At 35.8% G+C, this 72,089-nt stretch overlaps 1 long non-coding RNA gene across 1 annotated transcript; it reads left to right on the top strand.

Moving 5' to 3' along the window:
* The first annotated feature begins 15,474 nt into the window (after nt 1-15,474).
* LOC132711488 (uncharacterized) lies at nt 15,475-47,306 on the top strand. Its single transcript, XR_009622345.2, has 3 exons — nt 15,475-15,555; nt 28,703-28,899; nt 46,493-47,306. It is a non-coding gene; the product is annotated as an uncharacterized LOC132711488 (long non-coding RNA).
* Nucleotides 47,307-72,089: the final 24,783 nt, after the last annotated feature.

Genomic DNA, 72,089 nt, shown 5'->3' on the forward strand with positions numbered 1-72,089 from the left:
CTGCGGCTAGATTAGCCTTCGCAAAATGCTGGAAAAACAAACTTATACCCTCAGAAGAAACTCTAATAAATAAGATCCTAGAGTGCGCAGAAATGGCGAAACTGACAAGTGAGTTAAAAAACGAGGACAATTCAAAATATTATGACGTATGGGGTATTTGGTATCACTGGTTGAACAACAAGATGAAAACATGACTCTAGAATTTTGATCTGGCACATGAATTATAGTTATATTGTATAAAATAATGTATAGTTAAGGATGAAGTTTTTTTTAACTTTTGTTTCACTATATTTTATAAACACTGCACCTCCGAAAGGAGAGATAGATTGTACATTTTCTTTTTTTGTTATTCGGGTCTTCTCCCACGTAAAATTGGAAGTGTCTTGGTGACGTTTCGACGAAGTCTCATTCGTCATCTTTAGGCTGGTGTTCTCGGCTTCGTGCTTCCAGGAGCACGAAACGTCGCCAAGACACTTCCAATTTTACGTGGGAGAAGACCCGAATAACCAAAGACCTACATACAAACACCCGCGAAAACCTGAGAATATATATATATATATACTAGAAAGACCATTTATTCTGCAGAAGATCTGTGAACACTGTTGGGTATACAAAATTTGCACAAGTCATTTAACTACTTTAATTAATTTTATAAGTGATCAAGGAGAAAGCTCGCAACTCACCAGTCTTTTTGCTGTTTAAGCTGTTAATGGGTGCTAGTAAATGGTAGACAAAAATAAATTCTACTTCTCACAATTTATGTTTAGAAAAATACTGGTTCTCACTCTTGCAAACATCCCATAGACTTCCAACATGAAATACCACATTTTGTGTATTGGAAGAAATGGAAAACAATCAGAAAACAATTGTATTTGCTTCCTCTCCCGCATTGAAATGGGAACTGAAATACTCCTTCAGTTTCAGATGTTTTTTCTTGTACCAGCCTACGAATATGCTATATAATTTCATTTTGAAACCAACATACTGTCTTCTTCTCCCCCCCCTTTTTTTTTGAACAGACTCCTTGAACTTCTATGCTTTGAATCATTACAATCACACTAAGATCCCCTGCAGAGTTTCAAGTGGTTTCAATATATACCATAACACACTTTCATAAGCAAGTGTCACTTCTCTTTTGCTTTCAGGCCTCTGTTGTAATTTAGGCTGCATTTTATGGGCAGCAAATTTGTTACTGAAAGAAACTATAAAATATCAAAGGAGATTTGAAGATGAGAAAATCCAAGTGAGCTGTATACGGTTTACAACTTATGCTGAGTGCCTTCAAACAATTGATGCAAAAGCACACAGTCCATGAGTTACTAAAAAGAGGCATATTATTATTATTATTATTATTGTTGTTGTTGTTGTTGTTGTTGTTGTTGTTATTGTTATTACGATTTATATGCCGCCTTTCTCCCTGGGGACTCAAGGCGGCTTACAAAATGACAAATTCCAATACAAATCACAATGAAATAAAATTAAAATCAGCAACCCTATTAAAACAGATTAAAATTCTGACAATGTACCCCCAAACGGATCAGTTGAGTTGACGGAAGAGCCACGTCTTAAAAATATATTAAAAGAAATCGTGGAAGTGCTATAAGGGTCTAAACATTTTTTAAAAAAATCATACATATGAAGTGATTGCAATCTGTCATCAGAAGTGTTAGCTAAATTAGGCCACAAGCAGTTTGACAATAATACAACCCTGCTTGTAGTCGTTCTTAGCTATCTTCCAAGGGAACTATTGCAGCTTGTTCTACACAGAGTTGCCCTTGAAGACCTATCAGCTACAGTTTGCAAGAACACACCTAGGCATTTTATGGCCCATGGGCCACATCTGGCCTTTTGGCTGTCCCTGTCCAGCCAGCGGCATCAGCTGCTTCAGTGGTAGAAGTGGGGTGATGGAAGTGAGACAGCGTCAACAGGGACAGAGGGCACCTGCAAGGGACACCAACATCAGGGTGTTGGTGACAGTGGGGGTCAGAGTGGCAGAAGGAAAGTGGTGGGGCAGCAGGGGCGGCTTTCCACAACAGTCCCAGTTTCTCATGTGGCCTCTTGGGAAAATTAATTGCCCACCCCTGACCTAGAATATAGCAGCTCAAATAATTAATGACACTTTTAGTTCACCTAAATAACACAACTTCTAAAAAAGCTGCACTGACGATCAAGCAGCTTTTGGGTGCAATTCATACTGTCATGTTTTTTAAAAAATATGATTCAGGATTTAGTTATTCTTGGGATTTCCATTTCTCAAAAATTTGTGGTCACTCATTTAATGGAGGGCATGAAACTCAAGCAATATTATAATTATATACTGTGAGAAAATGCCTTTTCTGTTGCTGTTTATCTCCTTTGAAACATTTTCTAGCACCCACTCTGTGGGTATTAAGAAATCTACCCAAGACCAGCCTATTCCAAAAAATCTTCAGGAACAGTAGTAGGCTCCATAGTATAAGAGGTACAGGTTTTTCTTTTATTATTTTCTTTTGTTATTGCATTATGTTGTTTCTTAACATAATGCAAAGGTTATTATTATAGTTTATTGTGAATAATATGATTTATTTATTTTTTTACTGTAAATTGATTTTATGCTTCTATTATGATTTGCAATTGAAATGGTATTTAAACATACATAAATAATTAACCTTCCAGAATGAGAAATGTCAAATTTGTTAATCAGAATGTGCCAATATTCCTTTAAAAACTCTACAATTTTAACAAAAACTAAAACAGCTCACCTTGATATCATAAATTGAAGAATTCGCTCTAAATAGTACACCTTTACTAAAGTTAAATTAAAACCCTCGAGAAATGCAGTGGATTTGATATATAGGCCAACAGGGGGAAAATTGATTCCATGTAAGAATTCCTTTCATATGAGTGAGGTTACTTAACAATAAAAGAATAGCAAATTTTATCCTGGTTGCTTCAATTACTTAAAAAATTGAAAACATCAGGAAAATAGCTTCAGTATGGATTGTGAAAGTTTTAGTGCTTAGACAGAGTGCTTTTTCTTATTTAATATTTTCAGTTTCCTTTTTAAGATTGCTGAAACATTATAGGTAATTCTCAACTTACAACTAAGTGCTTAATGATTGTTGGAAGTTAGAAAACACCTCCACCTGCTTTTGGAGTTATGCTGGCTATATACACACATTGCCATCATGTGACTGCATTTTGGGCATTTGGCAACCAGTTCACCTTTATGGCCATTTGCAGCATCCCACAGTCACAATTTGCAGTGATTTTGTCAGTTTGCAGCATTTCTTTCTGTTTTCTGGCAAAAAAAAATTTCACTGGGCAAATATATATTTGTTTCATGACAGCAGCATTAACTTAATGATCATTGTAAAAATGTTCATATCTTCAAATTCAGTCGTTTTATGCCTTATTTTGGACTATAATGATTTATGACTGTAATCCTAGGCTCAATTAGGGTCACAAATTGAGGATAACATATACAAAGTAAGGCAATGAAAATAATTATGATAGATGTACTACTTTTGAGTTATTACTGTATCCCAACCTTACAGTCATGCTTCTACTTCAGACTGGGTTGGTGTCTCTTAGCCAGAGTCTTATCCCTGAAAACCTATCTTTTTCAACAAGCCGGGTTGGCTTAAGAAGAAATTTTTAAAATTTTTAAATTCTTTTAATTAATCTGTGATTCTTAACTTTCGGACCAAAATTTATATATATTTTTAAATGTTTTAATATTTGTATTCTATGTTTTTTATCTTGGCTGTACACCGCCCTGAGTCCTCAGGGAGAAGGGCGGTATATAAATTGGAAATTAAATTAAATTAAATTAAATTGACAAAATAGATATAATATCAATTTTTTTGCTAGTTGTCAACTAGCAAAGCATCCCTGGCCTGCTGTCGAGTTGCCATAGGCAAGGGGGATGGGAAACCGGTGAAGCAGCATGGCAGCTAAAAACAAAAACACATTCCAGACATATCTCTCTCAAGGCTGTCTCCCATGGTTACCACAGCAGCCAAAGGGGAGTGATTTCTACAACCTGCAAAATTGCCGCATTGGCGAATGTGACTGATGACACACCCTGGGAGAAGGGGGAAAACAGGGTCAAGATTAGGCCATAAATTACGTCGGGTCAGAGTTGACTGCACTTGGAACTTGCCGACATGAAGCTCCTAATAAATAACTGGATTTCTTTTGAAGCTTGGCTCGAGGCTCATAATTTAATCAGGGCATCCATCGGAACCCTGACAGCAAGCCAACTTTGACCCCACATAATTTACCCTGACATATATATGAGCCTAAAAAATTGAGGAAAACTTTCATTCATAAACCACAGTTGTGTACAACAAATTGTTTTCAAAAAGAATCATTTTTATTGTATGTTTCAGTTCCCATATTTTCAGTAGCCTTGAGAAGCTAAACCAAATATTCACATATTCTCTGCTCTGCCTGCACAAACTGGCCATTATAACTATAACATCATTGCTTCTGTATCTAAAGCTCAATACCCTCAATTGTATTCTACATCTTTCTTTATCCTGTGCCTTGACAAGAAGAGATATAACTTTTAGTTTAGCTTAGGTTCTCTAATGTGTATGAAAATATAACCATCATTTTCACAAACTTGTTCAAACTAGGTAGATAACACCTTCAATGGACGCCAAAATAGCTCGTTGCTTGCATTATTTTACACAATCTATTTTCTGATTAAAAGGCAGAAGATAGTCAAGGATTGGACAATATCAGACAGAATGCAATTCTGCTTACCATTTGCCATGATAGTTCAGTCCAGTCTTGACTTAATTTTTAAGTTATTTTAAGTCATTTCTAAATCCTCTCTTTTTAATGCTATTGTATCAAATTAAGGCACAACACATGTACAAAGGTAAGCTACTGTTTTGTCTCGATCTTTATATTTATTTATTTTCTTTATGCAAGAACTCCAGCTGTGAGATGCTGTGCAAATCTATTTTAGTTAGTATTTCAGTGAATAATTTGACTTAGGTGTTACCCTTAGCAGGATGGAAATACTTGGACAAAGGGCTTCCGGTGAATTATACGGAGCTAATGAGAAAATGCTGTTTCACCTGTTTAGACAAAGATCAGTAGGGGGGATTTCCTCTTCTGGAGGGAAAAAAAGATAATAAAAGGCCACTGAAAAAAATGAACAAAGGAATTTTGTTAATTTAAACAGCTAATGAATATTTAATTCTAAATGTTTGCCCTCACCATTATACAGTGTGTTGCCTTACATACATCCCTATGATTAAATAGTACTAGATTGCATTTGAATTGGCTTCTGGAAAGCTTCACTTCAATTTTTCAGGACAGTCAAGAAGAATCATTAGAAATGTTTTCTGACCTTTAGGTAATGCATTGTTGCTCTCAATAAAACATAGCATAAGAAGTAATAACTTGGTTTTCAATATTAGCATTTACAGTTTTGTGTCAGGGTTATTTTTCTTGATACTGCTTTACAAGAAGGAGCATTCTGTATTTTGTAGAGATCAAATTGTATCATTTTTATTAGAACACCAAATTCTACATCTTAGCATTAAGGGTGTCTATTGCCAGAGGCAAAATTATGTCTTTTTTTTTCCAATTCAACTTAAAATACTGTCCCTACAGCAAAATATCGGTACTTTGAACTTTTTAAATATTTGAATTTTTTTTTTAATGGCCTGGTTTATTCTAGAATGCAATAGTGTTGACTTGATCAAAAATAAGAAATATTTAATAAGTGATTCTCAATAAATGTTCAGCAATATAGGGCTATGGGGATCATCAGTCATCCAGGTCATAGTTGTTCAAAAGGTGCTATTTCAAAAGGCAACTGGGCTTTCTTTGCTTTTGCTTGTTTCAGATGTTTCACTTCTCATCCAAAAAGCTTCTTCAGTTCAGTCTTCATGCAAAAACAAAGAAATCCAGTTGCCTTTTGAAATAGCACCTCTGGTTCAGCAATATAGAAAAAGAATATGGAAGCAAATCCAAGAAGATATTCACAGGAAGTTTCTGAAGATGCTGTCTTTGGGGATCCAAATGTGTATGTTTTAGGCTGAAAACATGAAAACCATAAGGCAGGGATACAATTTCATGGTATATTTTAAGAGCAAATGATGATAATGCAATTTATACCTGCATGCAAAGATCTTGTGTTATATATTTTCAGTATTGCATTGGCTGGATTCATCCTTTAAGCTAAGCCATAATGGAGTTTGCTTGATTTTGGCTTTGTGCGATATATGAGTCAAGCCGTTTATATTATATAACTACTATTTATTACATCATTTTGTTTAACTTTTTCAACATATGATTAAAACAACCCAGGATTGGAATGCTAAACCATCCATTGAAAAACGATTATATAGTTTAAGAATACTACTTGCATTTGCTTTGTTTTTTCACAGCTATATAAATATTATTACAACTGTCTTTCCCAGCATTTGCCTATTCTCCATTAAATTCTGTTTCTGGCACTCTGCTTCAAGCTTCATCCTGTAAGAAATAAGACTTACTGTTAGAGAAGACTTTTATAAATGAATACATTTGGAAATGATGTGACTTCAAAATTCACTCAATCGTTACGTGTCTACTTATTATTATTATTATTATTATTATTATTATTATTATTAATTAAATTTATATCCCGCCCTTCTCCCCGAAGGGACTCAGGGCGGTGAACAGCCAAGAATTAAAATAACATACAATATAAAAGTTAAAATAATTAAAAACTTGATTTTTGCAACACCTAAATTTTATACAGCTAGTTCCCATTGAATGATCATGCATTCAGTGACCATTTGTGGGTATGCTACTTACAACAGGTCCTTCTAAATTGAGGATGTTGCAACATCCCTGTGGTCATGTGATCACAATTCAACCACTTGGGAACCATTTCTCAATTATAATGTTGCAATGTCCCATGGTCATATGATCATCATTTGCAACCTTCATTGTCGGCTTCTGACAAACATAATCAATAAGGAAGATGGCAGAAAGTTGCAAATGGTGATCTGTGAGTTGCTGCAACCATGCAAGGTTTGCCTAATGACAACAATTTGGACTGCCATAACTGCCTTCATAAATTGGCATGTCACACTTTATGACTGTGTCATTATTCATGGAAGTACCATTCCCAATTATCATTATTAAGCAAGGAATATCTGCACTAGCTAATAAGGTTGCAATATCCCTAGCCTCTCCATAGTTTAGATTTTCTCTTTTTCTCTTTTTACATTTTTACAAACATAAATTTGTAAAATTTGAGGAAGGGGAGGGGTTATGAAATGAATGGAAGAAGAACAGCCACAGCTAGCAACAAAAGTTAGGGTTTATCTATTCCCATAGACTGGAGTGTAGGAACCATAAAGAAAGCTATAGTATAACTTCCTTTCCATGTTGTCTTTGTTCTTCGATGTTAGGTAGGGAATAATGGAAAGAAATTGGAAAATGGAACTGTCTCGTGAATATCCTGTTCAGTAACCCACTAGCGTGAAATACAGCTAAATTGTCAGTGCAGGTATATGTACTGTAAGATGGAAATGTGGTTACATTTTCTGATGGTTTGGAGGGGCAGAAAACTGAGGGAACATAAATAACTTTTATCGGGAAAAAAAAGGAGTAAAGCTTTTGGTAAATATGCTAAATATTTTGCTTTGCTTAATATAAGATTACTCCCAAAACAATCCCGGTTTGCGCATTGAACTATTCAGAAGCTAAATTCTGTACCAATACTGTTGCAATATTTTCAGGATCAGACTCAATAAAGATAATAGAAGTTAAAGCTTTAAATATATTTCTTTTTAATTATGATAGGCATTCTATATTCACTGAATATTCGAGGTAGAAGCAACGAGAATGGTGAGGGTGGCTCCTTATATATACAAGGGGTGGAGCTAGGAATGGGAGTGGTAAGTTATGAATACATTAAAGTCCAAAGAATAAGTTAACCTCTGATGTTCCATATATACATTATTTACACATTGGAGAATAAGGCATTTACATCTGACAAATCCCCCTCTAAATGCCGGTTCGTTACACAACACCAATTACATTCTGATTCAGGACAATATAATACATATAATTTAGAAGTTAAATATTTGTGTTGTTTAGAAGGTAAGGGTTTTGTTAATATGTCAGCTAATTGTTCAGAAGTATCGCAATGTATTGCTTTAATGAATCCGTCTTGAGACAGTTGTCTCACATGCTTAAACTTTATATCAATATGCCTGGACCTTTGTCCAATTGCATCGGATCTGGATATTTCAATGGCCGCTTTATTGTCTTCATGCATAATAAATGGTAAGGTGGGTTTCTTCCAAACATCAGTGATCAGATCATTGAACCATACAAGGTTATTTGCAGCTTTGGACAAACAGACATATTCCGCTTCTGTAGTAGAAGTGGCTACTAGTTCTTGTTTACCAGTATACCAGTAAACTGGACAATCATTCAATAGAAAAACATAACCAGAAGTACTCTTTCTGCATGTTGTATCACCAGCCCAATCTGCATCAGCATAACAAGTAATTTTTGGTTCTCTGTCATTATTGGGTTCCAACATTAAACAAAAATCTAATGTACCCTTCAGATATCTTAGAATTCTTTTGACAGCTTCCCAATGATACAAGGTTGGTTTACTAACATATCTTGACAATAGATTGAGAGGTAATGCAATATCTGGCCTAGTCCAATTAGATATATAAAGGAGTGAACCTATAACTGATCTGTAAAATGTGTTGTCTTTAAACTCAGGGGAAGATTCATCAGTGTTTCTAAGAAAATCAGTTTGCATAGGGGTGTCACAGGTTTTAGCATTATTTAAGTTACATTTGTTTAGGAGTTCGATGATTTTATCTTTCTGTGTAAGTTTGAATCCCCTTTTAGTTTTGTTAATTTGCACACCAAGGTATTTATTCACTTTACCCAGAGATTTCAGTGAGAAGTGTTCATTTAACTTATTTACAAAGATTTCCCTGCTCTCTTTATGCTTTCCAATGTATAAAATATCGTCCACGTAAATTAATACAAATTCAATATGATCATTACTCTTTTTTACAAAGAAACAGTTATCAGCAGTGGTGGCGTTGAAATCCATGGTCTTAAGTACTTTTACCAAGCAATCGTACCATCTTTTGCCGGATTGCTTTAATCCGTACAGACTCTTATTTAATAACCAAATTTCGTTCTTATTAGTGTATTGACTGTGTGGTGCTCTTACATATATTTCCTTATCTAATTTTGCATGTAAGTATGCGGTCTGTATGTCATATTGGAATACGTCCAGATTGAGTGCAGATGCCACTACAAGGGCTGTTTTGACACTCTCTGTTCTCACTGTGGGTGAATATGTATCAGTATAGTCTTCTGGATATTTTTGTGCATAGCCTTGTGCAACTAGTCTAGCCTTGTATAAGGTATTGCCTCCTTCTAAGTTCTTAATTTTATAAATCCACCTGGTACCTATAATTGTTTTATCCTTAGGTGCGATCGCAGGTGTGAATACATTTAATCCTTGTAAACTTTCCATCTCTTTTTCCATAGCTAGTTCCCATTTTTCTCTTTCTTCATGTGGAAGTTTCAATACTTCTTCATATGTATTAGGTGTTATTTGTTCTCCATTCATATGCATTATGTAATCTTTGTATTTATTTGGTATTTGGTTTCTATTGTTTCTAATAGTTCTTTCAGGCTTGCTATGGTTATCATGCAAATATCTAGCTTCCTTTTTTGTTAATGTGTCTGTCTTTATTTTATGCTGACTATTAGTCCAAGTTTTGGTTTTGTTCTTACTTTTGTTAATATTTTGATTTTCTGTTGTTCCTTCCTCACAAGATATCGTATCTTTACATTTATTAGGAAATATTTCATTAAGGTGCAATTTTGACCAATTGGCCTGTTCATGGAACACAGCTGTTCTGGATACTATAAATTTGTTATTACTATCAATAAATCTGTACCCTTTGGTTCCAGTTTCGTATCCCATGAATCTTAATCTCCTGGATACGTTTTCTCCCTTTCTCCTCAATTGTTTAGGTATGTGTACGTCTGCAGTGACTCCAAATATGTGCATGTGTGATAATTTGGGTTTTCTATTGTACATCACCTCATATGGTGTCTTATTCACAATACTGGACCAGGTTCTATTTTGAGTGTAATTCGAATAATGTAATGCCTCTGACCAAAATTGTTTGCCTAAACCAGCATCCTCTAATGTGCACCTAATCATGGTTTGTAGTGTGGAATTTTTCCTCTCTACAACTCCATTTTGAAATGCAGAAAAAGGATTGGACGTGAAATGTAACATTCCTCTATCCTTTAACCATTGGGAGAATTCTTTAGACATGAACTCACATCCCCTATCTGTCATAATTTGCTTTATTCTGATATTATGTTGTGTTTCTATACGTTTGTAGAATTCCTTAAATTTCTGAAATGTTTCATCCTTGTGCTTTAATGTGTAAACAAAACCATATCGGCTGTAGTCATCCACTATTGTTAGGAAGTAACGTTTTCTATAGGTAATTGAGGGACTTAATGGACCAACTAAGTCCATATGTACCAAATCAAAAATATTGTTAGTTGATCTGTTAGATTTTTTTGGTCTGGGACTGGTTTTTAGTTTGGTGGACTTACATACTGAGCATTCCAAATAATTTTCACAATTTTTTATTTTGACACCTTCTGCGTGTTCAGTCATTTTTTGTACTACAGGAAAGCTTGCATGTCCTAACTTCCTGTGTAAGATGTGAGCACACTCATCATGAATTGGTTTACCTATTTTTGGTTTCTTTTCCTTGTATGTGTTTTTGTGATCATGAGTTATTCTACACTCATCATTGTCACTGTTACTGACATTTTCATCATCTGCTTCAATACAATCTTCCATATTTGAATCAATGTTATGTAAACATCTTTCTTTAGTTATCAGATAGGGTAGACCTCCTTTTATCATTACAGTACCTACATTTGTTTTGTTCTTTTCTATAGTTGCTTTCCCCTTTGAGAAAACTATATTGATATCAGATTCTCTGCTTAATTTTATGGCACTTAGTATGTTGTGAGGTATTTCTGGGATTAATAATACCCCCTCTATTTTCCCTAGACCAGGCAAGGTCACATTTCCTTTGCCTAGTACTTGAACCTTTTCTTGATTAGCTACCTTTATCACAAACTTATCTTCTATAAATGAAGATAATATACTTTTGTTGTTGGTGGTGTGATTTGTTGCACCAGAGTCAATAAGCCAATTGTTATTCTCATCCTGCTGTGTTCTGGTGCTGTCTTGTTTATTTAGCCCATTCAGTGACCCAGATTTCCTCTCTTTTGAATTTTCTCTACCCCCTCTACCTTCTTTGTAATTTGGAGGGCTTCTATATTTGTGTCTATCTGTGGAAGATTGTCTGTAATTATATTTGTTCCTATATTCTGGTCTATGTCTCTCTCTTGAGACTTTGGGGCAGTCTCTTCTACTATGTTCCCTGGATCCACAATTGTAGCATCTAAAGGCCTCATTATGTTTATCTTGAAAGACTACTTTCCTAAAAGGTTTGTGGTCTGTTTGGTTACTGGATCGATTTTTTCTTGAATTGTCTTCTGCTATCAATTTGTTAGATAGACTTTCTATGGATAAATATCCCAAATTAATGGTATCTAAGTGTGACATAAAGCTATCCCATGATGGATCAAGTGAATTGATAATAACACTTTTCATTGTTTGATCTGAAATCACTTCCCCCCTCAATTGTAGCTCAGCTCTTATTTTGTTTAGATTTATCAAATGCTCACTTATAGAAACCCCTGGTTTTACTCTAGAGGAAAAGAAATCCTTAGACATTCTTGTGGTTGTAGCTACGCTATCGCTGTGAAATAGATTAAACATGCATTGAATTATTTCTGATACAGTTAGGTTTGGTTTGATGCTATGATACATTGCAGGAGACACGCTAGATATTATTATGAAAAATGCTCTATGATGTAAACAATCTATTTTTAAAGTCCAAGGTCTTCTTGGAGGGCTAGTTATAAAGAATAGTAAATTTTCTTTCATGAAAATAACCTGAAGCTGTTGATACCACTCTTGTAAATTAATGCCATCAATTCTAAGTTTTGGGAAGTCACTGGGTAAGTTACCTACATTATTCTGTCCATTACTTACAACCTGGGGCAGTCCGTGATCTCTCAAGTGCAGGAAATTACAGAACGGCATTGGGATGCTTGCAATGAGTCTGCGCGGTTCTCTGGCCAGTTCAAGTCCTTCTGGGTCGTCTACGTAGTTTCGCACATGCGCGTTGTTCATTTCTTCTTTGGTGGCGTCGTGGAAGGTTCTCTCCCTTTCAGCTCTCTCGATCCGCTCCTCCTCAGATGAGTCGGTCTCTGGCTCGGTTTTTGGGGTTCTGGTGGTGGTGACGGTTCTTTTCTTCTTTTTGTGTGCGTTGGTATTCGATTTTGTCTGTGGTGTAGGGCGAAATCGGCATGGCTCTCTGGGCTCGGGCGTCGTCGCTTTCGAAGTCAGGATGGGAGCGTGCAGGTCTTGAGTCGCCGGTTTGATTTCTCGCTTCTTCGTAGATGTCTTGGTAATTTTCAGTCTTGGCCCAAAAGCAGCAAAAAGCGTTTTCATTGCTGATTTTACTTGAGATTTTGTTAAATCGTCTTCACTTTCTGATTTTGGATCATCTGAAGAGTTTGAGACTTCTTTCTCACTTTCTTCGTCTGATAGTGTTTTTCGCGCCAGAAATTTTGAACTGAGCGTTTTGATTGGCTCTGCTCCATTCTCTTTTGAAGTTCGTTGAAACCAAGATGGCTGCCATTCAAAATTTCGCGCGGGATCACATCTTTTCTTTTTAACAACTATTTTCTCAGTAGTCATCTCACTTACGATTTTTTGATCTTTGGGTTTTTCTTTAATGACGTTTTTCTCTCTCGCTGCTCCGCTGTTCTTCAGCATCTCCTGGAGGTCCGCGATGAGACTTTCATCATTCTTTTGGCTTTTTAGTATCTTTAATATCTCTGACCTGAGTTCGTTATTTTCTATTTCGGTTTCTTTCTGGTCATTATTTTCACTCATTAGTTCTTCTTCTTCAGTGGTGTATTCTTCGGATTCTCTCGAAATCGCATTGGTGGATTCGTTGATCATCTCTTGATCAGTTTCTATTTCTTTGCTGTAGGCCCTGGTGTTGGGCCTATCTTTCTTGGACATTTTTAATTACTTATTGAGTCAATTAACCATCCTCTGCTACCAGCTTGTTGCAATATTTTCAGGATCAGACTCAATAAAGATAATAGAAGTTAAAGCTTTAAATATATTTCTTTTTAATTATGATAGGCATTCTATATTCACTGAATATTCGAGGTAGAAGCAACGAGAATGGTGAGGGTGGCTCCTTATATATACAAGGGGTGGAGCTAGGAATGGGAGTGGTAAGTTATGAATACATTAAAGTCCAAAGAATAAGTTAACCTCTGATGTTCCATATATACATTATTTACACATTGGAGAATAAGGCATTTACATCTGACAAATACCTTGCAAACTTTTAGTCTGCAAGTATCTTCAGTATCTTCTAAAGAAGTCTCTCTAGAAGAGACTTCTAAAAGTCTCTTCAGAAGCTGGTCTGAATGATGCCACATACTCAATCTCTTTAATAAAGGCGGCCAAACTGAAGAAGTGATCTGATCTTGCGATGATAGCTCATGAAAAGGGATATCAGGAACTAGTTCCAGTGAAAACATTTACCTGAAACCAATCACTTTTAGAAACAAAAAGGCATTTTTCCTTCCTTGCATATTATTAACAAACCTACGATCATCTAGATTTATTGGAAGGAAGTGGGGATTCTTTTCATATAACAGGATGAATTCATTTGTTATGTTTCCAAACACAAGAGAAGACCATGCAGTGTGAGACCTATTTGAGTTGGATCACATTTGGGCCAGGCATGATTTGTTTCAATCATATTAGTATAAAATAAACTTAGAAAGTTTGCAAATATATTCCATTCAAAGACTGCTACACTCAAATAATATCAAAAAAATTAGTGAAGCTAATGGCTAGGAGTCAAAGCTTGGAGAGAAGATTAGCCACCACAGCACTTTGACTGGCAGAAGCTCAAAACTGATTTGCAGACATTCCCTTTTCAAATTAAATCCCAACACTCTCCAAACTAAAAATGGACACAAGTTATATTCTGGAGGGAAAGAAGCATAAAATAATAGAAACAGATTGACAGATGCAAACTGATTGGTATGTTTATGGATTTTGGAGAATTCTTAACACAATGTGTGATATCAGATTGAAAGCAGAAATGTGTTTCCTCATCCAACTGTGTATTGCTCCCCCAAAACTCAATTGGACTAAAATATTGTCATGGTTATGTCATGATCTTCAAACTATTTTGCTTTTTCAGTACAGAAAATATCAGAAGCCAGAAAACCTCACATAAGGAGACTCATATGCCATTAAATAATATGATCACAAAGCCTGTCATTCTTCTTACTATAATTTCAGAAAGAACTGTAGGAGTCTTTGAAATCTATATAGGCATCTATGGATGTAAAAATGGCCACATTTCTTTATGGATGCTATAAATGCTTTATGTCAGTTTTTTTTTTAAAAAAAACTAGGATTTTCTCTGAATTTGTTTACTGAAAGTGAATCACTGTGTTTTTCTGAGGAAAAAAAACAAATACAAGAAAAAGCAAGAGAGAGTATCACCTGCTTCATGGAGAAATTGATATAAAATACTTTTTAAGAGAAAAATGCTATTAAAACAGTGAAAGGAACGAGAGAATATATCACACATAATTCCTGGAAAAATGGCCCAGTGAAAAATAAGATTGTTTCATATTATAGAATTTCACTGTTAGTCCAAAGGAAATGGGGATGGGGGAGAAAGGATAATTATGAAAGAAACCTTAACTTTTGGCTGAAATACGGAATGGAAGCAATTCTGCTAAACAGGAAGATTACATTACAACATTTTTCCTCCAGATCCTCCAATTCCCTGAATATGAGATATTCAATAGCACAAATTCTTCCAGATGCAATTTCTGCTATCTAATTGTGGAATGGAAGCTAGCAAAGAAGGCACTGGGGTAGGGGAATGCATGTGCCAAGAGCAAGGTAGCAGAAAGCAATTTTCTAATCATGGAAGTAAAACAAGTTTGGAGAAATTGGTTAAAATGCAACTAAGTTTAAAGGGGAGGGCAAATAAGTCACTAATGTCTCAATTATTTCTTGTAGGGGGTAAAAATAATAAAAATGATGCACTGCTTAGCTTCTACCCCAAAAGGCATAAATAATGCAAATATATTTTGTAACTAGTGACCTCTATTTGAGTGAAGCATGAGGCACACTCATCCTGTGCTGAAAGGTATTTCATCTATGCTAGCATTCAGTTATCAGAAATATCCTGTCAGACGTCACTGGACAATTCACATTGGAAAAAAAGATACTTGCCAGTTAACTTCAATAATACGGCATTTCATTAGGATATCCTATTTGAACTTGGTATATCACATTTATTTGTTGTTTGTTTGTTTATGCCACAGATTGCACAAAAGTGACTCTGGGTGAGTATACATTAAATTACAATTGCAAAATGAACTATAATATTCTTTGTTTGTACAAAGATATGTTTCGGGCCAAGAATACATCTATATTTATTTTATTTTAATTTAGACATATTAAAAATAATGATATTAACTGCAAAGTATTTAGGTCTGAAGTTAAATGTTGTGCTGCATGGATGCCTTTCAACACCCATGAACTAAGCATGATTCATTCAACCTTGGATTGTGACCACTGCCTTCTGTGCAGGTAAAAATAATGTTTTATTGATATGTAAGAAACTGAAAAATTTATATTTATGGATATGTGTCCTGAATTTTAAATTTTGTTGCATTTTAAAAGATAATTTGCATTTTTCCCAAATAAGCACCAAAGAGATCTTGTTGATCATTAATGACATTGTGACTAACTTCTCTGATAAAGCATACTTAAAATACAAGTCTTGAAGAAACCGCCTGGATTCAGCTTTAAACAAAAATTTCACTAAATGGAATTTTGAGAGTTTGAATTAGTCAGTTTATCAGAAGGCTGGCTGTGACGTTATGAAATTATTAAAACATTGCAATTCTATCAGTAGAAAATGCATATCTCAGCAGTCCTCACTATACAAATGTGAAAATTGCCAAAAGTTATCCATCTGAACATATTTATCAATGAATTTCAATTAAAAATAATAACATTTCTGATATTAGCAAACTTACATCTTTTAGACTATTCCACAAGCAAAAAAGTAAATTAGTTTGAAAAAGTAGGAATGAATTTATTAAATATGGAACCACCCCACCTTCTCAAATGTCTCAAATGCTCAAATATTTGAAATACTCCACACAATTAGTTCAAAAATAAATTTTCTCTCCCTTTTTTCCCCCTTGATTATTTTTTTAAAAATTCTATAACATAGCTGTAAAAATGCTAGATAGGAATCAGAATGGCTTTAAGTTAAAATCCCAGTCAACCATAGAACTAACTTGGACCTGTAGAACAATTAATATCTCTCAATTATATCTACCATTTATGATTCTTATTTTGAATACAGAATGAATTTTGGATAAAACATGCAATTTAATGTATTCACAAGCTATGATCTGATTTTTTAACTTTGATGTCACATAATATATCTGTAGCTGTTGACATAAAAGCACAATGGCAGTGCAAGAAAGAGATTGGCTCTAAGAAAAGAAAGGTATATCTTGCTTCAAGGCATAAAATGATTTTTTGTTAAATTGAAAAATCTATGCCACAATTGCTGGAAGCCATTCTCTGGGGTCCTCTGAAAAAGCCACCTCAAAAGTTAGGCTGCCAATAAATACAACTTGAGTTTCCGTGGTACTTTCTCTGCTTGATCTTTCACCAATATCTGCTACTCCCCAGGCTTTAACTCAACAACTCATCTTTGGGTGCAATCTTACTGATGTACTCCTTGATAATGTGCATTCCATCCAGGACAACAGCTTTGACACTTACTATATTAGTCCAACCCCTTTCCAGCTGGTGTACAGTCTTTGGGCAGAAGAATTTAGATTAAGGAACACATAGCATGAATACGAACAATCACACTATTATTAAGATGTCCATCCATGACACCAGGTTTGAAATACAGATTAGAATCTAAAATAGCTAAATCTTTTCTTTTATGTACACTGAGAGCATATGCACCAAGACAAATTCCTTGTGTGTCCAATCACACTTGGCCAATAAAGAATTCTATTCTATTCTATTCTATTCTATTCTATTCTATTCTATTCTATTCTATTGAGATGAATTTATCTTGAGGAGCAATACAGCATTTATTTCTTAAACTAAAAATATCCTAATAATATATATACAAATATTAAACTACTGTACTTTTTTAGTTATTTAGACAATTCTCTTTAGATCACATTCAATAACTTTATCTTATAGTACATATACAGTATATCAGATATAGCACTGATATGAAGGTGTAATATATTTCTGTTATGTTACATTCATAAATAGTACATATGTGTCATTATATTATGTGTCATTATAGACACAAGATAAAGTTATTGACTGTGATATAAAGAATTGTCTATATAAATAAAAAGATACAGTAATTTTATATTTGTATGTATATCATTAGGATTTTTTGTTTGAAAAATAAATGCTAAATCATCCTCAAGATAAATTCACCTCAATTTAGCTCTTTAGATTCTAATCTGTATTTCAAACCTGGTTTCATAGATGGACATCTTAATAATAGTGTAATCATTTGTATTCATGCTCCAGCTCACTCACCTTTAGGGACCCTTTGGTTCATTATTGCTCTAGCTAACAAGGTTCTAGTTTCTCAACATCAGTTCCTTATTTAGTTCCAATTTGTAGCATCATAACCTTTGCTTAACCTTGGCTAAAGAGAACTCTCCCTGTTCTTCTTCCAGGAAAAGGGTTTTTTTTTTTTCAATTCTTTTTAACTTCTGATAACGTGGCAGTGCCAGATCAACATTATTGTCTGGATTTTATGGACCTTGGGACAAAATAACATTGGTCAGCTTCTTGAATTCAGAAATAGAGAAAATGCATGAAACAATGTTGCCTCCTAGATCTTGGGCATTTTATTTTATTTATTTATTTTATTTCATCAAGCGTGTGTTTTATGACAGATACAAATGTAAACATAATTATAAATACAATAAAAGGATACGAATAAAAGAAAACATTAGGACAGACATGGTTGGCATGCTGGTACGCATGCTGGTATAGACTTCTTGGGAATGGGGTGAGGTCTACAGTAGACAGTCTACGGTTAAAGTTTTGGGGATTTGGGGAAGAAGCCATAGAGTCAGGTAGTGCATTCCAGCCGTTGACAGCTCTGTTGCTGGTGTCGTATTTTCTGCAGTCTAGTTTGGATCAGTTTAGTATTTATTGTGTGCTCTTGTATTGTTTTGGTTGAAGCCGAAGTATTCATTGGCTGGTAGGACATTGTAGCCAATGATTGTATGTACTATGCTTAGGTCAGACTGAAGACGGTGAAGTTGTCTAAGCCCAAATTTTTTTTTTATTTAAAACAATACATCAAAAGGAAGAAATAGTCAAACAAATGATCGCGACAGGAACTTTACATGATATTTACACTTTCTACGGTATGTAGGTTTCAGTCAGATTTAACATATATTAAACATAATCCTGGTTATACTTGACTTTTTGGGCGTCTGTTGTTCAACCAAATGTACCATTTGTCCCAACATTGGAAATATACGGAGTCCTTTTGATCTCTCAATGCTTTAGTCAGTCTGTCGGTTTCCGCATAATCCAAAATTTTCTCCAAAATCAAATCTTCAGCCGGCAGGTCTTTCCCCTTCCAATGTTGGGCGAAACATATTCTTGCTGACGTGGTGATAAATACACACAGACACCATATATTTGTGCCTATGTTGTTTGGCCTGATGTTCAGTAGATAGTACTCTGGTTTCAGAATTAGGTTATAACCTGTGATTTCCATGATCCATGCCTGTATAATTTTCCAGAATTCAGTCGCCCTGGAGCAGGTCTACCACATGTGGAAATAGGTGCCAATCTCCCCACACTTCCAACAGTTTGGTGAGAGATTTTAATACATTTTAGAAAGATGAGCAGGTGGAAGGTGCCATCTATACAGCATCTTGTACACATTTTCTTTGTATGATGTTGCCCACAGGAATTTCATATGTTTAAGCCAGATTTCTTCCCATTTTGTCAAATCAATTGGATAGCCAATATTTCTCCCCCAGGCAATCATAGAGTCTTTAACTATTTCATCACCTATCCAATAGTCTATTAAAAGTTTATATATCCTTGATAACATTTTGTCCTCTTTTCCTAGAATGATATTGTCCAGATCATGCTGATTCAAATTAATACCATCTTGTTCCCTATCTTTTTTAAATTTTGAGCAAATTTGGGCATAAGCCCACCAATCCAGTTGTCTTCCCTGCAACTCCAACTCATTTCTTGATTTCAGACTACCATGGGGGTCCAAAAGTTCCCGGTAAGAGAGATGATTTTCTTTGTTATATAGAGGCCTATACGTTATAGCTTCGAGTCGGACCAGCCAAGAGGGGATTGAAGAATAAAATTTACCCTTAATTTTCCTCCAGGACTCAATTAGAATATTCCTCACATAATGTCCTGCAAGGCACCTGTGCTTTGGGATTCTGTTTTGCCAAAGAAAATAATGCCAACCTTGATGTAGCCCCTCCCCTTCCAAGATCAACAACCTCCTTCTTCTCAACAATATCCAATCCCAGATCCAGACTAAATTTGCGGCTTGATAGTAGTATTCCCATTTTGGAACACCAAATCCTCCTCTTTCTTTAAGCTCTTGAAGCATTTTAAGTTTGATTCTGGGTTTTTTATTTTGCCAAATGAATTTAAGGACATAGTAATTTAGTTTTTTAAAAAAATTATTATCCAATCTAGCTGGTGCTGTATAGAATAGGTATATCCATTTCAGGAGTATGTAAGTTTTTATAATTGCTATTCTACCTAGTAGGGATATCTGCATGTTCTTCCACTTGTCTAGATCCTGACCTGTTCTCTTGAGAAGGTTCAGATAATTGTCTTTGATCGTGGAGCATTTGGCTGATATGGTTTGTCTTCAGATCGTATAAATCTTTCGCCTTTTACCAAAATTTTGAGTCTGGTGGCATAATGTATTTTGTTGCGAGCAGAGGAGTGGAGAACTCTTCTTTTTAAAGAGTTACAAGGAATGTAAGACTATCTGATTTGGGATCTCCAGTTCTCCATCTTCCAGCTTTTTCAAAGCAATAGCATTTGGATTCTGTGGAGATGTCCACAATCAGTACAACTGGTTGTACTGACATATCTTATGATTTCAGAAATGAAAAACCATTGCCACGTAAGCAGTCAAGTATTTTGTAAAGCATTGAAAAGTACCCTCCTATGTGTCTTCTGGAGCTGATTTGAATTAATAACTTGTATTTAAATATTTTCAATGAAATAACTAAATGAGATCCATGCAGTTCCAAGCCTGATGGCATTCTGGAAGTCCTTAAAAGGTTTCCTGTTTTTCCAGGCTTTAGACTGGGATGGATCAAGCCTCTAGTAGGTTGCATGCTGTGATGTGCTGGAGCCAACTTGAGAGCAGAGCTGAGTTGGGATGTCTAGTGTGCCAGTCAGCTGTTTGGTCACTAGCAATGTGCCACAGCAGTAATTATGGATCTGGTAGAACTGGTAGCTAAACATTTATCAGCATACATTAAGTGTATGTATGTTGCTATTGGCCAGATTTACCATTTTGTTAATTGTTTTTTAATTTGGATTGTATATTTTTTTTCTGCGAACTACCTGGAACAAAGCCATTAGGGAACAAGGCTGTATATAAAATCATCTGCATGCAATTTATTGTGCTTCAGAATAACAATCCTTGGGGCATAGTCTGAATATTTTCAGACTATAAAGATGCAGCCAGTTTGCTGAGATTGAGCAGGAGTAATTATGTGAATGATGCCTTACAGTGGTATAATGAAGAACAAGATTTAAGTACAATAAATGTATAAATGTACACATAATATTCTACAGGATTGGTGGGCCTCTAGATGCTGTAAGACTATAATTTTCATCATCCCTCAACAACTGACCAAGCTAGAAGTTGGAGTTTAACAACATCTGGGAGAACACAGTTTCCCCAATGTTAGCTTTCTCAACTAACTATACTTTAAAATGTTCACATGCCATGGGTAGATTTAGGCAGGTCTATTGGAACTATTGTGGTTTTCAAGCTATTGCTTTTTCAGAAGAACTTGGATGGGCAGTTAGGGAAAGGCAATAGTTGGAGATATTTTTTTTCTCACTGTAGCCTTCTACAATAACAAGCACTGCTCTTCATTGTTTTTTAATAAGCTGGAGAAAATTAGTCTTAGAAACCACATCAATTTTTTTTTCATTTTTATCCCTCTAAAAGAAAGAAAAATCAGTTCAACAAATGCTTGTATAAACTGATAGAAAAATGGAGAGTTTGTCTAATGGCTTGGAAAACATTTTTAAACCACAATGGCAGAAAAAATATGGTCTCATACATTGGACTAAGGCTTTGATAAACCACACAGAAAAGTTTTCAGGCATTTATTAAGTGACTCATTACCTTGCAAAATCCCTAAGTAAATCATAGGCCATGAAATCATTTTGTCAAAACAACTGGTGAAAGGGTATAATAATCTTGAAACTCTATATAAGTTCTAGCTGCCACTAAAGGTGGCAATTTAAATATCGTATTTTCCCATTATTAGGTTAAATCTTTTCTGCAGCTGTGAGTTATGAGACTTCCTGGCTTGTCAGAAGACATGGGAGAAGCTGTGAGTGTGAATGTGAATTGTTAAGTCTGAGCAGTTATTTACATTTTAGATGAAAAATCAGAAATATGACTGTATTTATGTTGGGAATATACCTATCAATCATTTCTTGAGACATACTAATTATATACACACATAAGCCTTAATCAGTCATATTCAATTCATATTTATATATTTTCCATTTATTTCAATAGACTAGCCCTACTCTCACAAATGTATTTTCACAATAATCCACAAACATAATTGCTTATCATTTTTGCTATACAAAAGATTACACACATTTTTAGTAGAATATCCATTACAAAACTAAATCAGCAATATTATCTTTCCTGAAATTGGTCTTCTATAATCCACGGTGACCAAGTAATAGAGATCATGGGAGCAGCAGTGTTTCTCCAGAAATATCTAGAAACCAAAGGCTTATTAACCTACATATTCTTAAATATTGTTGAACACCAAGAACTTTTTTAAATAAAACTAATATCTTTTAGAAAGTGTCTTCATTGTAAGCAAAAATTGCTGATGCACATTTATACTTGTCAGAAATTTTGATTAGCATCTGTGGAATGCTTTTTTTAATTGATTTGGGAATATCACTCCGTATAAACCCATGTTATACTGAACAAGCAAAAAGACACAAACTAAGACTGTAGACAGACTTCAATTTCATCCAAATTAACTGGTTTATCTATATACTTCTACTTTTGTCACTTGGAACTTGGACATATTTGATTCACTTCAGCTTAATTTGTACAGGCAATTTAGATCAGGGTCACATTCTTTAAAAAAAATAATCCTGGTTATTTTAGGGAATGAATAAACGATCTAGGTAGCATGCTATCATAGTTTCACCTGCAAGTATCCATTTCTGGCCAGAAGTCCCAACATTGATATGACCTCCTGTCTTGAGACTGCTAGATTATGCTATTGCTCAATGAGACAAGTTCTTCTTATAGTCCAGCCATCACTAGGGAAACATTTGGCATATATGTGAAACAGACCTTTTCCAGTGGCTTCACTCAAACTCTGGAATTTTGCTTCATTCCACTAGTGAGCAAATTCATTTTTCTTTGGCCAAAGTACGGCATTTTGAAAACTGTATATGCTAAGCTTTAACTGAATTGATACTATCTGCTTCTTTTTTATACATATATTTTAACAATGTTTTGATTATATTTTAAACTATTGAGTTTTCTTTTTATTTAATATTATGCATTATGATCATCCAGAGAAAGCTGAAAAATAAGTTCAAAAACTATATGTATGATTCTCTGTAGAGCAACAAAACAAGCAATTGAAGAAATGGGATTAACTGATATCGGAAGCAAGCTGACAATTGTATTTTTTCTTTTAACCATACTAACAATCAAATAATACCGCATGATCATTGCTCTTGAAAATATTTTAATTCAACTTTTATTAAAAAAAGGAAGTTCCAATCAGGATCCATGCCTTCATTTACACTATTATTTAGGTTGTTGATGAGCCACTGTGGCGCAGTGGTTAGACTCCAGTACTGCAGGCTACTTCTGCTGACTGCCGGCTGCATGCAATTTGGCAGTTCGAATCTCACCAGGCTCAAGGTTTACCCATCCTTCCAACATGGGTAAAATGAGGACCCAAATTGTTGGGGGTAATATGCTGACTCTGTAAACCGCTTAAAGAGGTCTGTAAAGCTCTGTAAAGCAGTATATAAGTCTAAATGCTATTGCTATTATCAGTGATTGTATAGTAAATGAGAATATGCATTGTTAGGGCTATTCTCCTAGTGACCTGTTTTTGCAGCACTGCAACAGAATGCCTCTTGAACTTTTTCTGAAGTTATCTTTCAAACACTTGTATTCAAACAAAATGCATAGAATGCTGATAAAAACAGCTATTTATTAACAATTACTTATTATGGCTAGTTTTCCTAATATGGTATTGATTTACTGTGAAAGGCTCTTAGGTGTGATAAAATGATAACTATTCACATAGTAATGGTGATTACTAAGAAAGATAATGGCATTCTTATTTACAAAATAACTGACATTGTGGTCTTTCTCTCTCTCTTCATCTCTCCCTCTTTTCTTAATAGGATTTAAGTGGAAAGCAAGATTCAGTGCTTTGAAATCCTAGAGAGATGTATTTTTACACCTTCTCTGCACCTCTTGTCAGTGTGAAATAATGTGAATCAAATTTCATAAGGAGACAACCGTTGGTATAGGTCTTCTGAAAAATAATTTACAACTCAGTATAATCCACCAGACTTGAACACTGCAGTAGGCACTTGAATTTTGAATTGTCACCAAGATTACTGACAGTTGGAAAAAATATAAATTTACAACAGACAGTCAAAAACAATACTGGCAAAAATAAAAAGTGTGGGGGATTGTGTTTTATTCAGTTTCCTTCAGAAAAAATTATTCATACATGGATTCCATCTTTTTCTTCCTATCTTAAAATTGGATGCATTTTCTCAAGCCCTTAAATGTGTTGTTATTCAGACTTCAAAATGCAATAACATTATACCAAAAAAAGGCTTTTTTTAAAAAACATGAAAGCACACTTAATATTTACAATGCAGTAACTGCAAAAAGAGAGAGAATTCTCTCTTCCATTCTTTAACATATACTCAAATGATGTATTATGCATTATGGAAAATGGCAGTTTTGTGTACATTTTAATCAGTCCTATATCTCCATCTCTGTGCTATAGAGGTTGCTCATGTTCTAAGAATCATATAAGAAGATGCACTTGAAGGGGGAAAAAAGACTCTAAACATCTCCCACTCTCGGCAATTTCATGAATAAATAGGACTATATTAAACATTATCAGAATTATTTTCATGTGGGGAGAGAGAGACAGAGAAACAGAGAGACAGAGAGAGAGAGATGCATATTAGCTATAACTATTGCATTAAACAGAGGGAATTTTATTTTTAAAGCACCCACATTACTGTGATTTTATTCCATTGAGATTTCTGGTATTGATGCATAGCTTAGCCTCTCAGAAAGTTTCAATTAGAATGGTTTCCTTAAATATGTGCAGGCCATTAAGCTGTTCATTTTTGCATTGAAATCATTAATGTCTTAAATGTAGCAAGAAAAATGCTTGGCAAATAGTGATAGTTATAGATGTAAATCTACAATAAATAGAGAATTTTCTACTTCTTAGATGAAAGATAACACTAGTTATTTCGGCATCTATCTACCTTGATATCTATGTATATATGTAAATATATATCATATCATATCATTATAACACATCATATTATTATATTATATTATTATATTATATATTATTATTTTATATTATATTATATTAAAGAATTATTGGAAATGAGTTATATAAATAATTTAAATTATATAAAATGTATTACATATCCTGTGAAGCTTCCATCTAAAAATAATCTAGTTTCAGTGAACCTAAAAACATTTCAGGCTCTAAAATGTGGAGGAGGTATATCAATTTATTCATTCTGAAATATTAGTATAGTAACAGAGTACAATTTGCTCAAGTACTTCCAAAGTTCTTCATAAATCCTGAAGCCAACCTATTTTTTTTCCCCAAAAAAACTTAGCTTGGCATTCAAAGTTACCATGGCTAGATTTATATAGTGGATTAGTGGTTTCAGAAATTCCAGAAAATGTAGAATCTATTCTTCCTGAATTCATTAGCATCAGAAGGCATGTAAATAGTATTTGCATAATTTCTGGAATTTGGAAATTAGGATGGTAGGAAATATGTCCCAAACTACCTATGTCCTGATAACATTGTATACTTAATATGAAGTTAAGCCCTTGTTTCTTTTTTTAAACTTTTACTGATTATTGGCATGCTAGGAAGGGTTAGTCCTTAATAAATATGTTTCCACTAAATTAATGGCATTTACCCCCAGGAATTCTAATCACAAGATGAGGTGACGATAATTTTCATTTTATTCTTTTTGGAGGAAAAGCAAACAGAAATCTCCTTGCACATTGCAATTCTAGTAGAGATCGCAAGACATGCAAAAGGATACATAATCAATTAATCATTTTTTTTTTTTTTAAAAAGAGAGATGAGGCTATATATAATACAGTCATAATCTATCTTTAGTGTAAAGGCCAATGTGAGACAAATTTTAAAAATGTATGTTGCAATACAAACTTTCTCACATTCTGGTGATAGGGAAGTTCACTGAGGATTGACTGTGGCACAAATCCGAAAGTTCAGAAGACTAACCTCTGGTCCTGGTGACCGATCCACATTGGATCCTGCAAATTTTGTATCTTACACATTTTATGTGATATTGTAAGGCAAGCATAAAAGGGTAGGATTTGGTTTGTAACATTATTGTGTACATTCTGGGTATAAGTATGGTTAGAAATGGCTGCCTGCTGCTCATAGACCTGGATATTCCAATGGCTTGGAATGCTGATGTGTCACCAAGTATGATACACGTTCACCCAAAAATCACTGAGAAACAACTTGAAATTGTTTCATAGGTTACTTAGGTACCATGTTTGGGTTTCTTCAGAGCTTTCATAGATAACTGGTTTTTCCGTGCCATCCATAGGCTGGAATAATACATATATATTCAACAAGCAGATGTTGAATTGGTTTTTTTTTTCAGGAAAGCTCTTTCCATTATTATCAGCAGTTTGAAGACATGCCTAAGAAATATAAAGTTATGATGCATGCATAACCTACATTATCAGTAATTAAAACAGTTATTAAAGACAAACAATTTACAATACAGTTAATTAAGTAAGGTCATGTACTGCCTCGGGACTTTGCTATTAACTAATAGCCCCTCAAAGTCTTACCAAGGCTCATGAATGAAACAGTCAACTGAGTTCCCAATATAAATATACCAGCAATCAAAATGAGATTAATGAAAGTAATCTACAACATACATTGCTTAGGTTTTACATCACTGTCAACTGAGATGCCTCTCTGCATTTGGTTGAGTGCACTTCACCTCCAATGCTTTGGGGCACTCTGAATTTGCAGCACAAAACACTAGCTAGAAAGGGGCCTGATGTCTTGTTTGTGGACATATCCATCACATGTTTGTGGAAAGGTCATCTATACTTGTAAAAAGAAAAGTCCTGTCTAACTTCACAAAAGGACATACATTATTCATTATTTTAGGCTTCAAAGATGTGATGCTCTGTGCACATTCATCATGATCTCAAAAGTGGGTTTCTCCTTCAGAACAGAATACTAAATGTTTACTTTTAAATATCTTAATTTTCCCCACACTCTCAGAAAATCCATAATATTTGAAAGAACATTCACTTATCCTTGCTCACATGTTTAAGTGTCTCATCTGGATGCACAATCTGTCCATGAGAAAAGTTCTAAGGATTTATACTAATAAACAAGCTATATACTTTCACTGGAGGATTCTTTCTGAAATGAAGAGAAAGGCTATTATTGGCATCAATCTCATTTTTACAAAGCTATCTCATTTTTATAAAACAATTGCTTATAATATAAACTGACCTGTGATGAAAACCTCATTTACATTTATTTTAGAAGAAAATTTCAGACACAGGTTCAAAAATAGATTTATGCCGGCACATTGAAAAATAAACAATTATACAAATATTTGTTTAATTCATTTTCGTTGGATGAAAGGTTGAGTTTGGAATGATAGAACATGTAAAGCAAGAGTGGATAAGCATCTGAAAGAATGAATAAAAATAAAAGGGTGATAGTGGCTATGATCATGTGATCAAAGCCCCACCCCTTTCTTATATTGCATGTGCATCAGTGGTGGGTTTCAAAAAAATTTACTACCGATTCTGTGGGTGTGGCTTGGTGGGCATGGCATGGCTTAGTGGGCGTGGCTTGGTGGACATGGCAGGGGAAGGATACTGTAAAATCTCCATTCCCACCCCACTCCAGGGGACGGTTATTGCAAAATTCCCATATCCTCCCGATCAGCTGGAATTTGGTAGGCAGAGAATAGATGGGTGTGGGGCCAGTCCGAACTACTAAAAATTTCCACTACCGGTTCTCCAGATCTGGTCAGAACCTGCTGAAATCCACCTATGATGTGCATATAGAAAAGGGTCAGGGATTCTGTGCTACAGTCATCACCATGACTTTTATTGCTCTTTCCTATTCCATGGACAATCCACATCACTTATCATGACAGTTTGTAATCCTAAAGTCACATCAGTCTGCCCCATGCTTAGATCTTCGAAGGGTTTTCATTGTATATATAATATATATAATTAATATAATTATTAGATCATTTCATTTCATTATTTTCTTCTGATGAAAAGTTGAGTTGTTGGGAAATGTTGCCTTTGCTCAGGTAAGAAAGATGAAACCACATCCTTAAATTCTTGGCTTATTACTGTAACACTTTGGACATAATCACTTGCACATTGGTGCAGTGATTAGTGTACAGTAATGCAGGCTACTTTTGCTGATCACCGGCTGCCAGCAATTTGGCAGATCGAATCTCACCAGGCTCAAGGTTGACTCAGCCTTCCATCCTTCTGAGGTGGGTAAAATGAGGACCCAGATTGTTGGGGGCAATATGCTGACTCTGTAAACCACTTAGAGAGGGCTGTAAAAGCACTATGAAGCAGTATATAAGTCTAAATGCTATTGCCTGACAAATTAAAATTAAAATGAAAGGGGTGCCTATGTACAGGGTATAGAGCAATATATATTCAGATAAGTGAGTCACCTTTACAAGTTACCCCAATTGTTTTGAGTTTGTATAACGAGTTCTTAACTGAGCAGCCCTGATTATAAATTTGATAGTTCTGCTAATTATGTGTTAGTACAGAGTGAACTTAAATGAGGTGGACGTATCAATGGAATATAAATAGAATAATTCATATTTCTTTTGCAGTACCCAAAGTCCAATTTAAGGAACCTCTCTACATTGTGAATGAAAAAGATGGTCAGGTGGAAGCTATAATTTCATGAAGTGGAGATGTTAATCATAAATTACTGTCCGCTGCTACACTCGCCAAGGCTCTGCCCAGGTTATGATAGACTATGAGGAGAGACCAAACACAGATGACTCAATAATAACATTCCTACCAGGTAAGATCTCCTTTTAAGTAAAAAAAGGTGTATGTTCAAATTATCATAGTGTCTGCACTCAGATTTTTAAGAGGCTTAGGAACAAATTCCTAATTTTAACCTCCTCTCAGTTATCTTATTTCATACCATTACACACAATATTAGTGATTTTATTTCAACATTTGGTCCTGGTTAATGCGAAGAGCTAGAATTTTAATTTACTTTCATGATAACAAAATAATTTTTGAATTTTTAGTGGGGAACTAAAGGATGCAATTGTGAGGTTGTGCCTTCATTCATGGTAATTTACAGTCATAGAGCATCGGCAGTGGGGGGCAGAATATTCAGTTCTATCTCCCTCTTTCTCTCCACAGCCCACAAACAAGTAAGAAAGAAGACCTTGGAACAATCTTAGCATTTTTTAAAATTGTTTTTTCTAAGATATATTATTGTTTGTTATAATGTATTTCAATGGTGAAATCCAATTTTTTTAATACCTGTTCTGTAGGTGTGACTTGGTGGGCATGGTGTGGCTTGGTGGGCGTGGCTTGGTGGGCATGGCAGGGGAAGGATACTGCAAAATCCCCATTCCCTCCCCACTTCTGGGGGAAGGATATTGCAAAATCTCCATTTCCACTCCACTCTGGGGCCAGCCAGAGGTGGTATTTGCGAGTTCTCCAAACTACTCAAAATTCTGCTGTCAGTTCTCCAGAACCTGTCAGAACCTGCTGGATTTCACCCCGATGTATTTGTTTTTGTTTCAACATTAATTATTAATTTAAACCATACATATGAATAGTTGTATAATATTAAAATGTAAATCTGATTTTTGTTTCTAAAAGTAGTTTTTTTAAAAGAACATTCCAAAGCAATGTAAATACTGTACATTGTACTTTTCCACAAATGTTTCTTTATCATACTTTTTCAGATAGGCCAAATGGCTAAGAAGCTACTTATTTCAATATGCGTGTACAAATTAATCTAGCAGAGTTTATTTGCAGATTTAGCAGAGTGGAGTACTGTCTTCTTCTGTTCAGTATATATGTTTCCTCCTCCTCTTTCATAGATCAGAATAAGTGATCAATATTATTTGCTTTTAATCTTACCATACAGCTTCTTAAGAAAGCAGTGGTTTAACATTGGTTTGTTTTAACAGAGCATAATCCGGAGCCAAAACTGATTTTCAAGATATAAACATTATAACACCAAAGCCTAGTTTGCTATGTAGTTGTTGTGTTATTGAAAATTGGCAAGGAAGACCCATTTTTAGATCCAGCATTAGCCATCAAGCTTTCTCAGTGACTGTGGTTTATTCATAGTCTTTTGGCCCACACTAATTTACAGGGTGGCTGTTGAAAAATGTGAAGAAGTGCTACATACATCACCTTGAAGTTCTGTGGGGGAAAGTAGGCAAAAACAACAGCAGAAGCAATAGAAACCTAGTTTAAAATAGTCTCAGGAACTTTCAGGCTCCTCTAGGAAGGAAGGACAATTGGGAGGCTAATTCCAATTGCAGAAAACGTAATGGCTTTCTGTTTCACCTGGCTGCATTTTAGACTCTTTAGTTAAAATAAAGAAAAATGTTTCAACACATGAATGACTGCCAATTTAATATGATGATGACATATGTGAGAATAATCACAAAAATAGCATCGTAGACAAAAATCAAATACGCTCAATCAAAAGGCTTTTTTCTAAGGAAGTCTAGTAATGCATTTAGGAACCAGTGATAATCTTGCTAAGGATAAAGCCATTTTCCCTGATCTGGGTCCCTTCCACTCTTCTTGTCAGGTCCCTCCAGAGATGTTCAATAGGGTCCAAATCAGGGCTAGAGTGATAGTGGCTAGTCCACTCTAGGACATTCATAGTGTTGTCCTGGCTGTGTGCTTAGGATCACTGTCAGATTGGAAAGTGAACTTCATTCCAGACTGAGATTCCAAGTGCTGTGGAATAGGTTTTCATTGAGTACATTCCTGTACTTTGCTCCATTCAGCTTTCCCTCAACCCTGACCAGTGCAAGTCCCTACTGCTGAAAAACATCTCCACAGCATGATGCTGCCACTACCATGCTTCACTGTTGGGATAATATTGAGCAGGTGATGAGCAGTGCCTGATTTCCTCCAGATATAACATTTAGAAGTGAGGCCAAACAGTTTAATCTTAGTTTCCTTAGACCAGAGAAACTTGTTCCTCACAGTCTGAAAGTCTTTCAGGTGCTTTTTGCAAATTGCAAGTGGGCTTTTATGCACTGAGGAGAGGCATCAATCAAGCCACTTTACCATAAAGCCCAGATCGCTGAAGGGCTACAATGATAGTTGTCCTTCTAGAACTCTGTTCCATCTCCACACAAGATGTCTGGAGCTCAGTCAGAGTGACCATCGGGTTCTTGATCACCTCTCTTACTAAAACCCTTCTTACCCAATTGCTCAGTTTTACCAGACAACCAGCTCTTGGAAGAGTCCTGATTGTATCAAACTTTTTCCATTTGAGAATTATGGAGGCCACTGTATTCTTAGGAACCTTCAGTGCAGGAGAAAATTTTATTGTAGCCTTTCCAAGATCTGTGCCTTGCAATAATCCTGTCTTTGAGCTCTGCAGGCAGTTTATTTGACCTCATGGCTTTTGCTCTGCTACAATGTGTGTTGTCAGCTATGAGGGCTTCTATAGAAAGGTGTGTACCTTTACAAATCATGTCCAATCAATTTAATTTATCACAGGTCATCACCAATCATGGTGTAGAAACATGTCAGCAATTATCAAGATAAATAGGAGGCACCTGAGCTAAATTTCAAGTGTTGTTGCAAGGGGTCTGAATACTTATGCTAATGTGATAGTTCAGTCTTTTATTTTTATAAATTTACAGACATTCCTAAAATTCTGTTTTCACTTTGTCATTAGTGAGTTCTGAGTTGTAGTTTTATAAATAGAAAACTATTTTTTTTCATTTTGCTTTTATACAGACATTAGCATGCATTCACTGCTGCACTGTACCTCTATGCTAACCAACTTCTTGAGGTCAGTGTGCATGTATAACTGATCTTGGATCCAATTTGAGTGAAGACAATATTATAAACTCTTCTCTCATGAACTAGAGTTGGGCAAATGAGCACTTTTACAATTTTGGAACCATGTCTGTAAAGTTAAACATGGCTTGAAGGGAGTGTGGCACAGCTACATGCCCCACAGGAGTGAACTTGTCACTCCATGAACCAAGTTCCCAATCTGGGTTGGACTGCAAAACAACCGGTGTCATCAGATTCCTACACATATTAATTTTCAATACAATATATCCAATTGAGACAATGTGATTTCATTCAGGTATTGTCTTCATCTTCCCATACAGAGTTAAAAATGACCGAAAACCCTTTTCTATTATTTTGCATTTTTGGCTGTTAAATAAAAGATCTTCAGTATACCTAATAATTGAATGCAGTTCTTCTCCATCTCCAGACTACCCACCATGCTTGCAGTTTCACAAAACGATTGCCAAGATAGATGCAACTTATAACAGAATATCCATTTCCTGGAAAGAAAAAAAACTTTTTTTTAAGAATATGTCATCCCAATTTACCTCTTTTTTCTGGACAAGAGGGTGTACTTCCAAAGAACTATTGCCTAGTTTACTTATTTATTTTTTCAAGCATTGTTTAAAATCTAAAGATTTGATGCCAGGGACTTATGTTTGCTTTGCCATATGCCATCTTCTCTTCATTGTCATCTTAGACTGGGAGAAGACTTGTGGGTGCAAACAGGAAACCATTTAACCTATATTTGGCCATGTTGCTCATCTCCAGACACAAAGGTTATCAACGTGGTTATCAATAATACTCAGGCATAATCAACTAAAATGAGAATTTAAATGAGTGAGCACATTTCTGTATGTACATATCAAAGGACAGGAAGTTCACACTACTAAAATAGCCTTCAATTCAAATTAAACGTTGTGATAGAACTGGCAGTATGATCCTGAGACTGGATTTTGTTAGGCCTCAGGTGGCTAACTGGCCTACCTGGACTGTTAAATGGCATTCAAAATATAGAGATCACCTCATCACTATCTCATCAATCACTTACATTCTAACCATTTTCACGGGAGAAAACATTAAATGGCTCCCTGTAATGAATGTTAAGGCTTAGTACATTGTCCGTAATGATTTCTATTATATTAAACACTTATAGAGCTGCCCAATTAATGTGGAAGCTTTAATCATGTAATCTCAATTGTGTTAGTCTTTGGGGCCTTTTTATCTCATTGCATCATTTTCCTGACCTGGCGGTCTACAGTGTTCACTATTATTAGCCAATTAGTCCTTCTAGCTTCTGGCTCATGGAAGACAGATTCACTATATTTCTTAATTCTTGACAGTTTCAATTCCTTAACCTCCAAATTTCCCTTGATAAATGACTCAGTGCCTTATCCTTTCTTCCAGTATTCCAGAGTGGCCCTGTGGCCCTGCAATCTGAACTATGGTTATAATTTCCTCTGACTGTCAGTTTTTTAAGCTAACAATTTGTTACCAATTTATCATAAATGCGCCAACATTTGTTCTTTTAATATTTTAAGATATGATTCATTTATTTTAAAATATGTATCTCTGTGCTTCCTAAGCACTCATCATCAAAATTTAGTCTGCAACTTACTTTCTAATCATTGTCTGAACCTACTATTTTTATAGATCTTAATTCTATATATTTCATATATAAGTGCAGCTCACTGTCAAGGACAGACAAAAAGCATCTATCCTGAGCTCGTCAACATCTCCTCACTGAAAGAATCTGGCTTCTCACTTACTCTTCCCAACTTAATTCTCTTCAGTATTATTAGTTTGCAAAGTATCCCTTCCAACTCAGAAGAGAAGAAGCTGCTCAGGTGGAATTTTAACTACAGCAGTATTGTGGAAATATTCAGTGGCTGCGTATTTGTTATGCTATGTAGAAAATTCCAGCCTGGGAAGCTCCAGTCCAGCCATCCTCACTACCCCACACTTTGTCATGCCAACTTTTCTTCATCTCACTGCTGATGAGGTGCAGCCTGGCCTTTTGCAAAGAAATGCTAAATGCAGCTGCTCAGAGGCCGCATCCTACAATGCCCATTTTTACACACCTCTGGGGCAGAGTTAGATCACTGGAACTGTCTTTTCCAATGGAAAAAAAAGGGAGGGAGATCTTCCTCACATTCCAAAGGCTGTGCGAAGAGAATGCAGCTCTCCAAAGGGTGCACAGAACAACATCAATTCTAAAAGAAAAGGTTTGGGCCAACATTAAACAACCATATCATTTTCTTATTGCCTGATTAGCATTGAATCATTTGATAAACATTCTCATCCATGCCTTACTTTCATTACACACCACTCTTGATGCGTTCAGCCATCAACCTTCAACTCCACATTCTTGCAAAGCATTCTATAATTCAACTCTATTTACTTTGTCATAAGCTTTTTAGAAATTCATACATTCTTTGATTATGTGGTGAAAAGCAAATATCTGCCTGGTGCATATCTGAAGTGTCTCAAATTTTGTTCTCTAGCATCTCTTATATTCTTTAGATTAGAATTCTGCCACACATTTTCCTAGGCACACTTAAAAAGTAATTTGCCTATAGTTGTTTGCATTTATCCATTCTTTCGCCTTTGTGTAGAAATTGATGCTAAGTAGAACAGTTACTGCTTAAGCAAACTATATCCATATTCCATTATTTAGCCAGTAGCACCAACTCCCCTGTAATTTTACTATTTTTTAAAATATTCTCAATGTGTTATAATTCCTTTTCATCAAAGGGGGAGAGGGCACTAGTATTTATAGCATTTGCTTCAATTCCACTCTACAATATATCACTATCACTCCCACACATATTTTTATAATATTCCTTTCAGCTTTTCAGTTTCAAATCATTTTGTCACTTTTATTTTTAATACTATTAACTGTACTGGAGTCTTTTTATTTACACCATTTTACCCTATTCCAAAATATTTCTTATACTACGTTGTGGCTTCTCTTTCTCTCTCTTTTAATCTTAACTATTTCCTTCTCTCTTTGACTACATTCATTGCAACTATCTTTTTCTCCTTATGTATTATCCTCTTCTCGTATTAGTTTACGTAGCAATCATTCTTTTAGTAGCATTTTTTTCAATTCACTGTCTTCCACTTCAATTTTTAATCACTCATCCATTTCCATAATTAGCTTCATTCTAGATATTTTTGTAGCATTTTGAAATATGTTTTCCATTTTGTTCCTAGCACATTATTTTTCTTCACATTCATGTTCCATTTATTGTTGAGCCAATAAAGTATTTTCTAATAATTTTTTTATGTGTGACCCATACTTTCTCTTCCTGGAAACATTTTACCATCACTCTACTGTCAGCACCAGGGGAAGTGGGAGATTCAGGCTGTTCAAATGTGTATAAAGATTTGTTGTAAATTTAAGCTCTCTATAAGAATCTGAGCTACTAACAGTCAAGGGAAATTAGCGGGAGTTAAGAATAGAAAGGAATTCAAGGTGGACTGGACTTAGATCTCTTGTGGGTGTAAAGCAGGGGTGAAATGCTACCAGTTCGGACTGGTTCAGAAGAACCAGTAGCGGAGATTGGGACTGATTTGCCATACCGGTAACAATTGCTGGCTGGCCACGCCCCCGAACTGGAATGAGGTCTTCCTGTGGCCAGCTTGCAAAGGCAGGCAAGCGGAAGGCCATGTGGAAGGCAGGCAAGCATGGCAAGGCTGCGGGGAAGGGACCTAGCAGCTTACTCCCTTCCCAGCAGCCCTGCCATGCTTGCCTGCCTTCCACACTGCCAAACTCATTGTTTGGAGCATCAGCGATCTAAGGAAACATCTTCCAACTCTTCAAGATCTACTTTAAGAGCACCAAGAATCCGACAGCAAAAGGGAGAGGGAGGGACACATACACACACGCACATACACGCCCCTGTCCCCCCCCACCACTACTTTTGCTGTTGGCTTAAAGTCGATCTTGAAGAGCTGAATAACGTTTCCTTAGATCACCGCCAAATTCATTGTTGGGAGTGTCAGCGATTTAAGGAAACATCTTCTTACACCTTCTCCTCCTCATTCCCCGCCCCCATTTTTCCATTTCTGTACCTGGATTTTGCTTTTTACACTTTTTCCTCTCCATTCCCCCCCTCCCATTTTTCCATTTCTGTATCTGGATTCTGCTAATTACATCTTCTCCTTCCCATCCACCCCCACCCCCCCATTTTTCCATTTCTATGTCTGGATTCTGCTTCTGCAAGAGAAGGTTCCGATGTTCACCCACTGATTCTCGTCATTTCATTGATACAACTCCTGGAGTCCCTGTATCAGTGAAATGGGCAGCATAGAAATTTAATAAATAAATGAAACATCTAACAGAATAATATTTCCTTTAAATCATAATGTTTCACTATTTGCAAGAATTCCTCATTCCACAAAGGTATAAATAAAAGGAATTTTTACTTAAGATTTATATTTTAGTCTTTTTACTTATAATTACTTTATGTTCATCCTTGTACCTTCTTGTGGGGTTCTGATTGGCATCTGTTAATGAGCCCTGGTGGTGCAGTGGTTAGACTGCAGTACTGCGTGCTAACTCTGCTCACAGCCTGGAGTTTGATCCCAATTGGGCTCAAGATTGAATTTCTGAGGTTAGTTAAATGAGGACCAAGATTGCTGGGGATAATAGGCTGGGGGTTCTTCTCCTGCTCCCCTTTCCTACCTCACCAGGGGTGTGCAATTTGAGAACCAGCACCTTGGATTCTCTCTTTTAAACTCTTCCCAGCCACCCTTTTGTTCTCTGCTTTGGCTCCAGTGGGGAGGAAAGGGGAGCAGAAGAAGAAGCACTGGCTTGGACGGCAAAAGCTCGATCGCCTTCCTCTTGAAGAGCGTGCATTGTAAACAGGAGATCTGGGGTTTGGGCGAGTGGCAGAATTCTCGCTTCTTCCCACGGGTTGAGATCACCAAGCTTGATTCGGGGAGCTGAACATGCTGCTGCCGCTCAGGAGGAGAAGAACATCAAAAATGGGCTCTCTCGCAGCATCTCTCTTCTCCCAAGTGGCAGCGATGCATCTGGCTCACTGAATCTGGCCTGCTGATCTCGGGTAGCAGTGGCAGTGGCTGTGACCTGATCCTCACTGGCAACGCTGCAGGCAAGAACCGACCATGCAGATCTTGCTTCATGGCTGTGCAGACAGCCCACACCGGCCACTGCTCAGAGCTCCAGCACCAGTACACCTTCCCCCCAGGTCAATAGGGCTAGGACTGGCAAGAGTTTGTTTGCGGCCACTCTTTGCGGCTGCCACTAAGAGAAGGGGCGTGCAAGCTACGATTTGCGGGAGTGGCTTCTGTGAGGCCATTCTGGGTGGATGGCAGGTGCGTGTGGGGCATGTTCCCCCACCATTCACCCCCCTGCCTCACCTCACCTTGTGCTGTTTGCACAGATAGCAAATTAAAAGCTGCCACGATTGCTGGAGGCAGCGGCCTGAGCGGAACTGGCAGGCCTATGTTTAGGGGCCTCCTGCACCTGAAAAATAATAACCCCCCCAATAATAAGGCTAAGGCCATATTTTGGGGGTCAAAAGAAAATAAGATGCTGTCTTATTTTTGGGGAAACACAGTAGTTAAATCTGTGGCAGAAAGTGGAATCTGGGTGTGTTTTTCCAAATGTAGTAAGTGAGGTTGAATGTGTATAGTTTTAAAAGAGTTCTGTGTGTGTGTACATACACATATAGTATATATAGTAGATAATGTATCTTTTTGTGTGCCTATATACACTCTATACTATGTAATATGTATGTACACATATGGTATATGTACATTGGATTAAATAGTATATTTTGGATGTTCAATAGTAGTAAATAAATAGACAGGGAAATTATATCTCGTTGAGGTCTTCGAGGTGAGGAGAGGCCAGACACCCTAACCCTAACTTTGCTGTGAGTGATGTCAAGTTGTCCATGCCCACACAGTCACATGACCACCAAACCACACCCACAGTCACATGACCACCAAGCCATGACCACCAAACAAGCCACGCCCACAGAGCCGGTAGTAAAAAAATTTGGAACCCACCCCTGGTGGGCGGGGCCTACTGCAGTCGCCGCTACTGGTTTCCCCGAACCGGACAGAACAGGCTGAATCCCACCTCTGCTTCTTTCTCATTTTGCTAGGATCTCTGAGCTTGTTTCTGTGCTGTTGACATCAATGGCTTGGCTAGATAGAAAGTAGGTTTTGTTGTATGTTCTTAAGTAACATTTTTATAAATAAGGAAACAAATATCAGGAGACTTTTTGCTATAGAGAATGAGCCTTATGTCCTAAGAGCAGATCTATGCTCTTGAAGTGAAGTGCATGCTGAAGACTCATTTGTGGTCTCCAGGCATTTGTACAGAAATTCAAGCTAATACTGTATGTATAGTGAGGCTTGTCATTGGCTTACAAGTCATAAACAGTGATGAAAACCGGTGTCATTCTTCCTTAGTGATGGGGAGAACCGTATTTGGTAAATAGGGCAGAGCAGCACAGCCATTAATGTGTTTTTTAATAGTCCTGGGATACCCAGTACCAAAGTTTTAGTGTCACTTTTAAGTGATTAGAATTCAGAGATGGTCCTTATAAGTAGCTCCTAGTTAGTTCAAGCAGAGCGTCTGCCTTTAGAACCTTTATCATTAGTTGCACATCTACCCCAATGTTCAGAGTGATTTCTTTACTAATGTACTTGTCTTTCTGATTACACAAACAGAAACAGTGCCATAATTTGATTCATTGGGGAACTTTTACTAAACAAAGCCTAATGCTTTCAGTAAATAATGACATAGAATAAATTAGCAGAGGGAATTTTAGATACACTCGAGGACTTTTCTACCTACGAAAGAAAAAGGAATTGAAATCTAGGACACTAACAATTAAAGTAATTAAAGAAGCACTTAAGTTGCTATGCATCACAACAAAATGGGAAACTAGATTCCGTATGGGTATTTTTTTCCTAATCCTTTCGTTTTAAATTATTTCTTCCACACTCACCTACACACCTCTTCATCAATCTAGCTTTTAAACAAAAATCATTAGTTCTTCTGGTATATTATTTTTTTCTTTTTTATGTGATCTCTCCCTTGAGAAACCTAAATATTTTGCATATGTACCTACATTTTAAATGAAAAGATAAAATAAAACGCTGTGTGCTTATACAAATCATATCCACTGACAGTTTTCAAAACATAAAAATAAAATGTTGCTAATGAATCTCAACTATGTCAAATATTGTCAGACTGCAACCAGCATAAAATAGCATACATCCTTATGTTATGCATCGAAATAGGATGGCATTTGCAACTATAAAGGCCCTGTTTGCTCAGAAAAACAGGAGAATGTCTCTATACTCTTATAATAGCTTGCAATGCCAGGAGGAAATGGGGTATTATTTAAGAAAGCCTTCTATAATGTAGCAAAGAGTAGATTCAAAGCAGAACAAGATATTACAAATATCATTTTTAATAATTTTATTTAAAAGTTTTATACTGCTAAAAGATAATATAAACAGAAGTCAGAAGGAAAAAAAGAATAGGAAAAATACAAAATGCAAAAAAGAAAAGAAGAAATTCTTTCCAAATTTAAAGCACTTTTGCCAAACATCTTAAACTGGTGTGATTTCACCCAAAATTTATCAAGCCTTAAGAAAGGATTTTGTCTACCATTCACTCCTAAAAGTGCTAAAATAAGTACTTTCTTGTAGAGCAATATTCTAATTTGCAGTTTCTGTATGTGTAAACCAATATGAAGTGTAAACACAACTGAAGAGTTTGGAATTTCCACTCGTTTGTGTTTTCAAAAGATTACATGAAGAAGTCACTAAAAAAAACAACATAGGGTTAAGATTTAAAATATCTCCCATTACTGGAAAGTTGTTTAAAAATTGTTCATATTTAATTAAACTGAATCTTTGTTTATCTGATATGCACTGTATGAACAAACAGAAATAAATTAACAGATAATAACAATAGAAAAAGAAAGCTTTTAAAAGGAAGAAAGAAAAGAAAGTAAAACGAAGAAAGTATATCTACGTACATATTTATACCCAGAAAAATAAACATAAAAGGGGGAAATTCAACAACTCTAAGTGTCTACATATTGTTTTGGGCAGTATAACTGAATAAGATAGTATAAACGTCTTCCTAGTTTCTTCTTTACTTCTACAATTTTTATATGCAGTTGTTGTATGTCTTATTAGAAGTAAACTTTATCCTTTTTTATATAAAAAGATTATATTAAAAGAAATAGAGGAAATCAAACATACCATAATATTTTGCTAATAGGAAAAGCACAGTGCTATGAAAGCACCACAGCAGAAGAAATCCAGGAGGAAAACCATTCCCATAATTATGGAAAGCATTTCAAAGCAATGTACTGCTTTCGATTTACTATATTAAGTATTAAAATGCAATGGCGCATCACCATGGCAAAAACAACTTTTGTAAACAGAGATGAACCAAAAAAGCTTTTAGCCCATTTCCGGAGTCATAAAGGGCTTCATATTCAGCTACTGGAAGAAACATAAAAAGGCACAGGACTATAAGATCTTATTGGATTATTCAGAGGTTTTAACCATCTCAAGCTATCATCACAGCCGATATACAGTATATCACAAAAGTGATTACACCCCCTCACATTTTGTAAATATTTAAGTATATCTTTTCATGTAAAAACACTTGGCTACAATGTAAAGTAGTGAGTTATACAGCTTGTATAACAGTGTAAATATGCTGTGCCCTCAAAATAACGTGATAATGTCCAAATGGGGCCCAAAGTGTCAAAATTTTGTGTGGTCACCATTATGTTCCAGTACTGCCTTAACCGTCTTGGGCATAGAGTTCACCAAAGCTTCACAGGTTGCCACTGGACATTATCACTTAAGGGTGTACTCACTTTTGTTGCCACCAATTTAGACATTAATGGCTGTGTGTTGTGTTATTTTGAGGGGACAGCACATTTACACTGTTATACAAGTTGTATACTCACTACTTTACATTGTAGCCAAGTGCCATTTCTTCAGTTTTGTCACATGAAAAGATATACTTAAATATTTACAAAATGTGAGATATACTTCTGTGATATACTGTAAATCATTAAAAAATATTTTCCATAGAAAGGCAATAGGGTTTTAACACAACTTTGTCTTCTTTCTCCAGTATTTTTTTTCCTTTAGGCTCCTTTTTTAACAAAGCATTATAGAAACTATGCTTATTTATTAAATACAATTTATTATAAATAATGACATGACTACACTTGACTCCCACCCTTCCTCCAAGGAGCTTAGGATAGCAAGTAATAGCTTATTGCCCCTCCACTCTTTTTTATTTTCTTATTATTCAAATATCGAAAGAGGGACCCATGTGGAAGCACACTTCAATCTGTTCTCTATCATTATAAAAATGCAGAATAAATTACAGGAAGGAAGATTTTTAGGGGAGGAAATCCTAATAGCTAAGAACAGTTTAGCAGTGGAAACAACCACCAAGGGACATGGTGAGGTTTTCTTAGCTAGATGCACTCAAGCCAAAGTTAGCCTTCTCTCAAATTCTATTCTTTAATTTGATTTCTGCGTTGAACAGAGAACTGGACTTGGCTAAATGGCCTTTTCCAATTTCCTGATTCTACAGTTGGCTGACAATTGTTTATTATGGAAGTGAGGGTGGAGATGCTGGATGAGTCTTGACACATTTATTTCAGAATATATTTGTCTAGTTTAGAATTTCATTCACAATGTCCCACCCTTGTCTCTTGTATGTGTAACTAGAAAAGAAAACACATGCTGGAAGAGGGAGAGAAAGAGGGTCATAGATAATGCAAAAGTTTGCTTGAGCTCCATCTAATCACTGCTGCCACAGTCATTAGCTACCTCTTCCCCTAATATTCGTATTTCCTCAATAGCATATTAACTACCAGGTGACTTACACTGGCAAGTGTCAGAGTAGAATCTGGTCAATTATCTATCCATCATCTTTTTCATGGGCTTTATATATTACAATCGACAGTGTGTCAAAGATCCTAAGATCTTTGGTAGCATAGACCTTTACACTTACCTGGCCAGTTCTAACAACCCTGGCCACTCTATCACTTACATACTTGTGGAAAATCTTAGTAATAATGAAGAAGTTTTGAGATCAAGAAGTATTCACTACATTGCATTTTTCTTTGTGACATTTACTGCCAGTTGAAAAAGTGAACAATTATCTAGTGCATCATGCTTGATTACCAGTCATTTCAAGCAAAAAGTAGTGAACTTGTGAGAAATTTGTGATGCTGTTTTTCTTTATATGCCATCCCTGCTTAATTAGCTAATTGTTTAATGAACTTCTTGGAATTATAGACAGATGGTACTGATAATGGAAACCGAGTTCTTCTTTACAATTAGTGGTCTATGTAGTTTTAATATAGAGGAGTTGATGTTTTGCACTTAAAACATCCTACTGTGGTTTTCTTTTATACTATTATAAAAGTGTGTACCAATGTGCACAAATATCTATTAATATCTATGTTATTTTGTATTCCATTCTAGTTTTAAATATTTAAATCTATCTCAATAACAAGAAAATTATGAAAAATAAAATCAAAGATAGTTCTTTATTTGAAGAAAAGGTTGTAAAGAGTCAAAAGGCATATGGGAAGGGAAATCATTTTGCTTATTCACCCAGATGGATAATGACACAGAATTAATGTTTACAAAGAATTTTACAAAGTTTACAAAGATTGTCAACAAATAGTGCTATAGAAGTATCAACTTGATGATTGCAGTGAGGATGAACATGCTAGATAACATGAATTTTATATTAACAAAAAGAAGGTGAAATTCTTAATTGGACTGTGTACTCAGTGTATATCAGATTTTAAGGGAGAATAAGATATTAAGAATTAGAAAATAATAATAAATAGAATACAAAGGAAGTTCAACTATTTGGATGAACTTCCTGTCTGATAGAATAGAATAACATAGAATAACAGAGTTGGAAGGGACCTTGGAGGTCTTCTAGTCCAACCCCCTGCTTAGGCAGGAAACTCTACACCACTTCAGACAAATGGTTATCCAACATCTTAAAAACTTCCAGTGTTGGAGCATTCACAACTGTTGTTTCACTGATTAATTGTTCTAACTGTCAGGAAATTTCTCCTTAGTTCTAAATTGCTTTTCTCTTTAATTAGTTTCCACCCATTGCTTCTTGTCCTACCCTCAGGTCCTTTGGAGAATAGCTTGACTCCCTCTTGTTTGTGGCAACCCCTGATATATTGGAATACTGCTATCATGTCTCCCCTAGTCCTTCTTTTCATTAAACTAGACATACCCAATTCCAGCAACTGTTCTTCATATGTTTTAGCTTCCAGTGTCCCCTAATTATCTTTGTTGCTCTTCTCTGCACTCTTTCTAGAGTCTCAACCTTTCTTAGATCTTCTAAATTAGGCTGTTGCCGCATATATAATTCAGGATATATATGTTGCCTCATATATAATTTAGCATATATCAGATTTTGAGGGAGAATAAGATATTGAGAGTTAGCAAATAGTAATAAATAGAATACAAAGGAAGTTCAACTATTTGGATGAACTTCCTGTCTGCTATCCAAACCTTTCTTTGATCTTCTCAATTAGGCTGTTGCCTCATATATAATTCAGCATATAATTCAGATAGTTTCTCAAATATGTATTCATCATTGCATAGACAATGGAGAAAACCATTTTAATTAAGAAATCTACCACAACAGTTCCATCCGATTAAACTTCATACTTTACATATTTTCATAACTGCATTTTGTTAATTCTATAGTATGTTGGGGAAAATATAGTAGGAAAAATTTATATCATATGTGTGATCATATACTTTTGTACAAGTGCCTTGTGAGATTTTGAACGTATTGAATCAATTGTTTGATTTAGACCCGTTTATTCTTCTATGATACTGTCTCTGTGTAAATAAACCGAACACAACTTGCCTGCTTTCCATCGAGTGATAGCTTTAGGGCAGAGTATTGGGGTGAAAAGAAACAGAGATGATAACTTCATTGGATTCACTTTTGCTGCAACATGAAGCTTGCAAGGACTGTATTTCATTGCACTGACACATTCTCCAACATGACTTTGATGACTTCAGGCAATTTAAGCATACGGATAATATTAACAAATAAGTTGGCTTGAAATATTTTGGCAAATACGTTTTGTACCAAGGTGCAAACGTGAGTTATATTGGTGTTGCTGAATTTCTGCACCATGCTGATTATGTAATATTTTAAAAAGTTGTTATTTCAGAATACTTTTAAACACTCTTGGGTTCCAACTTCTCTGAAATGTGAAAAATCATAAAATAAAAATAGACTATGTGCTACATATAAAATAGACTACATTATAAATTATGTCATGTTAGATAACAAAATAATGGTATATTATTTCTCTCTCAGTTGTAATGTGTGAATATACCATCCAATTTTATATTATAGGTTTAATATACTTTCTATATCCTACATTAGAATATGGTGATACTTTAATAAAAGATCTTGATTTCTACTTACTGCAGTTATGTTGTCATGCTGTAAAAAATATTTTAAAACATTTTACTACATCTTAAAATCATTTTGCTTCATTGTCTTGTTACTTTGAGAACTCTGTCAGAGAGGAGTATTTTAAAATAGCAAATCCTCCCCAATTCTCCCTTATTTCAGAGAAAATACTACTCCCTATTGATGCACAAGCATTGCTCAGCCAACCTTCTACATGTAAATACTGAACATCATGCCCCATCTTCCTGGTTATATTTGTACTCGCAATCTAATCTCATGTTCCCACCTACAGTAAATATATTAACACTAAAATGAAGTTTATCTCCATTAGCATTTGAAGTAAATACAATTGTCAGGGAAAATTTTGCCTGTGAAAGGAAGGAAGGAAGGAAGGAAGGAAGGAAGGAAGGAAGGAAGGAAGGAAGGAAAGAAAGAAAGAAAGAAAAAGAAAGAAAGAAAGAAAGAAAGAAAGAAAGAAAGAAAGAAAGAAAGAAAGAAAGAAAGAAAGAAAGATCTTCTACTGAAGCATCTTGGATTTTTGTAGTTTAAAGTTCCTTTGGCATATAGACTATATGTGTGTGAATAAATAATGCAGTAGTGTTCAAACACAAAGATACTGGGTCTCATTGTCACCGGAAACCTCAGAGACTCACTTGCCATAGTTGAAGAGACAGAAGTTTCTTTTTGTTATGAAAAATGTTTTTGTGAAGAACAAAACTGGGGCGGGGGGTGGGGGGGGTAACTGCTACAGAATACTTGATGGGCACTTTAATCTTCTATTAATATGCAAATGTTGCTCTTTAGAACCTCTGCTAAAGATTTTTTTTCTCCCCTATCAAGCTATTTGAAAATAGTTCTTTTCTCCCAAAGGTCCTTCTTTCTTGAGTCTAAGAGAAACACTGTTTTCTATACCACATTCCCAAGGCCCTCTTGTTGGCATCATTTTCATTTGAAATTATGTGGAGTTTATTGAACCACATTTGTAAAACATTCCACAGTTGATTTTCTTTTAAAGATCTCCTTTAATAGAGCCAAGTCCCCTGCTGATCTGTGTCGAGTATGTTAAAGGAAATCATCTCAAACAAGAAGAGCAATGAAAAAAGAATGCAAAGAAATTCGGATATAAGGGAGTCAACCCCTCCCCTATGCAATCTTAGCGTCATAATCAACTTAGAGTAGATATGATTATCTGGTAATTATATACACATTATCTGGTAAACATTAAATGTTCAGAAAATGTTTCTTCTTGTGAAATATTTGTCATAAATATGACCTCTATAGTTAATATGCAGTAGAAAGAGCTACAGTTGTGTATAATATTCTTGCCAGTGTCTGTTTCTCTCCCCCTAAAATAGACCCCACCACTTCCTTTTAGTAATATACCTAATATCCTAAAACTTCCACCATAGAAGGAAAAAAATCAGAAGATAAAAACTCACTTGCTGCTATAGAATGTAAAATTGAGGCATTTTGCACTCTGCTGTACAAAACCAATTTTGGGCAGGCCATTTCTGGATATCTGTTGAATAGTCCAAGCATGTTTTTCTACATTCATTCTTTTTTTGTTTTTCTTTCTAAATTATAGAAAGAAAGGAATGCACAAAGGATATGCTTCCCTTGTAAGTTCCTACAAATTGGCTGAGCTGTCATTTTAAAATGTTGATGTCTTTAAAAGACAACATATTAGCAAAATATTAACAAAATATTAATATTAGGAGCTCCACATATTTTTGTTTGAAATAATCTATATGAGTATGTTATCCTTACATTGAATGCTTCCATTTTTTCCTATATGTATGTATGTATGTATGTATGTGTATGTATACAAAGACACAAATATATACACACACTATGTTTGTGGATGGTGTCTATCAGCTTTAAAGATACTGAGCCAAAAAAAAATTAAATTTAAAAAGTTACTTAAAAAACCAGTAATGTTCATAGATTTAAACATAAATGTTTGCAAGTCAATGTATGTAATATGTGTGGATACTGGGGTGCTAATTCTCTGCTACACAACCATCTGTGTGATTTTCAAATCATACCCATTTCTTAATTACATAATTTTTTTTTCTTTGAGATGTTCATTGCGTGGAGACTTCTCAGGCTGTACTATGAAATATGAAGCAAGGAGCAGGGAAAATGGCAGGTAAACATCCTAAACAAAATGCCACCTACACCAATGTATGTTTCAGCCAGCCCTGAAGCCAAGAAAAAAAAAAGGAACTGTTTTTCTAGAGGTGGCCAAAAACTGGAATTCCCCCCCTGCCCAATAATACCTCAGAAACTCAGCTTTGCAGTCTGCATTGTGTGATGCCCAGGGGAGCTTATGTCCTGCAGCAGACAAGCAACATGATCCTTGTGTTATATAGAATTCAGTGTTCCCAGAGCCAAATGCTGGCCATAGTTTGCTTTTCAATGAAAAGTAAGAAGGCATGGATCCCTCTCTGGGAGAATCATCTGAAAAGGCCTGGCCTAGAGTACTTACATACTGTGCTTTCTATGGCTTGCTTGAATGAGTAATATGGCAGAAAGGAAAAGATCCCAACACGGAGAAGCCCTAGCAGGAAAAAAAATGGACATCTATCATTATTATGAAAAAAAGATGCAATTCTCTATCATTAACTTAGGCGACAAAAAGTACTGTGACATTCTGCCCAATTTGGCTGTTATTATGAGTAGATTTCCATGCCTTAATTTAAAACATTTGACTCATAATAGGGCACTAACTACCCAATAATAGCATTCATATGCAAATATAAATGAAGGGTAGCAACACAAACACCTATTTTTTTTTTCAGGGAAATATATATTTCCAGGATAACAAATTAAAAATGATTCCTTGGTATTTTTTCCCCAAATTTAAGTGTTCTACTCTTAATATAATGCTGTGACTTGAGTCTGACCAACAATATTATATTGATAAAAGATATATCAGCCTGATAGGTCTTATATACAGTAGCTATCCTTAAAATGAATTTTACTGCTAGTAACTTCATGAATTCAAAACACACATTCTGGAAAGGACTCAAGCCCTTTCATTAAAGAATAGAATATTTCATGGCTGCCCTCAAATCTCCACAATGAGCACATAATGTAGCTATTGATGCCCAACCCATTTTCTACATGCATTTGACATCACCACATATAGAGTAGAGTCTCAACCATGACATTGCACCTGCCCTCTTGCAAATGTTGATCTCTCTTACAGACATTACTGGCATCTTCTCTAATTTTCTACAGGATTCCAAAATTGGAAAGCTTTTCATCATTCTGAGATCTTAACACTGCAGCTGTTATAATATTCATAAACCTGATCTGCAAGACATATGTGAAGATCTCACCAAAACAGCTGCGATTCATGCAATACTATTTATGTATTGTAAAATTCTATTTTTTCCCTAGAACACTCATTTTAAGCCTTCAAACAAATTATTTATCATCAGAAGGAGACTTCCCACCAGGCAAGGCTCAGCAATGCAAGCTGAAAAAGACCTTTGACATAACACCGAGTATCTCCAAACCTAAACATTATCAATGAATACCTCCCATGCATTGAGAAAATATGTAAGGGTTATAGAAGTGCTACATAAAATCAACAGTGTTGATTTACCTCACTTAACACAACATATGATCAACTAGAAACTATGAGCAAAAACAAAGCAAGAGAAATCTCTATAATTAGAACTAAGCACTGAAGGAAAAGTGAGTATGTAAAGACTAAGCTATAATCTTTCCCATTTCATGTTCTACAAGGGAATTTGTAGTAAACTTATAAAGAGATAAAGTAAGAAAATAAAAGAAATAGCTCTGCTGAAAGAAAGGTAGTTCAAATAAAACGTACTGTATTTGCTTCCTTAATTAATATAACATAGCCTACCCTTAAAGTAAGGGATGCAGTGGCTCAGTGGCTAAGACGCTGAGCTTGTTGATCAGTTCAGCGGTTCTAATCCCTAATTCCGCATAATGTCAGAGGGTGAGCTCCCGTTACTTGTCCCAGCTTCTGCCAACCCAGCAGTTTTGAAAGCATGTAAAAAATGCAAGTAGGAAAAATAAAGACCACCTTTCGTGGGAACGTAACAGCGTTCTGTGCGTCTTTGGCATTTAGTCATGTTGGTCACATGACCATGGAGACGTCTTTGGACAGCGCTGACTCTTCAGCTTTAAAACAGAGATGAGCACCACCCCCTAGAGTCGGGAACGACTAGCACATATGTGTGAGGGGAATCTTTACCTTTACCTTACCCTTAAAGTCTTGTTTTACTTTTAATAAGAACAGTGTCTTATATAACATCTTCCCACTATGAGCCCACCCTATGCCAGCACCTGGGGACAATACCAGGTCTCAAGTGTCCTCCAGATGGTTAAAGAGGGGGACCTGTTAGATCTCCAGGGTAAGGAGGTTCTATAGGCAGGAACTACAATAGAAAAAGCATGATCCTGATACAGTGATAAATACATGGATCCATTTTATTATTTACAAGATTATTTATATCCAGAATAACATTCTATGTTAAAGAAGTACTCATAATTCCCAAAGTCCAGAGGACTCCCACCCTATTAGTCTTCCAGAGGGCTATGAAAACTTGGTTCTTTGCAAGCTTTGGGCTAGGATAAAAGTGATTCCAGCAAATGCAAATTTACAGTTGTGGGATGCTGTGGCACTATGGTTGGGATATATGGTGTTGTGGGTTCACTTGGCCATATTTATTGTGTTTTTATTTAATGTCATTGTAAACCACCTTATATTATCACATCAGCCATATAAATTTTCTAAATAAATAAATATGATTTTCCCTTTGTATCAAAGGGATTCAGAGGTAGTATGTCTATCTAAATTGCTGTACTTTCTACTGTGTCATTTTTTTAATGTTAAGAAGCTCATTTTTCATGGTATTTCCAAATGTTATCTAGACTTTTATTGAATTTGGTGGCTTCTGGTTTCATTTTTTTAAATGTTAAGAAGCTCATTTTTTTCATGGTATTTCCAAATGTTACCTAGACTTTTATTGAATTTGGTGGCTTCTGGTTTCATTCAAAAGAGCATTCATCTCAGTTCAAACTTAGATATTCCAGTTTGGCTATTGGTAAACTCCATGTTTAATGTTATCTTAAATCTCAAATTAAAAGAAATTTTAAAATATAAAATGGTTTGAAAATAGAAATCAGTTATTATTTGCTTCTCTATACATAATCATCATTATTCCAGAAGAACAAACTGTGGTCTCGTTGCCCTGTCATCTATTCCCTTTGCTCTTCTTGCAGCTCTACACCCTGGTAGGGACTAACCATCTGCGTGTGGGGTCAGAATTAAAGCTAAACATCTTTTTCTCTTGAAATAGGAATTTTGGATTCTAATTACTTTTCAAGAATTCTACTTGAATCCTTAATATAGACAGTCCTCCAATGGTAGTTAAGGGCCACAGAAAAGCTCTATATCACAACTTTCTATAATCATGGTTGGGTGAAATAACTGACTAGAATTTATGTAGTTCAAAATATAAGCTTCAGTGTCCTTTTTTTAAACTAATAATGTATTTTAACTTAAGTGATAATAGTATTCTAGCCATATGAACCTAAATTTAAATATGTGCACAATCACATAGTAGAGGCAAAGCAACCTGATTTTATGTTTTTGTTTAATAAGATATATGTTTTCGTTTGTTTGTGCTGGAACTCCAAAGGAAGTATAATATTTTAGGAAGAAAAGAAATTATATTTATTTGCTAACTCTCTAAGATTTGCATTAAAGCAAATGTTTTCAAGTTAGTCTGATGTCATGAATCAAATCTGCCACCAACCTGAAAAAGTGATCTTAATTAGAATTAAACCAGTTTTGGACTTATTCATCCACTGAATTAGCCTAGAGCTTCAACAGTAATTATCACCTAGAATTGTCAATTCTATTACCAAATTGTCAATAAGGAAATGTTATATAGGTGATTTATAACTTACTTGTTCTATGAAGATATATAAACATGTAATTAGACACCATTAACATGTTAAAGCTGCTTCATATGCTCAGAATAAAACTGAGCAGCTTTGACATTTCTAAATTAATATACAATATCTCATCTCAATAACATATTTATATCCCAGCTACCCCTAACCTCCATAGATATGTTGGCTAGAAACTGTAATTCCACATATCGGAATAGCATCTGATAGAGGAAAACTGTTTTGCAAGCGGATAGAGATAGACTGAGACAGCTAACTGAAGAGAAATAAATTTTGATTTGTGAAGATGCCTGCAAAATATATGTTTAATTTAGTTATGCATATTCTGATTTACCAGTTTCACAGGCTTTGCAAAGTTCAGTGGTTACATGAAATGTCCAAATATTGATATTGATTTTTTGCTTTCTACAAGGCTGTATAATTCACTTCAGTCATTATCTCAACTTTATGCATTAATCACATTCAATGAGTATCTTCCATAAACTCTTAAGGCCACCATATCAATGATATTGACCTTTATTCCCATAATATAATTTTAACAAAATACTTTTCTTATCCCTGCATACTTTTCCATTGGGTCTACTTATATTTCTTTGCTTTTTGATGGCAGTAATATAGTGGCTTCAGAAAGTATTCAGACCCCCCCCTTCACTTTTGTCAATTTTGTTATGCTACAGCCTTATACTACTACAGTTGTTAATCTACACTCAGTACCCCATAATGACAAAGTGAAAACAAAATTTTAGAAATGTAAACTGATTAAAAAGGGGGAAAAAACTGAAATATCACATCACATCACATCACTGTTTCTGTTTCTGATTCTATTTCTTTTGCAATTTTATTTCTTTCTCAATTCCAGTCCCTCCACTTGTCAGCATATACAGTACAGTATATGAAGCCCTTGGAAAAGCTTAGCTGTCAATTTGGAATAGAATATCACTAATGAACTGTTGATATCCAATTGGAAGAATGCATTCTTGACTAGCTTCACACAGTATTCAAAGAATAGCAGAGGAACATTATATACTAGTCACCCTATTCTTTACCTCCAATTATTTGTAACCCCAGGTTGCTCAAAGTCTTTTTACACATTTCATTGGCTCATTGTGTGTTGCCACATGTTAACTAGATTTTATTTTAAAAAATTCTGGAACTATGTTCTTGAAGACAAATGGATAAAGAATGAAAAGTTTATAAACTTTGTATCTTCTGATACAAATCAGGAGATATTGGCTTTCTCTTCCTCTTTATCCACATCTTTTACAGCTGGATTTCCCTATTTTTACCCTGCTTAAATTTATGGTAACTTTCTTAAATCTGGTAATCTCCACTGTACATTGAATTTCTCAACCTAATGAAACTGAAAGATGCTACAGTTTTACCTTCTATTTATGAATATAATGTACAGTCATGTTCTAATTCTTCATAAGCTTATAAGCATAAGCTTAAAAGGAGAAGGATCAGGGACAGCCTATCATTATATAGTAAGTAACAGTCAAGGAAATCATTCCTGGATATTCTTTTTACCCTTTTTTACTTATTGATGAGGAATTTTCAGAGACCACAGCCTCATTTCTTTAATTTGGTGATCTTTGTTTGTTGGTTCATTAGATCAATATCTTAACTTTATTTTTCAGAAGCTAAAAGAAATGTACATATTCCTGGAGGCAAGAGATGAAGAGAGATTCTCAACTGTTTGCCCACATTCTGTCCTTCATTTTAAAAGATCTAAAGTCATTGTACACAATTAAAAAGTGTACAAAACTCATAAAATCATCTGCTACAATGTCCTACCTGTCAATGAGTACTTCAGCTTCAATCACAACAATACACAAGCACACAATAGATACAAACTTAAAGTGAACTGCTCCAAACTCGATGGCAGAAAATATGACTTCAGTAACAGAGTTGTTAATGCCTGGAATGCACTACCAGACTCTGTGGTCTCATCCCAAAACCCCCTAAACTTTAATCTAAAACTGTCTACTGTTGACCTCACCCCATTCCTAAGAGGTCTGTAAGGGGCGTGCATAAGAACACCAGTGTGCCTACCATCCCTGTCCTAATGTTTCCTTTAATTGTATTCATTTTATGTATTCAATTCATGCTTATACTTATATATATTATCTAATATGTACTCAACAAATAAAAATAAATAAAATAAATAAAAATAATTTAAAATTAATATTTATTTTATGCTTTAAAATAAACACGGATAAATAAAATGCAAATCGCTACATCATTTCAGGGTCACTTTATATTGTTCTATATAGGTCTATTAAAAAAACAGCTCTTGTCAACTAAAACCAGATCTTTAATGAGGCAGTACAGGACTGATAATAGTTTAGCACATCCTGTTCATGAAACAGTGGAAGCACAGCCCTAGAAAAGCAAGATTATTGAATCTCATAAATATATGCTTGCCATTATGTATTTCTTTCAAGATACAGAGAATCATAGTTAGTAAACAACTTCATGTTGGTTTATGGTCAGTAGTGAATCCAATCAGGGATGAAATTCAGCTGGTTCTATCTGGCAGGTGTGGGAAGCTCCACCCACCTGCACAGACGTCATGATGTCACTTTTTTGTGATGATTTTAAGCTTCTGACATGCGCAGAAGGCTTTGCACACACATTTGCAAACTGGTAAGGAAGGTAAGTGAATTTCACCCCTGGAACCAATGATTTTTTGACTTTTTGATTTTTTGCCATGGCCTCAATTGCTGCAGTGTTGCATATCTGCCTTCAATCACTTCTATTAACATGAAATATTTTTATGCTCCATTTTCTTAGCATTTATTTGCACAATTGGACAGAGCAGACTTAACACATCTTTTTTTTTTTAAAGGCTATTGGTCTGTATTGGCCAATATTCAAAAATAAAAAGGGCCAATTATTAATAGAACAAAAACAGGTCAACTTTACCACAAAAAGGAGACATGAATATTTTCATATAAACAGTGCCAGGTTCCCTAAGTGATTATATAGCACATGTGCCTCTTGCACATCGGGATTTTTTTTGGCAAGCATGCATTCAGAATCATAACGGCATTAAAAAAAAATAGAATGCATGTCTGTGGATCAAGAGAAAAGAAAACCAAAGTAAATGGGAAGCATCCCCTGAACAGGAGGGATCTTTCTAACCTCAAAATGTTCCATTCTTCTATTTTGTTTTTCAGAGGATGTTTTCCTTTTAATGTTTCAAATTGAATAAATCCCCAAAGGATAGAGTAGACCATAGAGGAGCAGACTGGAATTTTCTTTGAATGATTCATATTCAGAGCAGTTTTTCTAATAAATAAACGTTCCTTCCATGTTGTTTGTCCAGTTTTTTCGCTATACAAATGTTTTGTAATTTTTGTACTGTACCATAAATATTAATGAAAAGAATCATTCAGTTGTCCACCTGGAATGGCCTCGCCCTTTCATCCAGTAACTCTCTGATCCAACATCTGAAAGACATTGAATATTTTTAAGATATTTTCCTGAATGCGTGTGGTCAGTAGTTTTTAGTGTTTTCAATGAAGCCATGATAGACACCACTGCCTGTAATTTTTCTTTCTACAAGTTTGTCAGGTGATCCTTAAGCAAAGTCTGGCATCCAACTTGAGCAAACAAATGACAATAGGTATTATACAAGAGAGGTGTCAGAACTGCAACTTGAATTTAATCATAAGGAACAAAAATTTGTCCACAAAGAGGCAGTCCTCCACTAATGATTCCAATTGAGCCCAAAATTTCTGTTGTTAAGTGAGACATGTATTAAGTGAGTTAAGTGCCCCATTTTACAACTTTTCTAGCCACAGTCATTAAGTGAATTACTGCAGTTGATAGGTTAGTAGCCAGTTGTTAAGTGAATCTGGCTTCCCCTCTGACTTTGCTTGTCAGAAGGTCACAAAAGGTGATCCCATGACCTTGGGACACAGCAACAGTCATAAATACAAAACAGTTGCCAAGCATCTGAATGTTGATCACATGACCAAGGGGACACTGGAAAAGTCATAACTGTGAAAAACAATCATAAGTCACATTTTTCAGTGCTGTTATAACTTTGAACAGTCATTAAAGGAACTGTTGGAAGTTGAGGACTACCTGTACTGCTTTCATCTCCAGTTTAACAACTTTAAAACACCCCTCTCTCTCTCTCCCTCCCTCCCTCCCACTCTCTCTCTCTCCTGTATGTGTGTGTGTGTCTGTGTGCTTGTGTGTGTTTGTTCTGATGGATGTTGTGTGTGTTATCGATAATCTTTCATGATATCTAGACTATTTCGAATAATAGTGATTATTATTTAGTCATCATAATGTAATCAGTGTTGTGTGATAAAAGATTTTCTGTAATCATCTTCCAACTCTCCTTCTTTATTAAAATTTCAGTTGCATGAATTCCAATCACTTCCTTTTAAAGGATCTAAAATCATCTCTGTTTGAGGGCATTTCTTGAGAGGGAAGGAAAGAAAATGGTGTATTGAATGATTAAGCCTACTTATCACCAGTATGCAGCTTTTTATAAGCTGCTCAGAACAAAATTCTATAACACTGATACTTCGTGATCAAACCTTGACTTTTTATTGTCATTCAATTTCAAGAAGAATGGGACAACGTGCAGATTATGTCTGTTCTGAAATTCAAAAACTGATATGCTGGGATTCAGGAGAAACAGCGTGCCGTCAAAAAAAAAAGAGAGATTTTTTTAGTCTTTAAAAAAGTCCTGAGATTGTTTCCAAGCCCCAAACATGGAATTTCTTAGACCTCCCACTTTTTCCTCTATCTCACTGAAAGCAGTGACCGGACTGGCTAAGAAAGGTTACACATTGAAATAAATGGTTGTGGTTTCTTGTGCATTAGGATAGCTATCAAACTTGTTTGTCTCTGCCTCCCACCCCTGATTAGCATAAGGTCAAAGAAGTGGTTTGAACGTTTCATTGACTATTATGAGAATTTCATTGGACTATTATGAACCAAATCTTCTGCTGACCTACATATTTTGCATAGTCAGCTCTGCAGCATATGCAGAAACTTCATGCAATCTTGATCATCTGCCAATTGCACACATTTAACATGGAGACTGTTGCTTTTATATTTGTGTTTTGCTTACACTGTATGTCTATTATTATTGCATTCTTATTGGCAATGAGAACAACAACATTTTAATAGTGGAGACAATGTATATACATAAATGTATTATTATTAGATAAAGTTATATGCCACCCGACCAACAACTTTGGGTGGATACAAATAAAAAAAAATATGGATATAAATAGAGGGAGATAGGGAGAGAGGGAGAGAGGGGGGGATAGAGAGAGACAGAGAAGTTACAGTCCTATATTTAGGCAAAGCTTAGACATGCTCTTTAAAACTGGAATTATGTTTCTGACCACAAAAAACACATTTGTGTAAATTCATTTAAAACTATTTTTTCTATCTACAGTGTGTTTCCTGTGCTAATTTCATTTGCCATTATCAGTTTAACATTTTTTCTTAATTTTACAATGAGAACATTGTTTTTTAGTTGATCTGTACAACCTTTAAAAAAAAGAAGAAAAGCATTTCTCGCTGTGGTGCAATTAATTAAGATTAAATTAAGTACCCAGGAAAGCAACTCAGGAAGATCATTGTCATGAGTATACTTCATATATGATTGAAAACTCATCTTTGCATAAATAATAAATTGTATCAATTTTCAACATATCAAAACTCATGATTCATTATGGTGTAAACTTATGGAATACCTCCAAATTAGCTATAATCCAATTATATCTTGTATATATCCCAAACTATATAAAATACCAATAAGTCATCCTATAAAGTCGTCTTCTCTTCTTTTTCCTATTGTCTTCCCTTTTCTTCAAGTCTGAGCTGACTTCACAAGTCAAACACTCATGGGTAACATTCAGATTAAGGAAGGTAATAGAGTCAATCCACGGTGAAGCAGTGGTTAGAATGCAGTATTGCAGGCTAACTCTGCCCACACCAGAAGTTCAATCCTGACTGGCCCAAGGTTGACTCAGCCTTCCACCCTTCAGAGGTCAGTAAAATGAGGAGCCAGATTTTTGAGGGCAATATGCTAACTCTGTAAGCAGCTTAGAAAGGGCTGTAATGCACTATGAAGTGGTATATGAGTAAGTGCTATTGATAGTGCTTTTATTACTCTTCCATGAACATTCGGCAGCATGCTTGGAGAAAAGTTTGCCAAAACAGCAAGTGTCCTAGCTTTTTTATCATAAAGCTGTCCTAGCATTATGATCAAAGCCTTATCTCTATGTCTGTGCATTAAACATTGATGCAATCTCAAAAGAGGCATGGATTTAAGGCTACAACTTGTTTGGACCTCTTTTATATGCAGCTATGTGTATATATGTCTACAGAAGTATAAGCTTTAGTACAGTCAAACCATAAAGGTACTATTTACCCAACATCTATTACACCTTGCCAACATTTGAATAACTTTACTGATATATTTTTTTTCAATTGCCTAATGACTTGTATTATCTTTTCAGAAATAAAGCTTTGTTTATTTGGGACCTGATTTGGGACCTGATTATGTGAAGGACCATCTTTTCCCAGTTATAGCTATCTGACCGATCAGAATGAGGAAACATGTCATGTTATGGGTCTCTTCTTTTAAGAAGGTCCATCTAGTGAAGAAGGATCTTCTCTGTGATGGCTCCTTCCCTGAGGAACATTATCCATGCAGAAATAAGATTGGCTGCCATCTTGACACTCTTTTGTAAGGCCTTGAAGAATTGCTTTTGCCAAGGGGCATGAAAACCCAGGAGTGGATGGTTTCATTGTTGTTGTCAGGGGTGGGTGGGGGATTATTGAGTTTTGTATTGGAGTTTTATTTCTGTAAGTCATCAGAAGTCACCTGAGCGAATCATATAAATTTTCTTAATATCATATCATATCTATGACTAAGAGAATAGTCAAGAATGACACGACACTTTGCATGGTAATTATGTTTGCTGCGATTACATTCCTATTACATCCATGTGTTTCTGCAGCAAAAACAAAGACTGGATTTAAATAAAGTTAGGACTATATAGTTTCCACTGAAATCAATGAGATTTAAATACTACTTTCTTATTGATTTCAGTGGAAACTATATTAAATTATCTTTGTTCGGTTCCAGTCATCTATGGAGATTCTCAGTCATCTAGGTCATGGTTGTCCCAAAGGTGCTTTTTTTCTAGAACTGGACTTTCTAGTTTTTCTTTGAAAAACTATTCATTTTCATCCAAGAAGCTTCTTCAGCTCTGAGTGGATGGTGGGGAATAGAATAGAGTAGAGTAGAGTAGAGTAGAGTAGAGTAGAGTAGAGTAGAGTAGAGTAGAGTAGAATAGAATAGAATAGAATAGAATAGAATAGAATAGAATAGAATAGAATAGAATAGAATAGAATAGAATAGAATAGAATAGAATAGAATAGAATTTCTTATTGGCCAAGTGTGATTAGACACACACGGAATTTGTCTTGGTGCATACGTTCTCAGTGTACATAAAAGAAAAGATATGTTCATCAAGAATCATAAGGTACAACACTTAATGGTAGTCATAGGGAACAAATAAGCAATCAAATAATATTAGGAAACAGTCAATATAAATCGTAAGGATACCAGCAAAAGGTTACAGTCATAGTCATTAGTGGAAGGAGATGGGTGATAGGGACGATGACAAGATTAATAGTAGTGCAGACTTAGTAAATAGTTTGATAGTGTTGAGGGAATTATTTGTTTAGCAGAGTGATGGTGTTTGGGGAAAAAACTGTTCTGGTGTCTAGTTGTTCTGGTATGCAGTGCTCTATAGCGTAGTTTTAAGGGTAGGAGTTGAAACAGTTTATGTCCAGGATGTGAGGGGTCTGTAAATATTTCCACAGCCCTCTTGAAGGATTTATACTCCTTGCAGACAGCTGATCATTTACAATTTTTTAGAGAGTCGTTGAGGCCACTTGGAGGTTTATCTGAGGTTTATCCTCAGGGTCACTTGAGTAGTGCAAATGGGTGTGGGTTTTTCTTGGAACTACTGAAAGGACTGTGTTCTAGACTGGAGATAGAAGATGCCGTATCCCTCCCTCTCTGTTGAGAGAGGGGGCTGCTAAATTTTGATTTCCAGTCCTTTGTTACAAATGAGAAAACTGTGGTCTCAAACTCTCTGTACATGAGCATTTAAAGATGAACATCTGCTGGCCATTCTTTTCTACAGGAAGCATGACTGCTATAAAAATCATTCCCGTTCCAGGAATAAAATGAATGCTGAGGATTGAAACCTATAGAATTGTTACAATATGTGCAAGGCAGGGTTTTATTTTGTCTTTTCCTTTTATTTTCTGATCAGCATTCATTACTTTAATAGTATTTTGATGGTCTTTTTCTAAGAAGGCAATATGATTTTTGGCAGTAGTTGATACATTTAGTTTTCCACTTAAGCAGCTGGGCCATGTGCACTTGTCCCGGTGCCATATCGCAACATGTACAAAGCAGCTGAAGACGGAAAGTCTTGCAAACCCACTGCTTAAACACATTGCAGACAACGTATTAAAGATGCAGTTTCGGTATTCAAGGCGCTGATCTAGCCCAAGAATCATTTCTTCCAATATTACTTTGTGAGAAACTACAGCTGTAAGGATGGGGCTGCTAAATGTCTATAAAAGCTACTGATTCAAACTCCCACTATGAAAGTTAAATTGCTATCTTTCTGTAAGAGATTTCCATGTAGCTTGCTAAGATAATTGTAAGAAATCAGGCTACTATGAAAAGTTTGAAGAACACAGGTGCATTAAATTAAATTTAAATTATCTACAGTTTTTAAAGTTGCTCGTCTCCAATGAATCCTAGGTTGAGTGAATTGCTTCCCATCTATGACAACCAGTTCCAGGAAAACAACTACTATTTTCTGAAATGTGGCTCTGTGCCAACATCATATGAGTGAAACAAGGACTCCACAACATTCTATTAAAAACTGTTAGAGCTGATAGCTATTAATATATATTTGCATGAATTAATGAAAACTAAAATAAATCTTGAAGAAAACTGCAACTTTATATAACCATATATTATCACTAGCATCGGGGGAGAGGGGAAAATGTCCATTTGTTGGCATTCTAGAACCTACCAAATAATCTATTTCTTTATAAAGAAGATATAAAGCAACATTGTCATTCCATACATTGCAGGAATATCAGAAAAGCTCAGGAAGATCTTCAGCCAACACAACATATGTGCAGACTTCAAACCCAAGAATACACAGGCACGTACTATCACATGTGGTGGACATGTGTGAAAGCAAAGAAATACTGGACAAAAATACATACATGGTTAGAAAAAATGTTAAAGCTGCATATAGATTATAATCCAGAAATAGTTCTGTTAGGTATAGTACTAGAAAAGTATGATAAGAATTTGTATTTAATACTACATGTCTTGACAGCAGCAAGAATTGTATTTGTACAGTACTGGAAAAATGAGGAAACACTGAGAGAAGATATAATTAAAAAAATATTAGATTGTGCACAAATGGACAGATTGACATTAAAGATTTAAAAAAAGGAGATTCAAAGTATTTTTGAACATGGGACTTGTTTTATAAATGGTTGGATAATAGAGTTAGAAATTAGGAGCTGGAAAAATATTATCATGTAAGCAAATTGACTCAGACAATACACTGTTTACAAAGCACTTATGTATGTTAAATGAAAATGTATAAATAAACTGTTTTTAAAAAAACCAAGAATAAGGCAGAAGGTTGTCCACCCCAAGGATAAAACACCCAGACACAAACTGAGAAACGTGGTATATGCAGTACAATGCATTGAGCCATGTGCAGAACTGTACATCAGGGAAACAAAACAACCACTTCATAAATGTATGGCACAACATAGGAGAACAAACCCATCAGAACAAGATTTAGCAGTCCAGCTGCATTTAAAAGACAGAGGGCACTCTTTTGAAGACAGCAAAGTCTACATTTTGGACAGACAGGATCGCTGGTTTGAAAGAGAGATCAAAGCGGTCATCTATGTCAAAATTGAACAGCCTCTCTCAACAGAGAGGGAGGGATAGACATCATCTATCTCCGTTCTACAACATAGACCTTTCAACAGTTCCAAGAAGACTCTACACCCATTTGCACTACTCAGATGATCCTGATGACACATAAAACTCTAGGTGGCCTCAATGGCTCTCTAAAAGAATGCAAAATGACTAGCTGTTTGAAAGGAGAATCCTTCCATTCCTTACCATCCAGTCAGAGCTGAAGAAGCTTCTTGGATGAGAAGCAAAACATCAAAGAAAAACCAGAGAGTCCAGTAGTCTCTTGAAAAAGCACACTTTCCAGCACACTTTCCTCATCTTATTTTCCCCACAACAACTCTGAAGTGAGTTGGGCTGAGAGAGAATGACTGGCCCAAGATCACTTAACTGGCTTTCATAGCTATTAGCTAAAGTGGGATTTGAACTCATAGTCTCTTGCTTTCTAGTTTGCTGCCTTAATCATTAGACCATCATCAATTATTCTGAGAAACTAGAATTGGCTTTCTATTTTGTTCATTTTTCTCCAGTAGGGGAATATATATATTCTATCATGAAAATGTGACCAAAAAAAAAAAGAAAAGGAAGGTATGACACTTGAGGCAGATAGTAATATAGTCCAGGAATACAATTAAATCTCCAGGCCAGATTGTATCCTACAATAAGTACTTGCTAATGGTCTCTGAGAAATCCTTGAAAACTGGTGAAATGCCAGAAACTTGGAGGAGGTCAAATATTTCTTCCATTAAAAAGTAAGAGGGAGGGGAGGAAGGAGGATCTGGGAACTACTAAATCTGATATCATGCATACGATGGAGAAAATAATATGTAATCATTTTTAAAACAATAGGGTAATTGCCACAAGTCAGCGTTGATTTTCCAAGAGCAGTTCTTCTGATCAAATCTTATCTCATTTTTTAAAAAATCTGGTAATCTCCTTAATACATTGTTAAAAAATGAGTATGTTTATGATTAAGCATGATTTAATATGTTTATGATTAAGCATGATTTAATATATTTATGATTAAGCATGAAGGTACTGGAGAAAATCAGAAAAATCAGTGAGCCATGGTGGCGAAGTGGTTTGAATGCAGTATTGCAGGCTAACTCACTACTCACTGACAGGAGTTTGATTCTGACCGGTTTAAGATTAACTCAGCCTTCCATCCTTCTGAAGTCAGTAAAATAAGGAGCAGATTGTTGGGGGCAGTATGCTGACTCTGTAAACTGCTTAGAGAAAGCTGTAAAGCACTATGAAGCAGTGTATAACTCTGTAAGTATATAAGTGTTATTACTATTTAAGCAAAGTGTGCCTGTGACATTCTGATAAGCAAGCCAAATATGGGCTGGATAGCTTGCAAATAAATAATAATAATAATAATAATAATAATAATAATAATAATAATAATAATAATAATTTTATTTCTATACCGCCCTTCTCCCGAAGGACTCAGGGCGGTGTACAGCCTATTTAAAAACACAGAAACAAAACAACAATTAAAATTTAAAATCATTAAATAATTAGGCTCCAATTTAAAATCCCAGAAATTTAAAATACCCCAATTTAAAACGTTATGTTAATAGCCCGGCCTGGCGGAACAACAGGGTCTTCAGAGCGCAGAGAAACACCCGGAGGTCGGAGATCTTACATATTTCCGGGGGCAGTTCATTCCACAGGGCTGGGGCTCCCACAGAGAAGGCTCTCCCCCTGGGTGGTAATGGTAATATAGCTATCTCAAAAGTCATGCTGAAACAGTATTCATTGATGAATCCTCATTAAACCGGAAGAAAGTATGAAGTTCCTACATATCTATATTTTTATTAATGATTTGGATAAAGTGGTGGAGTGAGTTACATATAATACAAAACTAAGAGGAAGAGCAAAAATAAAAGTCCAATCCATGTTGCTGGCTAATATAATGAAATAAGACTTAGAGAAATGAAAAAAAAATCCTTATGGAAATAAAAAATCAAATCTACAGCTACAGAGTTTTTTTGTTTGTTTAATTGATTAAGAAACTACCTTATTGGTTGCAGCACCTCTTGTCCGCATGCAACAATATATAGCAGACACAATTTAAAACCCAAGCAGAAAAGAATAATGATCAATAATAACAACAGCAACTTTAACAAAGAATTTACAACCATAAATACAAAGGATCAATCTGTCTCAAAAGCAAGATCCCAAATCAGCCTGCCCCAGGGGCCTGGTGAAAGCACCAGGTTTTTATGGTTTCCAAAAGGTCAGTAGGGGTAGAATTTGAGAGAAAGGAATGCATAGCAGAAGGAGATGCCTGACTTGGAATAAACGTTCCAAGAAACCTTGGAAGAGAAGATCACTATCGACTGGCTACAGGCAACGTATTAAGAAGAAGCTGCAACACATTCAGAGGAGGGCAATGAAGATGATCAAAGGATTAGAAACCAAATCCTTTAAGAAAGACTGAGATTACATTTGCACATTTAGATGGGAGAAGACTGAAGGGGAATAAAGTAGCACTTGAAATTCTGTGACTCTAATAAAAGGCATATTACTTGCTCTAGGCAAAGTTGAGACAGACAGAAAGACAGACAGATGAGATGAATTTGACCTGTATAAATTTGTGAAAATTTAATTTACTTCATTTTTACAAGAAGTTAAAAAATAAGGGAATATTAAATATAAAAGTAAAATAGATTTGTTCAACTTTGTCTGTAACTGAACAACAGCCACATAAAATAACAGCTATTCTATTTTAAATCAGTTAACTGATACATTTAGGTTTGAATTTAGATACTTCCCTTCTTTCTTTACTTATGAAGACATATATATTGGCTGGGTGCAACATCTGTCATCCTGTTGATTGTCAGGGTTGATTCAGCTGATCTGAATCAACCTAGGAAGGTGATCATTTCTTTCCTCACCACTCTGTCCTAAAGTGGCACACTCGGTATAAGAGGATGATTTTCTCAAATTGAAGGAGCTATCAATCGTTGGTCAAGGTTATATAAGTCAAGGTTATATATTTATGACCAAAATTGTGACCAGAATTCCTTTTGCTAAGTAAGGTGGTTGTTAAGTGAGTCATTGTAGGAGACAACCAGGTTGAGCCCAAGCAACAGGACCAAACCCATGATCAGTCTCAAGTCCCATCACACCTACAAGAAATCTAAGTCCAGCCCACTTTGAATTTCATTGTCACTCATCTACAACCAATTTGCTTTGACTGTTAGTAGTTCAGATTCTTGTAGAGAGCTTAAGTTTGCAATAAACCTTTATATTCATTTGAACTGACTGGATTTCCTGTCAGCCATGCCCTGTATTACAACCCTTTTGCCAAAGTTTTTAAGCAAATCACTGCAGTTGTTAAATGAATCATGCAGTTGTTAAGTGAATCTGGCTTGCTCGAAGAATCTGCTTGTTGGAAAGTATCTGGGAAGGTCACAAATGGTGACCACATGACCCTGGGACACTGTGACCATTGCAAATGCATGCCAGTTACCAAGTGCTCAAATTTTGACTGTGGTGATGCTGTGATGATTGTAAATATGGGGACTTGTTGTAAGTCACTTTCTTTCAATACCATTGTAACTTTGAACAGTCACTAAATGAATGGCTGTAAATTGAAGACCACCTGGAAATCAGCTGTCTAGAACCTCCAAACAACTCAAGATCTATATATAGGTAAACTAAAGTTTCTGAAAATAGGTAAAGGTAAAGGTTCCTCTTGCACATATGGGCTAGTCATTCCCGACTCTAGGGGGCAGTGCTCATCTCCATTTCAAAGCCGAAGAGCCAGTGCTGTCCGAAGACGTCTCTGTGATCATGTGGCCAGCATGACTAAATGCCAAAGACGCATAGAACACTGTTACCTTCCCACCAGAGGTGGTCCCTATTTTTCTACTTGCATTTTTTACGTGCTTTCGAACTGCTAAATTGGCAGAAATTGGGACAAGTAATGGGAGCTCACCCTGTTACACGGCACTAGGGATTTGAACCGCTGAACTGCCGACCTTTCGATCGACAAGCTCAGCATCTTAGCCACTGAGCCACCACATCCCTATGTCTGAAAATAGACAACACATTTATCCAAGTATTGAAAGCTTTCAAACTATGGTTGCAGTCTGTTTATCCCTCCTTTTAAAAAAAATGCACTTATCTAATTCTATCTAGGTTCAGACGAAGAGAATATAACAATAGCAATAGCACTTAGACTTATATACCGCTTCATAGTGTTTTTACAGTCCTCTCTAAACTGTTTACAGTCGTCATATTGCCGACTCAGCATATTGATGGAAGGCTGAGTCAACCTTGAGTCAATCTGGTGAGTCAGCCTGGTGAGATTCGATCTGACAAATTGCAGGCAGCAGAAGTATCCTGCAGTACTGCATTCTAACCACTGTGCCACTGTGGCTCTGAAAGATCATCTGAAAAAAGAATCTGAAAAAGAATTGTGGTATGATCCAAATGAATTATTCTACCAAATCTCAAAGGCAGGGTAGTGTAAGAGTTAAGGTACTGACTTGGGCTTAAAGACACCCAAATTAAGCTTCCGATTTGAACAGAAAGTTCATTGGTGACCAGTCACTGTTTCTCAGCCCAATTTTCCTTTTAAGCTTATTATTGTAAGGCTGCCACACACACATCCCGCTGAAGTCTTTTGATGGGTCTCCAAGCCTGAAAGCAAAGGGTGCAGAGACATATTAAGTATTATTTTTCAGTTGTGGTTCCTTGCATCATCTCTTTCTCAAGGTTGGGCTAATATCATCACTGCTTATATTCTGGAAATTACTTAGGACTGAGATCGAGATCATCTGGGAAATGATGTAATCATCTTTTGTACAAGAACTCATTATTCTTAAATGCATTATTATCTTTATTTTTAATCTGCTTTGTCTACTAAATATAGTTGACTGGGAATCACTTGGCATAGAAGTGGTATAAAAATACAAGAATCATCAATCAACGAGAAGATTTTTTTAAAAAATAATAATAATAAATGATGTTTACCTCAGGATCTACAAGACAGTAGAAAGAGAAATATCCACATTGCTATATTTCTCTCATAGTAAAGGTTCAAGCCAATACCAATACCTGGACCAAGAGTAATAGGTGCCTTGGGTGCAATTCAAAAACGTCTGGTGCACCACTTGAACACCAACGGCATTGACAATATCACCATTAGTTAATTGCAAAAGACCTCTTTTCTTGGAATAGCTTACATCGTCCAGTGATACTTTTAACATTATTAAACAGCAACATCTGCCTATCCTTGGCAAGAACTTAATAGGTAGATAAAAATGTCTTAACATCTGGCTGACTACCACCAAGAATAATGATTTATTAAATTTATATGCTGCCTGACTCTCAGCAACTCTGGGTTGATAGCAAATGTTTACTATTGTCAGCATTTTAAAGAGTCCTAGTATGAATTATGGTGATCATAATTCTGATCAGTCTACCATTTTTCTTTTATATCACATTTGCCAGACCTCATCAAATAACACTATTGGTGTGTTTTCTGTGTCCATTTTTTAAAATATCCCCAAACTCTAAACGTACAGGCTGAAATGACTGTGATATGATCTGAACCATACCAGTTATGCATATGTTTGGAAGACATTTTGAATTTTGAAAGCTTTATCTGAGCCAGTGCTTCAAAGATAAGTAAAATCCCAAGAAATGCATTGCTGCATTTTTATGGCTGGTGAAGAGACTGAAGAAACCCTAGTATTTTTATAGCAAGAGTGACAGCAAAGGGTATCCAAAAAAAAATCTATCAGTGAATAAATGAGAATTCAGAAGAGATTGATATTGTATTATATATTAAGGGATGACTTGCAAATGTTCTTCAGTAGAATAGAAAGAAAAATAGAAAAGGTTTTTGTATTATCCAGAGGACAAATATGCAAGTGGAATCATAAGTTCACCACTCTGAACAAAGGAGTTGTTTTTGGTACTGTCATTATCACCATGATGGTAAAATTTGTAGAGAAATAGCCTCTCTTCTGTCCCTGGTCCAATTGGAACAAATGACATGAAAACCCATGAGAGAAAAAGCAGAATATTGCAGTGCTCACAAAATACACAGACTGAAATTACAGACATCAAAGGAGTTTGGAATGTCTCTCCTTTTAGGTCCTTAAAGAAAGGTAAGCTACCTTGCTTAGTTCAGGGTCTTTGCAAAGAAGCTAGAACTGGAAACTTGGTTCATGTAGCAACTTAATCGATGCTGTGATTTATTTAGTTTTTCCTTACCAAGATGTGCTAACCCAGCATATGTGGCTACAATTCATGGTTAAATAAGCAGAAATAATGTGATGTATGAAGCCAGTCTTAAACTCCAAGAATCTTTCATAATCAATTGCAGCCTTGCTATTTTATCAACCCTTGTCGATAAATTGTCTACTTCTATCAACTGTCCTGTCTACTGCTGTTGCTGTACACAAAATCATTTAATGAAAATGTTACTTGGAAAAGGTGCTAGTGGACATTTTTTTTTTTTTTTGCAAAAGAAAGTCATTTCTATTCTTGTGGATTTCCCATCATTCTAAGGCATTCTCAGTCAACCTGACTCTTTTCCACTGAGGCCTGAAAACAGGTTTCCTATTATCTATCAAGCTTAAAGCTAAAATTAATTGTGTGTCACATTGCACAACCCCTGTCCCAAGACCTCTGCAACACTACAGGTAATTAGTCTATGTGTCAATGGTAGATTGATATAGCAGAAGGTATTCCTTAGATATCATGAGCTCAAGTTTTGAGAACCAAAAGTCACCATCACATTTTTGAAAATATTTTAACTAAGACAAAAAGATTGGGAGAAAGTCTAAGCTGACCATTATTCATTAGAAAGAAAGATGAAATGCACAATTGTATGTTGTTTTTTATTTTCCTTCTTGTTTTCCTGTCTCTTATTTTCTAACATTATTATTATTTAGGTTGGGAAGGAAGGAAGGAAGGAAGGAAGGAAGGAAGGAAGGAAGGAAGGAAGGAAGGAAGACAGAAAGAAAAAAAGAAAGAAGGAAGGAAGGAAGGAAGGAAGGAAGGAAGGAAGGAAGAAAGAAAGAAAGAAAGAAAGAAAGAAAGAAAGAAAGAAAGAAAGAAAGAAAGAAAGAAAGAAAGACCTCCCCCACAATGGCTGGAGAATTCTGGGACTTGAAGTCTTCCAGGCTTAAAGTTGCCAAGGTTGGAGACCCCTGATCTAAATCATGATCATTTTGTATTAGTGGAGGTTATTAGGAAAATAATCTGTGTAAACTTTTCAGTTTTTTAAAAAAAAATTGATGATGAAATGAAGGGTTAATGAACTATTTATTTATTTAAAACATTTATATAGCCACCCATCTTTCAGCCAATTCTGGGCAGCTCCCAATCAAATTCCTGAATATCTGTTAGCTTTTTCCAAAATGGAAAAAAAAATGCACCATGGTAGTACTTAAAAAATGGTATATGATGTGCAAAGTCTAAATATTTCAGGTAGGTATAACTATTCCAAAGAAAATTAACAGCCTTGGTGAATTGATACCATGGTATAAATTTGACAGTACATATGGAGAGAAAAGGTATTGTGAGGAACCAGAAGATGTCCGAAAATAGGCAATGGGATTTTGTAGGCCAGGAGAAAATATATTTTCATTGAATTTGGAATAAGGAAACACTCAGAGGATATAAATCAGTTTATAGTAGATCAAGAACTGGGGAATCTTTGGTGCTCTCTGAGCTTGGTTGTTTGCTTGTAGATGTTGCAGGAATTGGGTATGGCTAGTTTAGAGAAAAGAAGGTGACATGATAGCAGAACAGAACAGAATAACAGAGTTGGAAGAGACCTTGTACGTCATCTAGTGCAGTTACTTTAAGGAATCCACGAATTAAAGCAAATATAACTTTGAAAGCAATACCATCCTTTTTTTCAGATTCACTTGGCAGCCTGAAAAATATAGGTTTTTAGTGAATAATGGAGGAGTTGTAGTAGGCATGGTTCAAAACACTTCTTCCAAATCATTTTTGAACCATGCTGTGTTTAAAAGCAGAAGCTCTTAAATATTTTCTCACTTAAATTAGTCTTTACTTAAAAGGCAGAAATGAATAAATTCTCTTCCATCAAAGTGAATATGAACTAGTAGAAATGAATTTCTTTGACACCTCTTCTGCTGAAATGAAGTACTGTAGGCACATCCTAGAAAGTCTGCTGTCTTCCAGCAAAAGGCCAAGAAACTTGACATTTAAAAAAAAAAATTCTTGCAGGCCTTGTACAGGTTGTCCTCACTTAACAATCCCAATTGGGACCAGTATCTTGGTTGTTGAGCAAAGGGGTTATTAAATTGGAAGCTCCAAATGCCTGTGAGGCTCCAATGGTCTGCATGAAGCAGTAGCCACCACTGTCAACCCCAAAAAAGAAAAAAATACTGAATGACTGAAAGCCCCAGCCCAGCTTTCCTGCGTTCCACCATGCAAGCAGATCTTCACCATTTTGGACTGACTCTTTCAAGGTATACCCAGCCTGGCCCTTTGTGCAAAAGAAGGAAAACAAAATTAAAGGTAACCACTCAGCAGCAGCATCCTAAAATGCTCCTTGTCACTATACCCCTGAGTATGGTGGAGGGGGATCTACTTCACACTACATATGCCCTTGGTGCCTCTGGAGCAGGAGTGTTAAACTCAAGGCCTGCGGACTGGATCCAGCCTATGGAGTGCTTAAATCTGGCCCACGGGGCCAACCTGGAAATATCAAAGGACCAACCTCTGCCGGCCAAAACGGGCCACAAGGAGACCACATGCAGCCCCCCATGGCCCATTTTTGGCGTCCATGGCCTCCTGCAACACACTGCTGGCTGAAAACGTGCTGTGTGGTGCCTCCGCACAGCCTGTTTTCGGCCAGCAGAGTGCTGCAGGAGGACTGGATTGGACTGGATTACAATTATTTGGCCTCAAGTAAGTGCCTGATCTGGATAGGAAACAAGCAAAATCCTATGTTAATACTACAGTTTAATGCCAGATTTTACATATTGTAGGTCCATTTAATCTACAATTAACGATCTATAATTGACAGCCATTTCTATTTACTATCCTGGAAATTTACCTCTGCTGTTAGATCTTGTATTATCATGTTATTTATGCTATTGTACTTTTTATTATTAGTTGAACAATAAAAATACAATAGTATAAATAGCTTTTCTGCCTGGAAAAGCAATTTATTATTAAACAATGGGGTATAACTTTAGAAATAAACAGTTAAGTTGAGTATGAAGAATAAGTAATAAATGTTTGCCAGTAATATCTGGTAGAACAGATAGGAAAATGGTTATAGTAAAGAGCTGTGGAAAGAAAGAGAATGGAAAAAATGCATCTTGAGCCTGTGTCAAACACCCACCATGGCCACGCCCACCATGGCCATGCCCACCCTAATCATACCCACCCCTGGCCACACACACACACACACACACACACACACACACGGCCCTCCGAGGTCAAACACAACCCTGATGTGGCCCTCAATGAAATCGAGTTTGACATCCCTACTCTGAAGTATCCATGGGGCAACTGCTTTGATGCTTCTCAGGTGTTCAGCCTTTATGGGGTGGTGGCTGGTTTGTGCTGCACTATTGGAGCTTCCTGGTCATTTAAGTGCATAGATGGAGGGCTGATAGATTGGTAAAAGAGTTGCACCACCCCTGTGGTTGATCATAAATGTAGGTGGACTGCCAAGTGCCTGAATTTCGATCATGTAATTGGATGGGCACTACAATGGCTATAATTTAGGCCATAAAACTTAAGTCCCTTAATTCCGCACTATCATAATTTTGAACAGTTGCTGAATAAATGGCCATTAAACTAGGACTGCCTGAAATTTCCTGCAAATGTGCTACAGTGCAAAAGTATGGTAATATATGTCTGCTGTTTTAATGATGTTCCAAATTTAACATTTTATTGTATTGCTCTAGTGGTTTATTAAATGTACAGTATTTAATAACTATGAAGAAATGACTACTATATATTTGAAATGTACCAACAAGCAAGTAATATACCCAATGTATTACCCTTGAAAAGGAAATATTGGATGTGGACAGAAAAGAACAAACTAGCAATGGAAGGAGAACTCCCTGAAAGGTAGCTTCTGTCAGAAATTATTAGATTTTCCAGATTCAGCTGAGAATTAAAGGTCATCTCAGCAAATCTGGGAGCTACAAGGTCATGGATCATCTTTAGTCTCAGCTATCTATACAGGGATTCAGATGTGCTGAAACGATAGAAGGTCAGCTGCGTTGTCAGAGAGCAACAGTTTGTGCTTTTTTAGCTGGAATTCAGATCTTGGCTTTAAAGAGTTGCTTTTGGTCTGGAAAGTGAACTAAAAAAGATCTGGTTGCTCTCGGGGCATATCAAAAATTCCCACTGAAAGTCTCTACTGACAGGAGAATAGGGGGGGTTCTCACGTGACAAATTGTAAAAAAGAAACAACCCACATCAAGAAGATGATCAAAAAACTTCAACGAGCTAACTGAGCTTTAAGATTGAGGAGGAATTCATTCACATTTTTAAAAAAACCTTACAGGTATTTTATTTAAATATGTACGTGAATGTGTCTTTACAGTCTGAGATTCAAAAAAATATACAGCAGTATACAGCAGTTTGAAATAAATGAAATCACAAAAGGTATCACAAAATAAAACATTAGATACTTAACAATCAAGATGGAAATCAACAAGAATCAAAGCTAAATCCCAAGTTAAACAGTTCCGTAAAATTTGGTGCATGTCTCTTTGTGGCAGTTGCTGTAGCATCTGATTATTGATCAGATTTTAACATCTCTGATCATTATTGTACAGTAAATTTATCCACTAGCAGAAAAAATCTCAGTCTCTTCACTTAGCCTGACTATGTGAGCAAGTATCAAGATCATTTATAGCTGTAGTTTCTAGTAATATCACTACAAATAGTTCAAAGGACAGCATGAGAGAGCATTGGAAATTTATTTAGGTCAGTGGTGGGATTCAACCAGTATAACAACCAGTTCGCTGAACGTGCACTCTGCGCAGACATGGTTCATTTCCAAACCGGTCTAAAACTTACTTCGATTGCAGCCCTAGTGAATAAAACAGCATGGCAATCCACTCTGCCGCGCCTATTAGCTGGACTTCAAAAAAAGAAAATTCAGCTCAGTATAGTGAAGAGGCAGGTAGGCAGGCCCACATGATTGTCGGAGTGAACCAGTTCACTCTCAGCTGATCATCAGAGCAACCAGCTCTCCTGAACCAGTCCAAATAGGCTGAATCCCACCCCTAATTTAACTGTCTCTTCCAAGCAAGGACAGGTTGGTCTTCTAAAAGGATTTTATTATTCCTTACGTCCAGAACCATAGATAACAAAGGCATTGACTCTAACCCACAGAAATAATTATAACAGTTTTGTTTTGGTTAAGATAAACATACAGTATATGGTGGCAAATATCTGTAGCTCAGTTGTAGGATGAAGGTGGATGTTCATTCTCTGAGCTTGTGGGTTGCTTTCCAAATGTTTTTTTACTGAGCTAGGTAACTTCTTCAGGGGAATTTAGGGTAGATTTTCCTAGTGAGCTTGAAGTATGTGTGGAGCCATTGATCCAGAAATTTCATGATGGTTTCATAGAGTGTTCTGTCATGGAGTCATCTTTGTGGGTATGGTATTAGAGAATAGATGGTGTAGAGTTTTTTTAAATTGCACTGAAGATGTTACCAAGCCT

The sequence above is a fragment of the Pantherophis guttatus genome, chromosome 2 (genome assembly GCF_059756535.1).
Source record: "Pantherophis guttatus breed Tessera chromosome 2, ASM5975653v1, whole genome shotgun sequence".
Lineage (NCBI taxonomy): Eukaryota > Metazoa > Chordata > Lepidosauria > Squamata > Colubridae > Pantherophis > Pantherophis guttatus.